The following is a 72,089-nucleotide window of genomic DNA, read 5'->3' as shown; positions in this document are numbered from 1 at the left end:
TAACCTGTATCTGAACAGGTCTTTATCTATCCCTCTTTCTTTCCAATCCCTTCTTACCAATTCTTGCCATGTTTTTTTCTCTGTCCTTCTCCTATGAACTGAACCTTGTTACTTCAACTGTTCTACATCTACTAACCCAAGAATTCTCGTTTATTTTTTTCAATGTGACCATACCATCACAGTCTACTCTTCTGCACAATTTGTCTAGCTACAACAGCCGCCAACAACTTCCCTCAGTCTCTATCTGCGCCTAAAACTAAATGGAAGTTTCATGAGCAAGGTTTTTTTCCTAGAACTGTCCGTCTGTGGAACTCAATACTGTGTCTGCTTCCCAGCTGACTATAACATGATCATCTTCAAATCTAATGTGATTACACTCCTATTGAGCCATCTTTCTCCTAAATAATGTAGGCTCTATCCAATTTCCACCATAACTGATCATATTGTCTCACCATCAACCTAGCACTTAACCTAGAGTGGTGCCTCCAGACTTTGGTAAGCAGTGATCTCCTCTAAGTAAAAAAAAAAAAAAAAAAAAAAAAAAAAAATGGAGTTTTATGTTCTGCACACATTTCTTTGTACTGTGCTACAATGGTATCACCAAGGCAAAAAAAAAAACTTCTTGAACAACCTCAAGTGTTTTGACCTTCAATATAATTTCTCTACATCTGAATTCTCATCCAGAGCATAAAAAATTACCAAAAATGTAAAGAAATACTCACAAGATCATAAACGTTTGCCCAATTGTTAAAATATTTTTCAAATATTTTGACTCTTTTAACAGTCAAGGACTGGTCAGAGTAAACTGAAAGAAGAAAGAAAAACAAGATTATATATATATATATATATGTAAACATACCTATCATATATATAAGCATACTCATTATATATGTAACCATACCTGTCATATATACAAGCATACTCATTATATATGTAAACATACCTATCATATATTCAAACATACTCATTATATATGTAAACATACCTATCATATATATAAGCATACTCATTATATATGTAAACAGACCTATCATATATACAAGCATACTCATTATATATGTAAACATACCTATCATATATACAAGCATACTCATTATATATGTAAACATACCTATCATATATTCAAACATACTCATTATATATGTAAACATACCTATCATATATACAAGCATACTCATTATATATGTAAACATACCTATCATATATACAAGCATACTCATTATATATGTAAACATACCTATCATATATTCAAACATACTCATTATATATGTAAACATACCTATCATATATATAAGCATACTCATTATATATGTAACCATACCTGTCATATATACAAGCATACTCATTATATATGTAAACATACCTATCATATATTCAAACATACTCATTATATATGTAAACATACCTATCATATATACAAGCATACTCATTATATATGTAAACATACCTATCATATATACAAGCATACTCATTATATATGTAAACATACCTATCATATATTCAAACATACTCATTATATATGTAAACATACCTATCATATATACAAGCATACTCATTATATATGTAAACATACCTATCATATATACAAGCATACTCATTATATATGTAAACATACCTATCATATATTCAAACATACTCATTATATATGTAAACATACCTATCATATATATAAGCATACTCATTATATATGTAAACATACCTATCATATATATAAGCATACTCATTATATATGTAACCATACCTGTCATATATACAAGCATACTCATTATATATGTAAACATACCTATCATATATTCAAACATACTCATTATATATGTAAACATACCTATCATATATATAAGCATACTCATTATATATGTAAACATACCTATCATATATACAAGCATACTCATTATATATGTAAACATACCTATCATATATTCAAACATACTCATTATATATGTAAACATACCTATCATATATATAAGCATACTCATTATATATGTAAACAGACCTATCATATATATACAAGCATACTCATTATATATGTAAACATACCTATCATATATATACAAATATACTCATTATATATGTAAACATACCTATCATATATATACAAGCATACTCATTATATATGTAAACATACCTATCAAATATATACAAATATACTCATTATATATGTAAACATAGCTATCATATATATATATATATATATACAAACATACTCATTATATATGTAAACATAGCTATCATATATACAAGCATACTCATTATATATGTAAACATACCTATCATATATATACAAATATACTCATTATATATGTAAACATACCTATCATATATATACAAGCATACTCATTATATATGTAAACATACCTATCATATATATACAAGCATACTCATTATATATGTAAACATACCTATCATATATATACAAACATACTCATTATATATGTGAACATACCTATCATATACATAAGCATATTCATTATATATGTAAACATACCTATCATATATATATACAAGCATACTCATTATATATGTAAACATACCTATCATATATATACAAACATACTCATTACATATGTAAACATACCTATCATATACACAAGCATACTCATTATATATGTAAACATACCTATCATATATATATACAACCATACTCATTATATATGTAAACATACCTATCATATATATATACAACCATACTCATTACATATGTAAACATACCTATCATATATATATACAACCATACTCATTATATATGTAAACATACCTATCATATATTCAAACATACTCATTATATATGTAAACATACCTATCATATATACAAGCATACTCATTATATATGTAAACATACCTATCATATATACAAGCATACTCATTATATATGTAAACATACCTATCATATATTCAAACATACTCATTATATATGTAAACATACCTATCATATATATAAGCATACTCATTATATATGTAAACATACCTATCATATATATAAGCATACTCATTATATATGTAACCATACCTGTCATATATACAAGCATACTCATTATATATGTAAACATACCTATCATATATTCAAACATACTCATTATATATGTAAACATACCTATCATATATATAAGCATACTCATTATATATGTAAACATACCTATCATATATACAAGCATACTCATTATATATGTAAACATACCTATCATATATTCAAACATACTCATTATATATGTAAACATACCTATCATATATATAAGCATACTCATTATATATGTAAACAGACCTATCATATATATACAAGCATACTCATTATATATGTAAACATACCTATCATATATATACAAATATACTCATTATATATGTAAACATACCTATCATATATATACAAGCATACTCATTATATATGTAAACATACCTATCAAATATATACAAATATACTCATTATATATGTAAACATAGCTATCATATATATATATATATATATACAAACATACTCATTATATATGTAAACATAGCTATCATATATACAAGCATACTCATTATATATGTAAACATACCTATCATATATATACAAATATACTCATTATATATGTAAACATACCTATCATATATATACAAGCATACTCATTATATATGTAAACATACCTATCATATATATACAAGCATACTCATTATATATGTAAACATACCTATCATATATATACAAACATACTCATTATATATGTGAACATACCTATCATATACATAAGCATATTCATTATATATGTAAACATACCTATCATATATATATACAAGCATACTCATTATATATGTAAACATACCTATCATATATATACAAACATACTCATTACATATGTAAACATACCTATCATATACACAAGCATACTCATTATATATGTAAACATACCTATCATATATATATACAACCATACTCATTATATATGTAAACATACCTATCATATATATATACAACCATACTCATTACATATGTAAACATACCTATCATATATATATACAACCATACTCATTATATATGTAAACATACCTATGATATATATATACAAGCATACTCATTATATATGTAAACATACCTATCATATATATACAAGCATACTCATTATATATGTGAACATACCTATCATTATATATATATATATATATATATATATATATATATATATAAGCATACTCATTACATATGTAAACATACCTATCATATATACAAGCATACTCATTATATATGTAAACATACCTATCATATATATATACAACCATACTCATTATATATGTAAACATACCTATCATATATACAAGCATACTCATTATATATGTAAGCATACCTATCATATATATATACAACCATACTCATTATATATGTAAACATACCTATCATATATACAACCATACTTATTATATATGTAAACATACCTATCATATATATACAAACATACTCATTATATATGTAAACATACCTATCATATATATACAAGCATACTCATTATATATGTAAACATACCTATCATATATATACCAGCATACTCATTATATATGTGAACATACCTATCATTATATATTATATATATATATATATATATATATATATATATATATATATATAAGCATACTCATTATATATGTAAACATGCCTATATATCATATATATACAAGCATACTCATTATATATGTAAACATGCCTATATATCATATATATACAAACATACTCATTATATATGTAAACATATCTATCATATATACAAGCATACTCATTATATATGTGAACGTACCTATCATATATATATATAAGCATACTCATTATATATGTGAACATACCTATCATTATATATATATATATATATATATATATATATACAAGCATACTCATTATATATGTAAACATGTTGAATAGGAACTGTTGCTGTGCATTATCCTGCCTTGATAGAGTTCAAAGCTGGTTTCAAAATTTAGTACGTGATGCCCTTTATTCTTCCCTGCAACCTGTTTCCCACAAAAGAGACATCTCTTGCTCTATCATTATTTACATGGCAAGTGCTTGTCTGAACTCCAATCTATGGTCCCTGCCTGCCAAACTTTCAGAAAACAAAAAGCACTCGACTATCTACAACCGCTCTCAACAATTTCCCTTACTCTCTATCTGTGCCTAAATCTAAACACAGCTTCCATGAACAAAGCTTCTTTCCTAAAACTACCCACCTGTGAAACATTGTTCCACTGGTGTGTTTCCTGGCTGACTACAATGTGGTAGCCTTCAAGTCCAATGTAAACAAGTTTTTGTTGAGCCGTCCACTTAAATAATCCAAATTCTACTCAATCTACACCATTAACAATTACAACACTACCACCTTACATTCATTAATCATTATCCTTGAGTGGTCTTTGACCCTTGATAAGTGGTGATTTCCTTCTAAAAAAACGAATAAGTCAGGTGGATAGAAAGTTCTTTTCCATTGCTGGATTAAATATTACGGTTGCTTTTTGTATTATTTTTGCGCTTCGAAAAAAAATAAAAAAATGGCGATAACAATAGCAAGATAAAAATGGAAATATCAATGTTACCTTCATCTGGAAAATATAGAATCCATCCTTTGTACGGAGAAGCAATGTATAACTGACTTTGGACAAGCGTTGGTCTTGAACGCTGGGAAGAAGAACTACCTAAAAAAATAAAAATAAGACTTTCTCATGTATCGTCAAAAACAATAAACAACATTCAAATTAATTTTTAGACGTATCCATATAAGGTTGGTTGGTTGGTTGTTTTTGTTTTACGGCATATCAACCCTTTTCGGGTTATTTAATGCCGAATCCAAAGATTTTGAAGAAAATTTTTTTTAATAGAATATATTTGTTGTTTTCACATCGGTTTCTATTTAACCCATAGTTGGGACCCTAACAGGTACTACCACTCCGGGTCAGAGTGGACCTGGGAGCAATGGTAATTAAAGGGTGGCTCCACACTCCCCAAAGCCCACAAGCTGGGGCCTCACCACTTGATATAGTTTAAGGTCATATCCAGGACCCCTATTGAGGGACTTTTACCCTCTGCAGGGGGGCAGTCGGCGTATTCTAATGCCCCACCGATCGGGCCAGTATCCGTATAAGGATGTTAGGTCGGCCACACTTAAGTTTTAAATTGTAGTGTTAGATTTCTGATTAACCACCAGGATATATGCATGACATTGGAACCACAGAAGCCATACAGATGAGAGCTATGAAATTAGTCCCAGATCTGCATAATCCGTCCTACGAAGAGCATCTGAAGCAACTGGACCTTCCAATTCTGGTGTTCTATCGAATGAGACGGGATACCATCCATGTCTCAAGATGCTTCCTTTGAAACAAGATTGTGAGACCCATGGACATTCCTTATGTTTGGATGAGCAGCGACATCGGAGGGGGGCAGCTGGGTCTGTTCGAGCACACTTCTTCTCCCAACGTATGATGAATGTATGAAACCAGCTATCAGAAGAAATAATATCCGCAGAGTCACTCAATACCTTTAAAGCCAAACTCGACAAATATTGGAGGAATCATCCACTTTGCTTTGACTACAAATCTAGAGATGATGTGTATTGAGAGACTGTAATCTCGGGTGTATTAAGGTGTGTTCCTTCTCACTGTATATTGTATTGTATTGCATTTAGATCCTCAGTGTGGGCAACCAAAAATACAACTGTGAATTACTTAGGACTTCTATCCAGTCATGGCTGATGGAACAAGAACATGCTATCCCTATGAATTGAATAAAGGGTTCCGTTCAAAATTCCATGCAGATTCCTGAGTGCAACAAGATACCTCTGAAGAAAGTCGGAGGTTACATCTCCCGAAACATTGTGAAAGTGACACTCAAGATGAGAACGGGAGTCGGAAGAATTCAAACAATAAAAGTATTGTTAGATATTGAATAGGTAAATCCGAATACCAAAATTTCTTAAGAACCTAAAGAGCTTCGCCATCAAAATATATTTTCTCCACATCTAAATTCTCATGCATCTTCATCGGCTTAAACATGCTGCACACAAACTTGTTATCATCACCCAAACAGGCGCTACCAGATCAGGCTGTCTGAAGGTACTGGCTTCCTGACCTAAAAAAGCACCCAAACTGATGTTATCGCTTTTTTCCCCGCTTTTCCGTTTGTAAAACTCAATCATGTTCTGCAAAATCAAAAATTTTCTTTTACAAAACAACCAAATCAAACAGTATAACCCACAATGAGTTAACATGTCAATAAACAAAACCCCAAACCAAGCACCATAAATGGTATCGAGCTATAAATAGATGGTAACATTTAATGCTAGTAAGACTAAGCTGCTCTCCTTTAACAATTACAAGAAACCTCCCCAACCACCGATATCCATGACAAATAACAGCCTACTTAAGAATTCTTCTTTCAAACTCCTTGGCTTAACATTCACAGGATGTATGAACTGGAACAAATATATTGAGGAGATTGTGAATGCTGTTGCAGGGAAGTTGGATTCTCTCTATCATGCTAGAAAACTACTCATACCTGAGAGTATCCTGTATCTACAAAGCACCATTCGCCTATAAATAGAGTATTATTGCCACATCTGGGCTGATGCATCTACCACTAGCCTCTCTCTCTCGGATAGGATCCAAAAAAGAGTCTCCAATCTAATAGGTTCCAACTTTGTCAACTAAACTCCAACCCCTGTCTCATCACTGCATTGTTGCATCCCTGTGCCTGTTTTACAAATATTTTAATGGAATGTGTTCTGATGAACTCATTGCACTTGTGCCCCCTCAATGTACATATCCTCAACAAACCCACTTAGAAAAAAAAAATCATACCCTTTCACTGTTGAGATCCCTAAATTCTACTACAATAATTTCTTCCTTTGAACAGCTAAACTTTGGAATTCCTTTCCTGCTGCCTGCTTCCCTAACTGTACTGATATGCAGAAGTTTAAATGTAATGTAAACCAGCATCTTGTTAACCTTTCGTAGAAAGGTCCCAAATAGTAGCCTCTTACATCCAAGTGGCAATATGCCTTCTTTTGGGTGAGCGCGAGTAAACAAATAAATAAATAAATAAACAAATAAATAAATAAACAAATAAATAAATAAACAAATAAATAAATAAACAAATAAATAAACAAACAAATAAACAAACAAATAAATAAACAAATAAATAAATAAACAAATAAATAAACAAACAAATAAATAAATAAACAAATAAATAAATAAACAAACAAACAAACAAATAAACAAACAAATAAATAAATAAACAAATAAATAAATAAATAAATAAACAAGTAAATAAATAAATAAACAAATAAATAAATAAACAAATAAATAAATAAACAAATAAATAAATAAACAAATAAATAAACAAATAAATAAACAAATAAATAAACAAATAAATAAACAAACAAATAAAAAAACAAACAAATAAATAAACAAATAAATAAATAAACAAACAAATAAATAAACAAACAAATAAATAAACAAAGAAATGAATAAACAAACAAATGAATAAACAAACAAATAAATAAACAAACAAATAAATAAACAAATAAATAAATAAATAAATAAACAAATAAATAGATAAATATTTGAAGATACAAAGAACTTGAAGCATAAAACCTTTTTCCAAAATTACTGGATTCAGTATCAAATAACTCAAAAATCATCGTTCAACGTACCACTGCACTTCCGATGTACCAAACTGATAGAATTTTGGATTCAATAATTTGGAGTAATGGACTCAGTACTCCTATTTTCTTGTTAAAGCTGAAACTAAATGTGCTGTTACTTCTACTATGGCTGTTGGTGTAACACAAAAAAAAAAAAAGGGAGAAAAAAGAAAGTAATAAAAAAAGGCAGTACAGCAAAGTGACTCCGTAACACACAAAAACAATCTCCACAGATTCTTGTAACTGTCTGTCTGGGTTTTCCCTGTGGCCTCCTTTTATGCATTCAAGCAGCAAGATTTCGCACACAAGTAGCGAGATTTTGCATCACTTTGCAAGACTGCTTCGTTTTAAAAGTTGTAAGTGTTGCCATCGTGATTTTTTTCTTCCCTCCCCCGACAGCTTGATGACACACGGACGCTTTAACAGTAAACCATTTTCTTGGTTTCCACAATTTTCCCTACAGTTTGTATTTCTTCCCCCGGTCAAGAACGGTAATCATTTGCTGGTTAGTAATGACATTAATTCCTTCAATTACTCCATTCATGACAAACTCATGAACTCACACTCACACTTGAGCTTACTAGTACTCCAACGTATTGAAACATCTGAACTTCAATAGCTTTGCCATTGAAATATACTTTCTCCACATCTGATTTCTCATCTGTCTCCATTGCCGTACACTTCTTTCACACAAACTGCATCAATGATCTTCCAAAACACATCCTTAGATCATTCGTAGGCATTTATAATGACAACACTACCATCTATGGCAGCACATTAAAGGATGTAAACAACCAAGTTCTTTCTGATGCTCTCTCCTTTGATCTTGAGCACGTGGTACAATGGGAAAAGAAGTGGTTCGTTATTTTTAATGCATCTAAAACCAAGCTTCTATCTTTACGTAATCAACGCTCTGATCCCCATCTGGCATCAATTGAAATGAATGGCTCTCGTCTTGGGGAGGCTTCATGTTTTGACAAGTTTCTGGGTTTGACCTTTACTTTTGATCTGAAATGGAATATGTAAATCAAATCTGTTGCCAAGGTCGTGCGAAAAATGGTGGGATCCTTCTATCGATCCAGTAGATATCTCTGATGCAATTCTTTACCTATAGAAGAACCAGGTACGTCCAAGAATGGAGTACTGTTGCCACATCTGGCCAGGAGCTGCTAGAAAGACCTTATCTTGCCTTAACAGAGTTCAAAATAGACTTTTTAGCTTAGTAGGGGATGCTCTTTTTTCTTCCATCCAACCTCTTTCTCACAGAAGAGACGTTGTGAGCCTGTCTCTGCAAGTGCTTGTCTGAGCTCCAATCTATGGTCACCCACTCATCAAACATTCACGAAAAACACTCGTTTAGCTGAAAACACTATCAATAATTTCACCCACTCTTTATCCGTGTCTAAACCTAAATGTAGATTCCATCCTTAGAACTGCACGCCTGTGGAACTCTCTTCTGTTTGCCTACTTTTCAGCTGATTACAATATTCTTGGCCTTTTGGCCAAGATCAAAGTGTAGTAATCTAATGAAATTGAATTTTATTTTTTCACACACACACACACACACACACAAAATAAAAAAAAATTAAAAAATGCATACACAAACACACAGACAACTGTTTATAAATTGTAAATATGTTTTTGACTCTTAAACGCTGGGGATTTATTAGTTAGATTAAGATCCATAGAGTGAATGAGGTATTTTGGTAAATGTTGTCAGTCAAGAGTAAGACTCCAAAGTCTACATTTATTACTTTTAATCACTTTAGTCACAAAGACCCTGAACCCTTCCCCTCCCCAATCTCTTGTAGGGCCTTGTGCCTAATTTTGTTGTTTAAAAATCTTTTGTTTTTTACTTAATTGTATTCTCAAAATTTTTAAAAGCAATAAAATATATAAACAAGATCAAAGTGTAGTATCTGTTCTTCAGATGCAGCACTTCCATTTCTCGTTCTCTTTCGGCGGAGGAGAAATCCTTCACGACTGAGACAATTTTTATTTTTGTACCTTTTCTCCACGTTAAAAAACGACCCTGGTGTCTAACTCTGTCTCGTGGGGAGGCATTGTGAATAGGTACAATATGGTTGTCTTCAAGTCCAACGTAAACAAGTTCTTGATGAGCCGTTATCCTTAAGTAATCCAATTTACCAAATTTACACTACAAACGATTCCTATGACATTGTCCCATTGACTACTGTACACTCTACACAATAATATGCAATGCATACGTAAGAACAGGTTTTTCTGAATTATTTACAGATCAAGCAGGACGCTTCAAATCCAAGATTATTACTACCACCACCTTCAGACTAGAAACAAGTCGCAGCAAAATCAAGATTTGTACAGATTTTCAATTTCCTTTTTTCAAGGACTTTTCAGAAGATTTTCTCCAGACAAAATTTCAGTTTTCAAAATAAAATTTTGTACATAAACTATGATATAACAAACAAACAAAAAAACTTAACAAACAACAGGTCGGGCCAAGATCAAAGTGTAGTATCTGTTCTGATACTACACTTCAATTTTTTGTTTTCGGTTAGTGGAGGAGAAATCCTTAACAACTGAGACAATTTTTATTTTTGTTCCTTTTCTCCACATTAAAAAATGACCCTTGTGTCTAACTCTGCCCTCGTGAGAAGGCAAAGTAAATAGGAACAACAGGAAAAGTCATTTTCACTTATCTCTTTATTCCACTGAAGTAGTTTTAAAGGGTCACGCAGTTATTTACATGTAGTTCTTTAATGTGCAACCAAACCGGTCACTTATTTACGGCTTTTGTTGGTTTTGTGTTTAGTGCCAGCCATGTGCAATTTCAAGGCACTTTCACCCATTTTTCTCAAAGCAAATGTCTTTTTACATAACCAACAAAATGTCTGTTGGCAATCATATTTACATTCTGACTCACTTATATTTGGCCAGTCAAGCGTGATTAAATGTTATCATTTTTCCCATTGTAGATTGGTTTACACTGTGTTCGTTTTACTTTAAAATTTTGAATTTACGGTATTGTGGATACAAGACATCCCTTTATCACGAAACTACATGTTCATAAGATAGTTTTGTGAAAAAGGGGCATAACTCTTGTATCTACAATAATCCGATGCAATTTCAGAATAATTTCTTTTGATTTTATTTTTCATATTTAAAAAAAATATTTTAATGGTATTTTTTAATAATACTTTTAATATAATTCAATAGAATTTATTTAAATTTTAATATTTTGACAAATTTTTACTGGTCATAAAGAATACAATTTTCAAGGCCTTTTTTAAGAAATTTTCAAGACATTTTCCATATTTTTAAGAATTTTTAAGGTAAAAATAGAAATAAGGCCTTTTTAAGACAAAAGTCGAAATTCAAGAACTATTAAGTTGGTGTGAACCTTGAGCATGGTGCTGATTTAGAACTGGCAAAAAATATGTACCTTTCAAATCTAAGATGGTGAACTATAGAAGGAGCTGATTATTATTACCATCATCATTAGACTAGAAGCAAGTCACAGCACGATACTGATTTGTACCTGGCAACCCTTAAGTGATGTAACACAAATCTGCCGTTGTCGTTCTTCACCATCATACTCACCTGATTGCTGCATCCCTCCACGGTTGTTGCCGTAATGGTTATAGTAACTGCCACCACGCCATCTGCCTCTTCCTCTTTTCGTCCATCTACCATACCCTCCTCCTCCTCTGCCACCTCTCGTGTAACCGCCACCTTGCGAACTGGTACTTGGACCATTCATTGCAAGTTTTTAATGTCCTAAAATAAAGTTTGTAAAAATAAAATTAATAACATTTTCATGATAATAGGCAGAACATTAAAGGAAGAGATAATACTAATAAAGATATATATATATATATATATATATATATATATATATCGCCAACCTGATAGGTCCTGAACTGTCATCTAGGCTTCAGCCTCTGTCCCATCAACGAGATGTTGCATCCCTCTGCCTGTTCTACAAATACTTTAATGGTGAATGCTCTGACGAACTGCAAACACTTGTACCTCCCCAACATAACTACCCCCGACAAACCCGACAAGCTACTAAGTCTCATCCCTTTACAGTAGAGATCCCTAGGTGCAAGAAAGCCTTTTACTCCAATAGTTTCTTCTCCAGAACTGCGGGTCTTTGGAACTCCCTTCCGGGATTCTGCTTTCCCAACTGCAATGATATGCAGAAGTTCAAGTGTAATGTTAACAAACATCTTTCTACTCATCTCCCTTCATAATGACTCCGCTAATTAAGTCACTGATAGTAGCCCCCTACTTCAAAGTGGCACTGTGCCTTGTTTGGGGTGAAAATTGAATTAAAAAAAAACATATATATATATATATATTTATATTTTACAAGGGTTCACCATTTATCAAGGCCCGAAGTATGGATCCCTTTGTTGCATAGCAACAGTTCACTACACGGCGACCGCATCCCAATGAAATGGTGGACGTTTGAGCCTTCAATTGGTTCCTTGTTTGCTTGGACAGGCCTTTTTGACACTAATAGGATTCGTCCCCTTCGGTGAAGTAAAGCAGTTTTTACATACTGACAATTCTGTGGACAAGAACTCAGAATGCTTTACCTTCGATGCTGTACTTGCATCGACTGCTGAGGTCAACCCATCTCACCTATGTTTTGTGCTGGAGTCTCAGGGCACCTATGAAGACCCTCTAAAGGATTTCTTCCCTGAAAGTGATGTACAAAGGGGTTTGGAGATGTTCAGTGTAGAGTCACTGGGTATTGAAGAACAGGAACTGTCTAATTATGATGAACAGAAGATTGCTCTCTTTCGACAGTCTATTTCATTTAAGGATAACAAATATTACGTTCAGTTGCCATGGGAGGACGATAAGATCTCTTATGTTCCTTCCAACCATGCAGTGGCTCTGCGAATATTGGAACGTGTCGTGCAGAGATTGGAGAAGAGGCAACTTTATCATGAATATTTGAAGGTTTTCCATCAGCAGGAACGGGATGGAATTATAGAGATTTTCGTGCCTCCTCAACGGTTCGGAGAGTGTTCTGGATTCCGCACAGGCCTATCCTGAAATCGGACCCTACCTCCACCACTAAGATTCGGCCAGTGTTCAACTGCAGCCTCAAAGTTGGTGACTCTCCTTCCCTTAACGAGGCTACCTACCAGGGAATAAATCTTACTAGTGACCTACTAGATTTGTTACTTACCATTCATGTTAATAAGCACGTCGTGTTAGCAGATATCAAGAAGGCCTTCTTAATGATCTGTCTGAAGTTTGAATCGGACAGGAATAAGTTCTGTTTTTTCCTAAAAGAAGGAGGTCGTCTATGCTGCTTCAGATATAACACAATTATTTTTGAGTATGCCTCTAGTCCATTTATATTAAATTATGTCCTTAAATACCATGCAGCTCAGTTTCCCATGGATAATTGTAGATCCATGATGGAGAATCGGTTTTACGTGGATAATTTGGTTATGTCGCACGATGATCCCGATGAACTGTGCCGGTTATATACACTCACCTGGGAACGATTGCGTCAGGGAGGATTCGAACTGCAGTCCTGTAATTCTAACCACATGGCGATTCAAAACAAAATTCGGGAGCATGGTTCCCTGAGTGACCATGGCAACAAATGGGAGAAGGTGCTCGGATATAGATACTGTCCTCTCTCAGACACTTTTTGTGTAGCAGCTGTTAAGCTCGACTCTAGTGCCTTTACAAAGAGACGGATCCTCAGCGAGACAGCTAGAGTCTATGACCCATTATCATTGTGCCTACCGGTTTCGTTACGTGGCCGTATTTTGTTGAGTGAACTTTGGAAGAAGGGATTGGGATGGGATGTAACGGTCCCACCAGAATACTTGTCCTTATGGAAGAAGCTTTCCCTTGATCTCTCTGAGCTGGAGACCGTCTCCTTCCCCAGAAGAGCACTCAGTGAGAATGAAGCTGGCAAACTTTTTCTTTTCTGCGATGCATCTCCAGAGGCATATGGCTTCGCAGCATATGTAGTGCAAAATTGCCAATCTGGTCTGGTGTTTGCAAAAGCTAGGGTGGCTCCCTTAAAAAAGAAAACTCTACCCACCTTAGAACTTATGGCCGTGTTTTTGGCTCTTCAGTGCCTGCCTACTTTGTTGAGGAATTTTGGAGAGTTCTCTCCTTCTGAGATTCATGTAGCCACAGATTCGCAGGTGGTCCTCTCTTGGCTGATTTCCGGAACAATTGTAAGCAGAAACCTCTTTGCCCGGAATAGACTGAAGGACATCCAACAGATGAGTGCCGAGTTGGAAGCCACACTAGGTTTCCCGCCCTCATTTTGTTATGTCCCAACGACTGAGAATCCTGCCGATTAGATCACTAGGGGGTTAACTTTGAAAAGGTTCAAGGCTTGCCTCCAATTCTGGTGTTCTGGTCTGGATTGGTTAAGTAGCAGGATCAGTCCATGGGCTGCACAGCAGTTGCCATGCCTCAGCCAGCACAGCCAAGTGGTGGCCCGTTCTTCTTGGAATGCTGCGATCCTACAGGGAGAGGAACCACCTACAGTTCTTCCCCTTGAAAGATTTTCTTCCTTCACCAAGCTATTGAGAGTGACTTCCTTGGTCCTCAGATTCATTCATCGGCTGTGTTGGTTAGAAGTTCACGCGGAAAGGCTTGCAGCCGTTCTGCTGATGAAAACGATGCAGCGCCAGACATATGCTGAGGAACTAGCATTCCTGCTGGATTCCTCAGGTAGGACAGTTCTGGGTTTGATGCGTGACCTCGACCTGTTCATTGATGGTGAGAGTGTTATCAAGTCAGGTGGCAGAATTACAAGGTCTCTCCACTTCGACCCGGAAGTTAAACACCTTGTTCTGTTAGCAAAATATCATCCAGTAACTCGGCTTATAATAATGGATGTGCATACAAGGTGTCAACACTTGGGGGTTGCATCCACTCTGGCAGAGTTAAGACGGTGTGATTACTGGGTGCCCAAGGGGAGATAAGTAGTGAAAACAGCCCTGGCTTCATGTGCACTGTGCCGCAAGTACAATGCCAGACAGGTATTGCCCCCCCAATGTGGCCAGCTTCACGCGTTGAACTGGAGGTTCCCTTTAAACACACAGAAGTAGATTTTACGGGCCACCTTTGGGTTAAGGAAGGGGCTAAGGTGGTGAAGATGTATCTACTCATCTTCACCTGTCTCAGTATCAGGGCTGTACATGTTGAGGTGGTACCAGACATGAGCGTGTTGGCCTTTTTGCAGGCTTTGGTACGTTTTAGAAACCTCCATGGCGTTCCAACAGCCATTTACTGTGACAATGCTAAGACCTTCATAGGAGGTGGGCGGTTATTTAAGAGGTTGATGTTGAGCCACGATTATCAACAGAAGTTTGGCTCTTGTCTGATTAAATTCTGTCCTATCCCTCTATTTTCGCGTTGGGTAGGAGGTGTCTGGGAGAGAAGTATTCAGACAATTAAAAATTGTCTGCATAAGGTGGTTGGTAGAGATGAGATAGATTATTTCTCATTACTAACCATAGTATCGGATATACAAAGGGCAATTAACAACTGCCCTCTAACTTATCGAGAATCCGTGGAGACTCAGCTGGAGGCAGTAACTCCAAACATGTTTCTGAGGCCCAATAAGAGTCCCGGACTACTTTTGAGTTTAAATGATAAAGATTTTTACTCCCAACTCCCTCCAAGTCGGGAGAAGCTTCTCAGGACCATGCAGGCACGAAACCAGTGTCTGGAGAAGTTCAGGGGACTATGGTATGATGAATACCTCTTAAGTCTCAGAGAGAAGCCCCTGGGTCATTCGAGGGTGCCTTTCCGAAACAAGCTTAAGGTCGGAGATGTCGTTTTAGTTAAAAGTCCTCTTAAACCAAGACCTTTTTGGGTTCTCGGTATTATACTGGAAATGTTATATGGTGAGGATGGTGTAGTAAGGTCTGCAAAGGTAAGGCAGGGGAGCAATGCAGCACATATTCACTCATTGAAGAATCTCTTTCCACTTGAGCTCTCTTTAAACAGCAAGAGTCAGGTTCACTCCATACCTGCATCGGTCAATGGTGCAGTTTCCCTTCAATCGACTCCTTCCCAGGAAGAAGAAGTGATTTGGCTTTGTCGTGTATGCAGTTCCCCACAAGGTGATCAGGATATGATCTGTTGTGACAGCTGTGATGACTGGTGTCACTTCAGGTGTGTGGGAATTGTTTCTCCACCTCCGGAAAGGCAGAAGTGGTATTGTACGGATTGTGCACCTAAGAGACGACGACGAGGTAGGCCTAGCCTCCTCCTAGAATAGTTAGGGACTCAAAAAAAAAAAAAAAATGAAACAAAAAATACTAATACGTTAACTATATTAAGTAATTGCTTTTTCACGCATTTTTTTTTTTTTTTCTCTTTCTTGGGAATCGTGTGAAGAAAAGGATTAATGATTGCTTGAGAATACAGACCAAGAACAATTGTTGTTGTTATTCACCCTTTTAAAGTTTTTTTTAGAGCTCCGGATCATGTGATAGTTAATCATCTGATCCTTCCAATCGCCGACATTATATAAGAGGGAAAATTCCCTTGTCTTTTTTCTTTTTCTTTCATTACAAGTTAATTCGGTTGTCGGCGATTGAAAGAAAATCTTTTCCACTTTCGTCTGGCGAAGATACAGTTACGTCGCGGAAGGGGGCAATTCTTTCGCAACCTAAGGTAAGTGCAATGAATGCTCCCTTCTCGATCTGAGCGGTCATTGATTTTTTTTCTGGAAATTAATTTTTTCACATTAATTTGTTCAATACGTGTATTTAAATTAAAAAAAAAAAAAATTTGGTAAATATCCAGATACGCTACTACAGAACACCGACCACTCTAATTTGTTTTTTTATAGGTAATTGAGGTCGCTGACAACGAATCTGATAGTCAAACTTGGGGCAAATTTACCGTTTGCATGGTATTAACCCCAGAACCCACGAATAACTTTCCACCATTTGCAGCTTCCGTTTATGCTACGCGCGTGCGCTGCAGCATGAACGATGGCTTGCTTCATCTAGCAAACTGCCTTCTCACATGGCGTACCAATCAAAAAATTACGGACTGACATTTTTTTAATGACTTACAGTTAAAGAAAAGTACAAAAAATTGGGACTTTTTTTTTTGTTTTTTGTCTCACGTAGTTTTTAATGTGGTTTACAAAAACATAAGCACCAAACATCTTTGTTTTTCATTCTTTTTTTGCGGGAGGGGGATTCAATTATAGAACTTGTGGCTTAATAGGTGCTTTTGCAGTTTAGTTAAACGTTTTTCCGTCAGTAACGCACCGACATTTACCAAATAGAACACCATTTAACATTTTCCGAAGATTTTACTGTGTACATTGGGGGCGCGAGCGGGGGGGGGGGCGGATGTGATGTTGGGGCGCGCGCGCCCCAACATCACATCCGCCCCCCCCCCGCTCGCGCCCCCAATGTACACAGTAAAATCTTCGGAAAATGTTAAATGGTGTTCTATTTGGTAAATGTCGGTGCGTTACTTTTTGAAAATTTGAAAATTCTATGTTCCAGGTAAAAAAAAAAAAAAACACAAATAAATTACCCCCCCCTACTCCAACTTGGAGTGCTTTCCTTTTCTTGTTTTATTTCTTTTTCAGCTAATTTTAAATTTTCCACCCAAAAAGTGCTATAATGTATTTTTGAAAATTAGAAAATTCTATATCCTGGAAAAAAAAAAAAATCCCCTCCTCCCAACGTAGTTTGCTTGGTGAAGCCGTCGTTTATGCTACAGCGTGCATGCGCGTAGCATTGCATAAACGGAAGCTGCAAAATGGTGGAAAGTAGTTCGTGGGTTCAGGGGTAAATACCATGCAAACGGTAAATTTGCCCCAAGTTTGACTATCAGATTCGTTGTCAGCGACCTCAATTACCTATAAAAAAACAAATTAGAGTGGTCGGTGTTCTGTAGTAGCGTATCTGGATATTTACCAAAAATTTTTTTTACTTATTTGAACTCTTATGTTTCATAATAAATAGAAATTTCGATAGATTTAAATATATTTTGTTCAAATTTCGACAAAATAAATATGGGGGGGGGGCACGCACTAAAAAAAATTCCTCTTATATATTTTACGGAAACTGCATTTCATATGTAATTTCATTCTAGATAAGTATCGAAAATTTCACGAAAATCTGACCTTTAGTTGATTTTTGCTAGATTTATCAAACATGGATCCGCTTTCACGTTCGGAATGCTTACTACATGGGAACGTTATTTTTAACCAAAGCGTCAATTATGTAAACAAGATTTTCGTCTCGCAATTTCATTATTTTCGTACGATGAAAATTTTTTTTAAACCAATTATTACTAGTTTATTTTTCTCTTCTTCTTTTAAATGGCACAAAAGCTATACTGATAATATTAACTCATAATAAAGTTACATCGTGTTACATTGTTAATTCTGTGGTGAATTTTGGAGGCGCCTACTCATCAAAATAAGAAAATTAAAAACAATAATAATATAATTAAAAAAAAAAAAGAAAAGAAAAATGCGTAACTTACAACAGTTACTATTACGTTTCCTGTCACACAATAAATAAAAGAAGTTTCGTATTATTTTCTTTCTTTTTCTTCTTTTAACGAACAATAGCAAAATAAAATGAGAAAAAGTTGGGCGAGTTCATGTTTACATTTAGAAATCGCGCCGTTCATTAGCAAAAAAATGAAGAGTTCATAAATCAAAGGGAGATAATGCATTGTAAACAAATTAGGTTTATTTATTAATAAAGGGAGATAATCTAGTTGAAATGGCGTCGTTGCCACGTGTTGGGCAGCAACAACTCTTACAGAAATTGGCGGAGTTAAACATTGAATATGATAACATAGAACACCCGGAGGTAAAAAAATTAAAAAAATAAGGAAACGATATTTTTGAAGTTCTTAATATTCCACTTCTTTGTAATTCAATTCCTATTTTCAAGTCAAAACGTACCCCATTTAGTCAACAACATCTGTTAATGTTCACGTCTCTAAACAACAATGTTAATGTTTACGTCTCTAAACAACTAATTTCATCGTATGCAGACTTCTTAAGACGTGTAGAAAATATTTCGGTTCTTATCTAGAATTTGGCACTTGTACAATTTAATCAATACATTAAAAAATGAAAATATCGAAAAAAAAAAGTTATATTGTACGTATCCGTTTTGAACTGAAGATCTCCGAAAAAAAAAATTTCACTTAATTTGATCGAGTTTTTTTTTTTTTTTTTTTTTTTTTTTTTTTTTTTACAGCGGAAAAACACGTTTTTACGAGAGCGCGTTGAAGGCAGCCATCTTGGATTTATAAAATTTTTGTTTGGAGTTTAGAAACACCACGGGGAGATAACTCAGTTTAAAGCGTCGACACTCCCTCCCCATCTTTGTTACTAGCTTTTCTTCCTAAAAATCGAACCTTTTGCTCGGTATCATAACAAATTGTTTTTTCGCTGTAAAACAAAAAATAATTTCACTTAATTTCATCAAGTCGTTATTTTTTTATTTTTATTTTTTTTTACAGCGAAAAAACAATTTGTTATGATACCGAGCAAAAGGCTCAATTTTTAGGAAGAAAAGCTAGTATTAAAGATGGGAAGGGGGTGTCGGCGCTTTAAATTGAGTTATCTCCCTGTGCGTGGTAAAAAATTCAACGTGCTGTAAAAACGTGTTCTGTAAAAAACAAAACAAAACTACTCGATCAAATTAAGTGATTTATTTTTTTTCGGAGAACTTCAGTCCAAAACGAATACGTACAATATAACCTTTTATCGATATTTTCATTTTTTTAATGTCTTGATTAAACTGTACAAGTACCACAAAAAAATTACAGAAAAGTCACGGAACGAAAACGTCATATTCCAAAAAATCATGTAAATGAATCGAGTAGTCTTATTATTTTTATTTTTACTTAAGAGTCACCATTTATCAAGGCTCGAAGGCCACTCGAGGATAAGGGGTAATGAATGTAAGGCGATAGTTTAGTAATCGTTAATGGTGTTAATTGGATAGAATTTTATTAATTATGGGGACGGCTCAACAAGAACTTGTTTACATTGGATTTGAAGGCTACTATGTAGTATTCAACCAGGAAGCAAGCCAGCGGAACAGTGTTCCAGAGACGAGCAGTTCTGGGAAAGAAGCTTTATTCATAGAATCTGCGTTTAGATTTAGGCACAGATAGAGTAGGGAAAATCGTATACAGTGGTTATAACTAGTCGAGTGTTATGTTGTGAAAGTTTGGCAAGCATGTGTCATGAAAATATCGATAAAGCAAAGACAGGCTCGCAACGTCTTTTCTGTGAAAAAGAAATAGTCCCTTTTTGCTTACTCATAAAATTTGATTTTCTTAGTAAAAAATAAAACTACTTTATATCAATTTACGTAATTTAGAGAATATGACATCTTCATTCCGTGACGGTTATGTATGTACATCAGAAAGATTTTTCTGTATTTTTATTTTTAATTTCGCTTACTCCTAAATAAGAGATTTTCAAACTGCATTTTTAACAACAGCCAACAAAGCAGAAAAAAGGTGAAAAATCAAATATACTACAAATAAATATTTTCAAAGGTAAGATAAGTTACTCTTCTACCTACCTAAATAGTTTTTGTGTGTGCGTGTTTTAACTTATTTTAGAGCGTTTATTTACTTCAAAACAAAAATAGTATCAAATCTGTAAAGTAAGAGCAAAAAAAAAAAAAAAATGGCAGTTTTCTTATAGCCATTTAGACCCGCAATAATCGCTCCAAAATAACAAAAAAAATAAACAAAATACTGGGATCAATTGAAATCGCTGGAAAAATGGTGGGATCCTTCTATCAATCCAGTAGCTATCTCACTGCTGATGCAATTCTCTACCTATATAAGAGCCAGGTACGCCCAAGGATGGAGCATTGTTGCCACATCTGGGCAGGAGCTGCTAAAAAGACCTTATCTTGCCTTGACAGAATTGAAAATAGACTTCTTAACCTAGTTTTTTTCTTCCCTGCAACCTCTTTCTCACAGAAGAGACATTGCGAGCCTGTCTCTGTTTTATTGTTATTTTCATGGCAAATGCTCGTCTGAGCTCCAATCTATGGTCCTCTTTCGCCAAACATTCACACTCGTCTAGCTGAAAACACTATCAATAGTTTCCCCCGCTCTTTATCTGTGTCTAGCCCTAAACGTGGATTCAATGAACAAAGTTTCTTTCTTAGAACTGCACACCTGTGGAACTCTCTTCCGTTTGCCTGCTTTCCAGCTGACTACAAACTGGTCGTCTTCAAGTCCAATGTAAACAAGTTCTTGATGAGCCGTTCCCCTTAAGTAATCCAATTTATCAAATTTACACTTCTAACGATTACTATGATATTGTTCCTTTGACCACTGTACACTCTTTAACTCTTATCCTCGAGTCGCCTCTTTACTTTGATAAGTGAGGATTCCTTTGAAAAAAAAAAAAAAAAGGAACACATCCAATAAATGTCACCAATTGTGGGAAAATGTAATGATCTATCAGTATTTTTCAGCGATTATCAAAGGTCCACCATCTCTAAAAAGAGTTAACACTGTTTCTGTTTTGAAGTAAATAAGCACTTTAAAATAAGTTAAAACAAACTTATTCAGACAGGTAGAAAAGTAATTTATCTTGACTTTGGTAACATTTGTTTATATTTATTTGTAACGCCTTTTTTTTTATTTTATTGGTTTTTGTTAAAAATATCTTTCAACTTGCGTAAAAAAGAGGTATTGTTTTAGATACGCACTCTGTCCCCCATCCTAAAATTAGATTCTACTTTTTTAAACGATTATGTTCGAACAGTGAACGCCCTGGAAACATGCAGGTAGGGGGATGCATTGATTTTAAAATGGCTATTAGTTTTACATATAAATTTAACGTAAAATAATCACTCACTTTCTGACTTACCAATGTCCAAATATGCTGCAGCTCAACCCATCACTCAGGTTGTTGCCCTTTCCCATAAAATCTGGCCCATATCACAGTGTTCTTTTACACTTGTGAGTGAACAAAAGTTAAAAATGAAAAAAGGTGCTTGTTAGAGTTGACAGATCAATTTCTTAAATATGTCATTTTAAGCAAAAACAACAGTACTTGTGATGTCCAAAAATTAAGTATATATATTCCTTTTTCTTATGTAATTTGGAAGTTATGCAAAAAATTTCCAATTAAATGTTTTTGGTCCGCCGCCAAAAGGAGGGTGAACCTGTAGATTCACTCTTGTCCATTCGTCTGTCCGCACTTTTCTCAATAACTACACCTTGGAATTTTTTGAAATCTTGCACAAACATTCAACATGATATGAGTAAAAAATTAACAGAACGAATTTTCCAGGAAAACTCCGCTTGCCCCCCTAGGGGTGCCTTTCACGTTAAAATGGCTAAAATTGACACTTTTGTGCATATTAAAAAAAAAAAAATTGAGATCTTCGATTTTTATAAAACTTTCTGAAAAGTTGTAACTAATTTCTATATAATTTTGTTTGTCTATACTTCATGATAACTCTTGGGTGAGCCCCAGGGGCTCTTTTAGGGCTAATAAAAACACTCCATTTTTGGGACTATTTTACCATATTTGTCCAAAATTTTCTGCGTGTATGTCTATTTATTAGCAGTTTTGCATGGTGCTGAACTCAAATTTAAATGTTATGGCCTTGGGGACTTTGGGGGCTAAATGGGGAGAGGGGGATGGGCAAATGATGGACTTAGTCATTTCTTTTTTTGCAGAACTCAAATTTACATATGTTAAGGCCTAAAACTGCACTGTTTGTTCATTTTCACCAGGATTTGATGTCCCCTCGGGACTTTAGGGACTAAATAGAGGGAGGGGGCAAATGCTGAACTTAGTCATTTTTTTATGCCTCATTCACTGTGCACTAACGGAGGACCATGCATGCTTAACTTGTTATGATTGAAAATTTCTTATTATTAATGGGATTACTAGACAAAATTTAATTTAAATTTTGGGAGTAATTAACAGCATTTCTGACTAGATTGAAAAGTGTAATTAAAAGTTTGGAAATAGTTAATGACATTTCTGATTATGATGGAAAATTTAAATATTCTGTTCGTCTTGCTTTGTTTTTAAGTACAAAAATCTCCTGTTTTTATTTCACAGGTTTTTACCGTTGAACAAGCTCTACCTCACGTTTCTCATGTTGATGGAATTTTTGCGAAGAATCTTTTTTTAAAAGATAAAAAGAAAGCATTGTACTTGTTCTGTGCTCCTCATGACTGCGACGTCAAGCTAAACGATTTGGCGAAATGTGTTAAAGCACTATCAGAATCAACTTTTACTAATGCAAAACAAATGTCTTTATGCTGGTAACATCAAAATCTTGCGTTCTGGTGGCGATGGAGTTGCTGAAGGCGTTTTTGATATCACTTAGGTTTTTGAAGCATTTCTCACGCAGAAAATTATTGAGATGCTTGAAAAAGTGGTAGTTGGTAAGTGAGAGGTCTGGAGAGTATGGCGGATGAGCCAGAGTTTCGTAGCCCAATTCGTTCAACTTCTGCAGAGTCAGTTTAGCCTTTTTCTGTTGACTAATGCTGGTTGTTGTTGTCAAAGTTTCTGATGCATTTCATCCATTTGTTGACAGTACTTCACTACCGTAATGGTCTAACCTACATTCGAAAACCTGTAATGGATGAGATTGGCCAACCATGACGTTCTTTTGGTGTAACTCTGGCTCCGGGAAGTGTCGTGGAGCTTCATTGGTGTCTAACCACTAAGCCGAGTGTCGCCAGTTCTTGTAATAAACCCACTTTTCATCACAAGTCACGATCTGGTCGAGAAACAGGTTATTTTGTTGCATAAAATAAAGGAAGATAACACTTCATAACTGCATTTCTTTTCAGTGTCTTTCAACTCGTGTGGCACCCATTTATCAAGTTTTTTGTTTTTCCAGTCTCTCTCAAGTGATTGGAAATTGTCGTGTACGTTACATATAATTCAAAAGCAAGTTCTCGAACAGGTGTGCATGAATTGGCTTCGACTAAGGCTCTTAATTGACCGTTGTTAACATCCGAGTACCGATCATTACACTCATTATCTTCAAGACTCTCATCACCGCCACAAAATTTCTTAAACCACCATTGTGCTGTTTGTTCAGTAGTGGTTTCTGGACCAGAAACTTTGTTGATATCGCAAGCTGTTTCAGCAACTTTTTAGCCAAGCTTGAATTGAAATAAGCAAATTGTGGAAATTTGCTTTTTTTTTTTCTCCATCTTATGTTCAATTAAAATAAAAAGACGTAATTGTTTTAAAACGATTGTAATTCAAACGGTTAAATAGAGTGAAAAAAGATAAAGGGATTATGACAAAAACATTTGAAAATACATAATATGAAATCAAAATGTAAAATCATACAAGAACTTTTTCTCAACCTAATAAAAGAAAGGCACCATTCTCCGTCAGTGTTTTATCTCCATGGAACATGCTACCAGAGAAGATGCTGACATTATCTCAAATATTCCAGTTTATAAAGTTGCAGACTCCATATCATCACGCATATCTTCTATCTTTTTTACATGACTTTGTTATTTTTTATCGAATAAATTTTATTTCACTGTATTTGATTCTTCATCATATTTTGCTTGTCGATGCCGCCTTTCAGTCTCAAGAAACAATGTCTAGAAGTGTAAGCCATTTTTTAGTTTCAGAACAGTTTCAGATGGTTCGCTATTACACACAAGTCCTGGGAGGTGACTTGTTTGTAGTAGACAGTTCCACAGAACAAAATATTCTTACCGTGTCGAGACGGAAAAGAACATGTGAAATTGCTCCAGACAAGGTTTAATATTTATGAAACAATTCTGGTTTCTGATTGGTTGGTAGCAGAACGTGAATTAATTTGATTCGTCAGTTCTTAGCAGCATCGTTTATAAATAGAATCGTCCGACTGTGTGGGATCATACCCCATTATAACACCAAAATATTGCAACACAATGGATACTCTCTGTAAGGGTAGGTGCACATGTAATTGAGATGCAAGGGTTGCACAATTACCAACCACACCTCTCCTGAGTCGACACTGCTTATCTTGGCATTGTTTTCAGTCCTTCAGGAGGACGACTGAAAACAATGTGGAGATAAGCACATACATCATCCAGAATTCCCAAATGGTCACCCATTTTAGTACTGACCAGGCACAACATTGCTTAACTTCAGTGATCTAATGATAACCAGTGTATGAACGTGATTATACCGTATGCATTTTACTTGTGAGTAAACTGTTATCACATCAGACATATTATAGAAGTGAAACCTGGTCAGTGAGGGTTGAGGACATGTGTTGCTTGGAGAGAAGTGATATGATAATGATACAATGGATGTTTAGTTCTGATCATCTTAAAGGAAAATTAAATCTGGACAATATAAGAAGATGTGTGCATAACAGGAGTCTTTGTTAGTATGGTCACTGTGAAAAACATGAAAGAAGAATTGTTAGTAGATGTAGAACAGTTGAGATAGCAGGGTCAGTTCATAGGGAATGGCCAAGGAAAACATAGGAGGAAGTGATGTGGGTGGATTTCAGAGAAAGAGAAATAAATAAAAACTTGGCCAAAGATAGGTTAATTTGGAAATCCGTTTCAAAAAGCTGTCCAATATATGCCAGAATGTAAAACATACATTAAACCAATGACGATGAGGGTGATTGTCATGATTGCAAGGTTGTAATATGTGTAAGCGCTAGAGAATAATGTTCCATAAACAATGTTTTGAGCACGATCAAAGTGTAGTATTTGTGTTTGGTCGCAAAATCGAGGAGTAAAGAGCTCTTGACAAAAACTTGTAATTATAAATGGGTAGTGTTGAGGACATGTGTTGCATGGAGAGACATGATATAAGAATGATATGAAGGATGTGTAATGTCAAGATAAAAAGCGGGCTTCGTTTTTCAAAAAACGCTTATAACTAGAAGTGTGTTTTCTGACCATGATAGGTTGGGGACATGCGTTGCATGAGTAGAAATGATAAAAAAGACTGATGACATCAAAGGAGCTTAAATCTGGACAGTATAAGTAGATATCGACAGAACAGGATACTTTGTTGATAAGGTGAAAGAAAAGATGGGAGGAAACGATAAAGACAGACTTGAGAAAAAGATGAATAAATAAAGACCTGGCCAGAGATAGAAGTCAGTGTCTACACAGTATTCAATGCATGTAAAATGGGCATTAAACAAAAGATGATGATGATGATGAGGAAGAAGAAGAAATAGTTGTGTTTGATCTTAGGATTGGGTCTTGTTTTCAGTTGCATCCCTGAATAGAGAGACACTGACATTACATACATCTTTGAATAAATGACACAAAAGAAATTACCTTCATTGGATTTCTATAGAATCTTGCCCATCAGAAAAGTTGTGTTCAATTGTTATCGATAAAATAAAATGGCAATGGCAGACTATTTGGGAATGCAGTAATATTGCTTGCAGGAGATTTCAGACAAATGCTATCTGTAATTCCTCAATCAAGATGAAATAAATGCTTCCCTCAAATACTCTACTTTTTGGTGCCATGTGAAGACATTAAACTTAACTCAAAATATGCATATCCAGTTGCAGACTGCTCGATCCATACAGAAATTTTTGCATCACTTGTGGGAAATTGGGCACGGAAAAGTGCTGGTTGATCCGAGTTAAGGGCGACATTCTTTGACTCTTAACTTCTGTAATTTTATTACATCAAAAGAAGAGTTGGTTAAAAAGGTTTTTCCAGATATTCAAATTAATTATACGACTTCCATTTGACTGAGTGAACGAGCTATTCTTGCAGCTCAATGCAAATACGTCCATGAACTTAACGCTATTATTCAACGTAAAATTCCAAGTGAGGTAGTCGCATACACATCCATCGACACTGTTGTGGAAGCAGATAATGTGGTTAATTATCTAGCAGCTAGATTTGTCAGGGAGGCCAGCACATATACTGCAACCAAAAACTGGTGAAACAATGATCATGTTGTGAAATATAAACTGATCCAAGCTTTGCAATGACACATGGCTTGCAGTAAAAAAAATTAACAAACAATATCATAGAAAGAACAATCTTAACAGAACTTTTCACGGGTGAAGATATCTTCATTCTACGCATTCCTATGATTCCACCAGATACAACATTACACTTTGAGGAATCGCATTTTCCAATTTTATTGTCGTTTGCAATAACCATCAACAAAGCTCAGGGAACAATCTTTACAATTGTGTGGCTTACAGTTACACACTGACTGTTTTTTCACATGGACAATTTATGTTATGTGTTCAAGAGTCACCAAACCAGAAAATCTCTACATCAGCTAAGAAAATGGAACAACAAAAACTGTGTACCCATACGAAATGTGAAATTAAATCTATAAGAAACATGCATTTTCTCATTTTGGAACTTTTTCCATTGCGCCAATTTCAGCCACAGCAACGCGTGGCAGGGTACAGCTAGTATATATATATATATATATATATATATATATATATATATATATATATATATATATATGAACAAATGATTAATAAAACATGTTAAAAGACATCTTGAAAAAGAGTTAAGAACATATTTAATTTTAAAAAGGAAGCACAAGATAAGTGGATAGTCCTTAATCCGCGGAGTTTCGAATGAAACTACAAGTAAGTCACAGATCTTACTTGGTTGAAAAAAAGGGTGAGGTAAGGGGAATAGGAGGTAAAAGAAAAAAATGATAAAAAGATTTCACATGAATGGATAGTCCGGTGAAGGGTAAAAAATCCAAAAATGGTAAAATCCAAACACGGTCGAATTAAAAATTTCCAATCCAACAGGTAAGTTCCAAATGGTCCAAAATGATCCAAAAGGCAGAATTATAAGCTCTATTTCCTTTTCGGTTTTATTGAGCTTTTACATCTGGTTGAGATTACTTTACTTGTAAATATTAACTCTTTAATATTTATAATATATTTTAAGTTTACCATTTTGATTACCTTGGTAAACTTATGGTAATTTTTATTTCTTTATATATATATATATATATATATATATATATATATAGATGTTGTTTGTTTTGGTTTTAGCGATATGTTTTGAATGAATACAATTATTTACGAAAGTGCATTTTTACCTAAATGCAAGTTGGGAATAATTTTCCCTTTAACCAACTTGGTACCCCCACATGGGGAGCAGTATATATATTAGTTTTAAAATATAATTATCCACTGACACGTGTTTCGTCGTCTACGATTCATCAGAGTGACTGAATCTAGCGAGATTCGAAAAAGGTGACCCAACGTTACCCGGGATTGAATGATGACCAACGAATGTTTCACACTCCCATATTTTTATTGTCATCGAAATCAATGAAAATCGCCCATTTTTCAATCAACTACATTAATTGCCTCCTCTAATTGGGGACCCATCACAATGCATTTGGGGGAAGCTTCACATGCCTTTCGCAGGGACTAAGTTCACAATATACATTGTAATCTACATTATACTGTAGAGAACCTACTGTTGATTTTATAAAATTATTTTTCTATATAATGGCTTGCATTAAAGTTTAAAATGCTAAAGTCAAGTATCATGCTTCAACTTTACTCTAAACAAACATTCATTTTAAACGTACCCCTATCATATCAAAGAACCCACTGTTGATTTTTTTGTGTTGGGCCTTTCTGCTTGTGTGGTAATTATACTTCTTAAATGCACTTTTGTTCTTAGGCTGTGTAAGATGTTAACTTTGGTTAAAATCGCCTGTTCATTCTTTCATCGGATTATTTCGATTATTGATACTTATTGAAGACATTCCAATACAAAATCTATCTAAGAACACTACTAGGCACAGAAAGTGTGATACTATAAAGTGGACCTGAGGTGGACTTGAGTCACTAAGTTCTGAGAAGGGGGGTACAATAGACAAAGGAATAGGAAACAATAGATAGGAAGTAACAAACAATGAATTACTAGGTATTTTTTAGATCAAGCTTTTTAGAGTTGACAATGACAATAGAAACCTACAGATAAAACAGGGAAGGGCAGCTTCCGGTAGCCGGGATGGGGGGGGGTACCTCAGATACCAATGTAGAAGAGACAGTTAGTTGACAACTAGATGCTCATCGCGGCGGATAGGAGTTGGATAGTTTTAGAGTTGACTGTGAAACAGAAATAGAGACGAACGTAACATCGGCACAACGGGAAGAAGACATACACATACACACACACACACACACACAAGTTCAACAGTCAATTATATGTGAATATTGGCGTTTGTGTTTTTCCTTTCTTTGTTCAACGACTCATTATATTTCTACTTTTGTGAAACCATTGTGTTCCCGTCGACAGTCGCCAGCGAAAAAATGACGATCCAGCTATAAGAGGAATAGTTGAACGAAAAAATAAGAAAGAGGAGGAGAAATATCAGCCAATGAGAAGTCTGATATGATGGATGTATAATGTGAGTCTTAAAGACAAACATAGATCTGATGACCTCAGAGGAAGATTAAATTTAGACAGTATGTAGGGAGATGTGTGCAGAACAGGAGACTTTGTTGGTATGGTTGTATTGAAATAATGGATGAGAATTCTTGGGTTAGTAGATGTAGAACAGTTGAGATAGCAGGTTCAGTTCAGAAGAAAGCCAAGGAGAAAGTGATAAGGATAGACTTGAGAGAAAGAGAGATAAATAAAGACCTGGCCAGAGATATATTAGTCAATTTCGAAAAGCCATCAAACGATTACCATCATGAAAAATGGGAATTATGATGGTGAGTTTAAGCGTACGTGTCATACTGATAGTTTTTATAGTTTAAGATGGTCTATAGGTTTAACAATTTTTCACTGGAGCGCTTAAGACTGTGAGAGAAATCTAATTTTGGCTTATAACCTCCTTCATGGTCATTGCGACTTCCCTTAGGATCTTCTCTTCACCACCCGAACATCGACTGAAAGGACACAACCTGAAGCTCTTTTATCGGAGATTTTTGCTAAACCAACGAAAGGTCACATTTTCCATCTGCATATCGGCTCCAGATCAGTTCAAGGCAAAGTTGGACAGGTGCTGGTCAACTGTATTTCCGACCGTCTAAATTTGCAGTGCTCTTTCTTCTCTCTTTGTCTGCTTTCCTTTTTCTTTCTCTCTCTCTCTCTCTCTCTCTCTCTTTTCACACCCTTCTTAACGGTGATGAAATATGTAATGTTTTAATCTATGTTGGATGAATTGAATTGAAGAGTTTAGAAGTCAATTTCTTAAAGCTATCGCATGCATGCCAGCATGTAAAACTGAATATGATAATGATGATGATAAGTTTCATTTCAACCAATGCAGCCATTATTCCTTTAACAAGATATCTTACGTTCAACTACATCAGAAAAGATTCACTGGACAATAAACTGATCATGATGATATATATATATATATATATATATATATATATATATATATATATAACACATTGTCTGGTTTAAGGTCACAAATATAGAGCATTAGTGTTTAATGTCATTAGTGTTTTTTTTAATATCACAGAACCTCTTCATGTTGGCTCATTCTATCACTCCAAAAAGTATCACACTCCTGACACAATCCTTTAAAAGTCAAATACGTCCTCAACCACATCCAGAGAGGTGCAGCACAGAGCACCCTTTTCCTGACATGACAGAGTGTAAAATCGACTTTGAAATCTAATTAGTGATTCCACAAGTTCTTTCTCACAAAAAAGAAGCTGCTAGTCTTTTTCTGCTCTATTGTTACTTTCACAGAAGTTGCTCGACTGAGCTCCCAGCTATGCCACCCCTTCCTGTAAAACGTTAACAACAAACACTTGTCTAGCTACAACCACCGTCAATAAATTCTTCTTTTCTCTCTGTATGCCTAGAACTGAGCAGAACTTTCATCACCTCGATTTCTTTCCTAGCACAGTCTGTCTGTGGAATACAGTATCATGGTGTTGCTTCCTGGCTGACTATAACACTGCTGCTTTTAAAACCAATGTGAACAGATTCTTACTGAGCCATTCTCTTAAACAACCAATTTCTCTACCAGTTATAACCATCGTTATAATTCCTCTTAGTGTTTCACAGTCTATCCTCAAGTGGCCTTTAGGCCTTGATAAATGGTGATTTGTTTGTAAAAACAATGTGCATGGTCACACTGTATATATGGCAAAACGTTAGTATCTGAATAAATGAAAAAGATGTTAAAATTTTTCAAGCATAACTCAATCCCAAAGCTGTGGAATATTTTTGCAGGTATTTTGTGTGAATAAAATATAGAGGAAAAAAGGGTTTTATTGCAGAATAAGGACAGTGCTAGTGTCGGAATTTTCTGGGCAATTTATATAAAATGCTGGAAGGCATTGAAATGTTGAGCCTTTGCAAATTAGATTAGACAATGATTGACGAATGTGATAAAAATATCGCGGTGTGACACAATGAGGAAGCTCCCTTTGTTATATACTGGGGGGGGAGTATATAATATGTACGTGCATTTAAACTTGTGCATAGTAGATTGATTGAGATTGTCGGACTGACTTCCTCATCTTGGTTATTATTGTCACAACTTTTCGGCCGTTTTGCCCTCCGGCCTTCGTCAGGTGTTTTGTATCGAACTGGGGAACCGTTTGTTAGGAGTCTCGAACCCAACCCTTTATTATTATTATGGGGGTACCGTGTTCGGACTCTAGCTAGGCTTTGGGACATAGTTGCTGATTCTCTGTTCTTTGTGCATAGTAATATAAAATGTTCTTCCAATAAATGTGTGCGCGTGTATATACTAATTTAGTTTTTCTATTGTTTATTGAATTGATGCATGTACAACAGCATTGATATATTAACAGATGCAGTTTAACAACGGACATGTAACATTTACAACAGAAAGGGACAAATAACAGTCTCTGGGGTTTTAATATCGGGCCAATCAGAGAAACATACCTGGTCCGTCTTTGATCTTGTTTGACGGATCCTCGGAAAACCTGCAAAGACGATTCATCCCAATGAATCAACAAATCTCAGGTTGCCTTTTCAGCAACTTTATTTACTGATGTTTCTTCATTGGAAGCTGCAATACTCATCCTAAATTAACGCATTTTAATCCCTTCTATTGAGAGCCATCACTGTCCGTGGCCTATCTTATTCCCTCTCTTGATTCTAACTGCGTCTGCTCTCACTCCCAATTCTTGACTGATCAAATGATACATGTCTTTTCAAGCTCTACATAAAGTCCATGTCACTTTAAGTGACTTCTATGTAATGTTATAGCAGCCTCTGGAGGTCAACCTATTTTAAAATTATTGTTTGTGTTCTAACATTCTTTTCTATTAAAACATCTTAACATAAATGACTTTATCTGTAAATATGTGTTTTTACAAATATTATAACGATCATAATAATCATTGACTAGCACATCTTTCAGCATTGATTAAGAGAGGATGTCATCTAAGTTTGCAATTATCTGCGTGGAGAATACAATGTGAACTGTCTCGAGATGTATTCTTTGAAACAGCATTAGGCACCGTCGAAACGGAAAGAGATAGTAAGTATTTTTTTAACGGGTCTTTCTTTAAAAATCTACTAAAAATCAAGTAATTACCCAATTGACATGAAATTTTCACCAATTATTAAGTTAAAATGATTTTATAACGATGGACTTTTTTCAAATTCGATATTTTATATATATTTTTGCCTACAATCCAACTGTCTTATTTGTGGTTACAAATATGCTTTTAATATAATCAGCCGAAACTGAATAAAAAATTCAAAAAAATGCCACATGGTGAACGTGAACTTGCAAAAGTTAAGTTCGTAAACAAACACGTTATTGATCGGACAACAACGACACATGTTATCACATTGCAAATTTAGCTTTTTAAAATGTAACAATGAATCAACCGTTCGCATGTGCATGATTTACCAATATCTAACACATTTTTGGGGAGCTGGAGCTTCTGCATTAACAAACCTTGTAGCAAACTTGTTCTGTTGTACTCATGGGGGAGATATGCAGATACAGGCAGAGGCAGGTATTTCAAAATGTCAGCGCATATCAGCTTGGGTCAGATTAACAGTTGTTTATGTAACTGAGTGCATAGTGGCTGCTGCCATCAGAAATTTTAACAATGATATTATTCATTAAACTTACCTTACAGTGAGTTTTTGTTTTTCTTGATTTAAATTTTAATTTTTTTTGAAGATTCATAAAAATTATCCAATAATTATTCATTGTATTTTCTTTGTAACAACAAAAACAATATCATTAAAAACAAATAAAAACAATAAAAGTAAATAAAATGATTTTATCATTATTTCTGACACATTTAAATTTCCAAATTTCTCATTTAAATTTTACTCCAAATAAGTGTCTTCTAAAGTGTATGACCATATTTTTACTTTAAATTTCCCACGCAAGACTAGAGCTTAAAACACGTGGAACAAACGGAATAAGATGTACATCTCTCTTCTCTTCTATTCTGAGGCATTACAGCCTCCTGAAAACCAAAATGAAGGAAAAAAAAACAACTACATACCGGACTTTCTACCCCGATGAAACTATTTATAGCGAAATATGTCGGACTTACAACAACAATAAAAGTAAATAAAATGATTTTATAATTATTTTTGACACTTTCAAGTTTTCAAATTTGTCGTTTAAATTTTATAAAAAGAATCTCGATTTCATTTTTTCAATTAATTTTTCATTGAATTAGTTTTGTAATAACAGAAATTATATTCTTTTTCATAGAAAAATTTGGCCAACGTTTTCATGAAAAAAATCATGAAACTTTCATTTAACACCTTGCCCAGAAAATTATTTACAGCCCTTATTCTGTATAAGTGCCTTTGGTTTTTTAAAATGTATGCATGTTCTCTCTCTCTTTCCCCATCTTTCTTTCGTTCTTCTCTTTCTTATCACCCTCTTTCCATCTCTTTTAAAGAGAGAAGAATTATATTGAACAGTTGAAACTTGCATGCCAGTCAACAACAGACGTGGGCCAACAATCACCGAATTTAAAATGCTCCTTAGCAATTGATAATAAAATAATTTTATTTTCATAAAAAAATGTGTTTGTTCACTTATTTTGGTACAACAGTTTTCAACAATGACGATAAAACCAAGCTGATAATGACGTCAAGAAGAGACCCATCAGCAGATGAAGCTGAAATCAAATCAACCCTACTGACCACAAGTCAGCTCTAGTGATTCATCTTTGATGTTTGTATCGTTTATTTTCTCCGGGTAGCTGGTTGCCGTTCTCAAGATGTAACAACAGTTTCAAGAGGTATCCTCATGACAGAGACAAATCAAGTAACTCTCCCTGGCAAACACAAAACAAACCAAGTACCCCCGACCCCGCCCTGCAAATTATTGTACCTATTTACTATGCCTCCCCACGGGACAGAGTTAGACACCAGGGTCGTTTTTTAATGTGGAGAAAAGGTACAAAAATAAAAATTGTCTCAGTCGTGAAGGATTTCTTCTCCACTGAAAGAGAACAAGAAATGGAAGTGTAGCATCTGAAGAACAGATGGTATTTATTTGCTCCCCCACCGAGCAAATTAGGCACAAGGCCGATTTTTAATGTGAGGAGTGAAGGGAAAATGGGGACCAACTCCCCGGGGAGTAGGGGAGCTGGATAGTGACAATTGGTATGAAGGGTTGCCCCTACATTGACCAAGGTCTTATATGTGGAGTCGCCCCCACATATGGTCTTTGCTTGCAGTATCTGTCGGAACAGATGGTGTTTATTTGCTCCCCCACTGAGCAAATTAGGCACAAGGCCGTTTTTAATGTGAGGTAAAAACCAGCTCCCCTAAAAGAAAGGGGGCACTCTGGTTACCAAAAATAATAATTGTCCCAGTATAGAGGGTTTCCCCTCCATTGACTGGTACAAATTATCTTAAGTGCAGCATCTGTCGGAACAGATGGTGTTTATTTGCTCCCCCACTGAGCAAATTAGGCACAAGGCCGTTTTTAATGTGAGGTAAAAACCAGCTCCCCAAAAAGGGGGCACTCTGGTTATCAAAAATAATAATTGTCCCAGTATAGAGGGTTTCCCCTCCATTGACTGGTACAAATTATCTTAAGTGCAGCATCTGTCGGAACAGATGGTATTTATTTGCTCCCCCACTGAGCAAATTAGGCACAAGGCCGTTTTTAATGTGAGGTAAAAACCAGCTCCCCTAAAAGGGGTCACTCTGGTTACCAAAAATAATAATTGTCCCAGTATAGAAGGTTTCCCCTCCATTGACTGGTACAAATTATCTTAAGTGCAGCATCTGCCGGAACAGATACTACACTTTGATCTTGACCAATTGTAGCATGACAGAAAATTCAAGAAAAATTAAATTGAATAATTTTTTGAAAACTGGTTAAAGTCAAGAAACTTTTGTAGAGTTAGTGCAGATGCTACATTTTCCAGAATAATTGCAAGCTTATAGACGAAACAAATATTTATCTAACCTTAAATCCTGAGAGAGTGTGAGAGGAGGAGAAATCCTTCACAACTGAAACAATTTTTAATTTTTGTTTCTTTCTCCACATTAAAAAACGACTCTGGTGTCTAACTCTGTCTTGTGGGGAGGCAAAGTAAATAGGAAGCTTAAATCCTAAAAATATTTAAAAAATCATACAAAAATAACTTAAGAAAACATTTGTTTACTGTCATTGGTTTATTATAAAAAAAATATCTTGGTTTGAATAAAAAAAGTCATTAAAAAATCATAAAAAAGAGGAAGAAAAATCATAAATAAAAAAAAACAACTTTATTTAAATAGCAGTTGTTTGTTATCAAAATAAATATTTATTCATGAAACTTGCCTTACAATGAGTATTTTTTTTTTCTTGATTTAAATTTTAATTTTTGTAAAGATTCATGAAAATTATCCAATAATTATTCACTGTATTTTTTTTAACAACAAAAAGAATATCGTTTTCATTTTTTCAATTAATTCTTTATTGAATTAATTTTGTAATAACAGAAATAATATTCTTTTTCATAGAAAAATTCAGCCAACATTTGCACAAGAAAAGAAAATCATGAAACTTTCATTTAAAACCTTCATATAAACTGCCCGGAAAATTCTGGTGATATTACAGCCCTTATTCTGCATAAGTACTAACAAAAAAAAAAAGCTTTAGAGCAACAAACGTTGATTAACTCGGCTTTCATGCGATGAAAGACTCATATTTTATTTCATTTTAAGTAAATTCTGAAAATAAAAGATACTCCTTGAGTTGCGTAGGAATCACAAGTTTTCGAATATTGTCATCGATGCTCAATTTCATGTGTTTCCGGATGCTGATCCGACACCACCACTTTAGTGAACGTAGTGGAAACAGAAGGGATTTAATGCAGGGGACGACTTGATTGTAGCTGCTGCATTTCTGGATCTAAAAATAAAGAAAAACAAAAAGAAAATGATGAAAAGAATGAAATCCAATTGGATTTAGATTATTTGGGCTACTGTCCTCATATTGGTTGCTATATTAACGTTTCGGTTGATGTAACCTCTGATCTTGGAGACCTTTTAGTTGAACTCTACAATCTGGATGGAATTTCAAAGTGAACTCTTTAATCCATGAGTGTAGATTTTTTTTATTTCACATTAGCCATGACCAAGTAGAAATCTTCATTTATGTTTATTTTCACCTTTTTTTAGAGTGAAGCTTCAATTACCAGAAAATTGTCAGGTTTGTATAAGTAAAAGAGTTATCTGTTCCTGACAACAGAAAGTAACCAGTGGTGATCTCCCCTGATAGCTAACCATACAGCAGAGACATAAGCTGAAAAGATATATTTTCCCACCTTACAAAATTCTTGCTCAGAATTTCCCTTATATTAAAAAAAAAACGTACTTGTACAGTCTAATCAAGACATTAAAAAATGAAAATAAAAAAAAAATTTATATTGTACGTATCCGTTATGGAATGAAGTTCGCAAAAAAAAAAAGAAAATTCACTTAATTTGATCAAGTAGTATTTTTTTTTACAGCGAAAAAGCAATTTGTTATGATACCGAGCAAAAAGTAGCCATGTTTCGATTTTTAGGAAGAAAAGCTATTTTTAACATGGGGAGGGGGGGTTGGCGCTTTAGACCGAGTTATCTCCCCCATGGCATTTTTTAAAAAATCCAAACATGGCTACCTTGAGCGTGTTGTCATAAAAATGTATTTTTCTGCTGTAAAAAAAAAAAAAAAAAAAAAAATACTCGATCAAATTAAGTGAATTTTTTTTTTGGGGGGGGGGGGGACTTTAGTCCAAAATGGATGCGTACAATATAACTTGTTTTTCGATATTTTCATTTTTTAATGCCTTGATTAAACTGTACAAGTACCAAAAAACAATTTTTAAAAAAAATCTGTACAATATACATTCCCATGAAGGAAAGAAAATGTCATATTTAAAAAAATCATACAAAGTTCTTCTTCTTCAGGTATCAGGTAAGTTATTACAGACATCAATAATCATGCCTTTCCAGTCTTCACTGCCTCCAGTCTTTCTGATAGGATCTATAGTCGTGTTTCCAGAGACCTTGTTGAGATTGTCAGTGTTTGTTGTCTTCCTCTGCTTTTTTTCCCCTGTGATTTTTCTGAACATCAAGCTTTTTTCCAAACCATCTGCCGCGGACAATATTGAATAGTATCTACCTTATGCATGACTTCTTTGTTTGTCTTCCTTTCTGCTCATGAGATTCGTAGAATTCTCCTTAAAAAACGTATCTCCACTGCTTCCAAACGACTGTTAATGGCTGAAAGCACCAAACTAAATTATGAATAAGCATCCATTAAACGTCTTACCGATACAAAAGATCAAAATGTAGAATCTGCTTTCAGGCTACACTGCATCTCCATATTATTTTGATTCTTCGTACGACTGTTCTCATCTTGATTGTTATTTTCCCAACGTATCAGCTGATGTAACCTCCAAACTTCTTCAGGTCTATCTTGTTGAACTTGTGAATCTATACTGAATTTCATACAGAACCTTTTATTTAATCTTGCTCTTTTTTCCGGTGATTTTTCCTATCATCAAGCTTTTTTTTCCAAGCCATCCGCCCGCATTAAATGTCTGAAGACCTTCAACTGTCTGGCGTGGACGGTGTTGAGTAGTGATCACTATTCAATAGATCAAGTAGTTTTGTTTGTAACTAAAAAACTTTAACGACTTTAAATTGTTTACAGATGAGTTTCTTTATAAAAATAAAACCTATTAATCAATCTATGTGATTTTTGGAGTACAATCTTTTTGTTCCATAATGGGTATGCATTAGTGATGGGACAGTTCCAAAATTTTTCCTGATTCCGATACAATAACATATTCCGTTTTAAATTCCCAATTCTATTATAATTACCAATCTCGATTATTTTAAAATCATTAAATAATTAGCTATAGAATTGTTTTTCTTAAAATTACCGTAAAAACCCGTGTGATAAAAAAATCCATGTGATAAAAAAACCCGTGTGATAAAAAAATCTGTGTGATATAAAAATCCGTGTGATAAAAAAATCCATGTGATAAAAAAACCCGTGTGATAAAAAAATCCGTGTGATATAAAAATCCGTGTGATATAAAAATCCGTGTGATATAAAAATCCGTGTGATAAAAAAATCCGTGTGATAAAAAAACCCGTGTGATAAAAAAATCTGTGTGATATAAAAATCCGTGTGATATAAAAACCCGTGTGATATAAAAATCCGTGTGGTATAAAAACCCGTGTGGTATAAAAATCTGTGTGATATAAAAATCCGTGTGATATAAAAACCCGTGTGATATAAAAACCCGTGTGATATAAAAACCCGTGTGATATAAAAACCTGTGTGACATAAAACCCGTGTGATATAAAATCCTGTGTGATATAAAAACCCATGTGATATAAAAACCGTGTGATCTAAAAACTGATGTGATATAAAAACATCTGTGATGTAAAAACCCGTGTGATATAAAAACCCATGTAATATAAAAACCCATATGATAAAAGGTATATATTTTTGTGAATATTTTTCACCCTAAAAAAACACTTTTGATCAAACTGAACAAATATTTTCTCTATTGCAGCACTGTTCATTCTGTGTTGATACAACTAATAAAATTTCTCTTGTTATTATCAACTAAATGCTTAAGCAGGAGGTAATGTAGCAGTTATGTGAAGGATCTATTTTGTTGATATGAATGCATGTAAAATTGAAAAAAATATGCTTCATGTTCATGCAAACACAATATAAGATAAAATTTGGTCATGAAATTTCAAGCGGCCTTTTTCTCAATTTTACATGCATAATACTAAGTGGATTTTAAATGAAAATTATTCTTCATATATATTAATATAAAAAAAACAAAAAAGCATTTGCAGTCTATAAAGAATCGTTTCCTGTGTTCTTCTCTGAGCGTGATCTTTGATATTTTTTTTGAATGGTTTTGCTTTGACTGCAATTCATCAACCATAATTACAGCTGTATTTATGCTACGTTAAAAAAAATTATGACATACTGATATATAAAAATATTACAATATATCTTTATTCTCAGTGACGGTTATGGATGGTTGGTTTTTAGAAAGGAGATGCCCACATGAAAATTTGATAGGTTGATTCTTCTCATGTCAATATTATCAACCTATCCTTTTTGCTTTTTAATATACAACTATTTATGACCACCTGAAACTGAAACGCCCTTTTGGGATGGTATTATCACTATTGCCACACCCCAAGAGCGTTCTATTTGGCCATTGTCATTTCACTAACTTGACCTGACTTTAATTACACCTGTGTAATCTTTTGCCGAAAATGACTTTTCAAGCATCATACTTTTAATTTATCTTCTTTTTGACAATCAATCAAGTTTGTTGTTTCTTCATGCTAAGTGCCAATGTCAGATTTATGAGTTTTATTTAAATAACCTTTTGATACATTTGATAATTATTTTATTGTTCTTGCTGGTGCATGCTTTTATCAAAATGATTTCTCGGCACACACATTAAGCAAAAGTATTAAACAAGATGTTAGATTCATAATTTTTATTCAAATGACCTTTTGGTACATTTGATAATTATTAAATATTCACGATAAAATGACATATTCAGAAGTTTTTCTTTTCATATTAATTGGATTTTCTCATTTTGAGTGTTATTTTCACAGTGTTTTGTTCAATGTAACCTCTGACCTTTGTAAAGTGTATTTTGTCAAAATCAGGAACCTTTCTGCTGAACTCAGAAATCTGCACGCATTTTTTAATATAACCTATTATTTAATGCACGGGGATAGCATGCTCTTCTTCTGCCAGCCATGACTAAGTAATTCGCAATTGTATTTTTTGAATGTTGCTTGCACTGAGTGTTGAACCTTCAATGTGCAGAAGTTACAACTGAATTTGACCAAATATTTTATCCATTATGCCACAATAGAAAGATTTCTGAGTTCAACAAGATACACCTGAAGAAGGTCGGAGGTTACGTGGACCGAAATGTTGTGATGCGAATAGTAGTCTGAATAATAATACAGATTTTTCTTTTTAATTTGAAACCAGAATATTTCTTGATTACATGGTGCCTTCAATAAGTTTCCAGATATTTTTCATACGGCCACTTTTATTGATAGTACACACATGAAACTCGAGTCCCCTTCAAAGTAATCTCCTCTGGCTGTAATGCACTTATTGTACGATTCCAATAACTTCTGGAAGGCCCCATGGAAGTCCTCCTGTGTTAGCGTGTCAATGACCCTCGTCACAGCCTCTTTCACCTCCTCAATTGTTTCATAACGACAGCCTCTAAGGTTTGCTTTGAGGTTAGGAAATAACCAAAAGTCACAGGAAGCAAGGTCTAGACTATAGGGATGATGAGGAACTGTCTTGATGCCCATCTTGGTCAAATAGTCTGTGACAAGGATGGAACACCCTGGGACAAACTTTATGCAAATCTTCTGCATCTTCAGCTCCTCACGAATAATTGCATGTACAGTTCCTACACTGACATCAAACTGTGCACTTATTGTCTCTATAAACACACGACAGTCATTATCCATGAAATTCTTGATTTGACCAATCAACTTTGGCGTTCTAACTTCCTTACTCCTTCCACACCTCTTATCATCCCTCACAGACTCCCTGTCTTCCTTGAATCTCTTATGCTACTCAAAAAACTGATGCTCAATTCATGCAAGATGGTCCAAAAGCAGTCTGAAGCATTCCATACGTTTCTGGCATTTTTTTTTCACGTTTAAAACAGAATTTTATTGCATATTGTTCTTCTAAAATGTCCTCATGTCAAGATTGCATTTTTGAAATTCATCAGCTATGACAATCAGATTTTAGAAGGGTGTATTCGAATTTCTGCTGTAACTATTCAATTGAACCTGAAATCATAAAAATTGGTCAGTCATCTCATAAAATGTATAATAATAACATAATGAATTCCTAAGAGTCTACAACATGGGCTTGACAATTACTCCTGATCTTAAATGGAACATGTACATCAAATCTGTTGCGAGGGCCGCTGGAAAAATGGTGGGATCTTTCTATCGATCCAGTAGATATCTCACTGCTGATGCAATTCTCTATCTATATAAGAGCCAGGTACGTCCAAGGATGGAATACTGTTACCACATCTGGGCAGGAGCAGCTATAAAGAACTTGTCCTGCATTAATAGAGTTCAAAATAGACTTTGTAGCCTCATAGGAGATGTCCTTTTCTCTTCGCTGCAACCTCTTTCTCACAGAAGAGATGTTGCGAGTTTGTCTCTGCTTTATTGTTATTTTCATGGAAAGTGTTCGACTGAGCTTCAGTTTATGGTCCCCCCCCTCCACCCCGCCAAACTTTCACAAGAAACACTCGTCTAGCTGAAAACACTATCAATAATTCCCCGTACTCTTTATCTGTGCCTAAACCTAAACGTAGATTCCATGAACAAAGCTTCTTTCTTAGAACCGCACGCCTGTGGAATTGTCTTCCGTTTTCCTGCTTTTCGGCTGACTACAATATGGTTGTCTAATGTAAACAAGTTCTTGATGAGCCGTTCCATATAAGTTAACAAATTTACCGCATTTTTCATTACTAATGATTACTATATTTTCCAATTTCTATTGTACACTCTTTAACCCTTATCCTTGAATGGCCTCTTGGCCTTGATAATGTGGTGATACCTGTGTAAAAAAAAAAAAAAATGTCTGTACAAAAAAGTTTGGAAACTTATTGAAGATACCTTGTATCTCCCTCGATATTATCCTGATAAAATAACAAATAAATAAACGTAATTTTCTTTAGATGTGTCTAAAAATAACGACCACACCAAGCAGTATTTTTTTTTTTTCAAAACACGGAAAGAGGGATACTTACTTGCTGCAGCTTAGTGATTATATCCTCGACTAAACCAGGAGTTCCATGCAAACTTGGTGTAAACCCGGCTGCTAAAAGAAACCGCCATGGACGCAGATCTTTGCTATAAAAGTTAATAACTTCTGGATTTTCCAAAAATAATTTTGAGAGACTCACCGACACGAGTCCGGTCATTTCTTCGGATGTTATTTCCGCACCGTACGATAAAAGAAGTCTGATTTTCTCCAAAGAATTATGAGCAAACGCAAACTTAAGAGGCTTCTGTCTCCCCCAGGTTCCGCCACAATTGACGTTAGCACCAAATTTTAGCAAAAGTTCCACAACATCAGGTTCAACCAGATCGACCATGCAGGCACATCCCAAAGGTGTACGACCGTTATCGTCAGCTAAGTTTACAGACATTCCAGATTCAAGTAAATCTCTGATTATATTGTAATGTGAAAACTGAACTGCAGCTGGTAAGCAGGTTGCTTCCGTGGAAAGACTGGCGTGTTTGCTTAGAAGACATTTGGCAATCTGTACGGCAGGGGCCATTATTGAACCGGAAATGTCTTTGTGGCAATGATAGGAGAACCAATAGTTAGCCTTCTTGCAGGCAATCTTCATTGCCGAATCACCATTTAATGTTCGTACGTGCGGCTTATGATCAGCAGACAGAAGCATACGCACGATTCCAACATTATCATTTTCACACGCAAGAAACAGCGGTGTTTGATTGTGATTATCCTTCGCATTGACATCGGCCCCGTTTGCTAAAAGAGTTTTCAAGATTCCAAAAGTTGACGCAGTTTCTGAGTTGGTTCCACATATGAGATGTAATGGAGTTTTGCCATCTTTGCCGGAGAAGTTGATATCAACACCTGATTTTAGTAAAGTATTCACTGCAGTTTCATCAAGGTCAAGGCAAGCCTGGCATAATGGGCTCCGGCCGACCTTGTTTTCTTCAGTGCTGCTGCAGTTGGCTCCCTCTAGATACATCTCCATATCCATGAAGTTCTCCATTGTAATAAATTCCATGATGTTGACGGCACTGAAAAACTTTCTTCCTTTTCGTCTTTTTAGTTTTAAAGTTGATAACTTGGAAAAAGTCTGGGAGACATTTCTGAAAGAAAAAGACAAAAAGATTTTTATCTTTCTGAACAAAATATTCATGTCATAATCTTTTAAATATATATATATATATATATATATATATATATATATATATATATATATATATATATATATTATAAAGAAGTGAACCATCGCGTAAATTCAATCAACTAAAATAAGATGGAAAACGGGGTGAGGAAAAGAAAAAAAAAAAAAAAAAAAATAATGGGGCAAGTTATATGTACAATTCAATAAAATAAATAAGTCGATTAAAAACCAGATCGTTAAAATACACCCGAAGCGCTTTTCGTTCAGACTAACATTTTCAAGGGTCATAAGTCTGAAAATTATTATTTTTTTTTTTAGAATATTTGGTAGTGGTATGGGGTAAGAGCGGAAAATGTTAGTCTGAACGAAAAGCGCTGCGGGTGTATTTTAACGATCTTGTTTTTAATCGACTTATTTATTTTATTGAATTGTACATATAACTTGCCCCATTATTTTTTTCTTTTTTTTTTTTATTTTCCTCACCTCGTTTTCCATCTTATTTTAGTTGATTGAATTTACGCGATGGTTCACTTCTTTATAATTATTCTAAAATTTTGCCAATCGAATAAAGATATATATATATATATATATATATATATATATAATTTAAAGGAGATTAGAACAATAGTCTAAAGAGCTGAGTGTATTTTAATGTAACAGTGAAATTACTAGTTTAATTAAGATACAGGAAATAGAAAGTGCTCGTTGTAATTTAGATATATAATAAGCTCGATAGTTAAATGTCCTAGAGCTAATTCAATATTAAGTAATGTGATTTATAATTTAAAATTTAAAAAATTTTTAAAATTTAAAAATCAAATTTTAATTAAATTAAAAATCAGTTTCATAAGAAGGAACAACAACAAAATCAATTATCTGTACGATCGTTTCGGAAATCCGTGCTTTTTATTGTGGTATACATGAAGTTATGTAGAACAATTATATATAGTTTTTTGGTAAGCAAGGTCTCCTCATCAGCAAATTTAGGAGGGTTAGGAGACCTTGCTTACCAAAAAACTATATATAATTGTTCTACATAACTTCATGTATACCACAATAAAAAGCACGGATTTCCGAAACGATCGTACAGATAATTGATTTTGTTGTTGTTCCTTCTTATGAAACTGATTTTTAATTTAATTAAAATTTGATTTTTAAATTTTTAAAATTTTTTAAATTTTTAAATTTTAAATTATAAATCACATTACTTAATAAAGATATATATATATATATATTATAAAGCTCACTATGTCTTTGTGTCTGTCTCCATTTTTTTCAAAGTGCATCGCCTTTGAAATGCAAGGTCACAGAGCGGTGCAAGGTGGGATAAATCATTACATTTTTGTGGACCATATTATCTGGGTTTTTAGCTGGTAAAAATAGCTGCTAAGGGGTCAAAATTGAAAAAATTGGAACTTGGCAGGCATAAGTCGATTAAACATGTTATTTGTACCTATGCACAAATATATACATTTATACATTAAAGTTGGTTCCTTTTTAACTATTTCATCTCCATCTTATGATAGCTCAAACGGTAATGACTAAGGCTGGAACTCTATGCGTTTTGGTTTCAATTCTAGCTGATAGCACCGAAGTCATTTTTTTTTTTTTCTTTTGAAATCACTACTATATATTGGGTACAATATAATATATAATAAGTGATAGAGAATTGATTCCATATGTATAAATTAAAATATCGTATTTGAATGTATTTTATGACTGGGCAATGCCGGGCAGCTAGGTAGTTAAATACATATATATATATATATATATATATATATATATATATATATATATATATATATATATATATGAATGGAAATGTATAAAAAAGGATACAAAAAGTATAAAAGCTTATAAATTTTCTTTATTCGTTTTCAATTGGTGACGTGCAGGAATACAAAATAATATTATGAAAAAAAATTAAAAAACTTTTTTACAGGTACATAATTTTCGACCGATCCTTCAGTCTTCATCGGTGTAGTGAAAGTATGAGCATACACGGGGAAAAGAGGAATGGAAAAGGAAGGAAGGAGGAGGAGGTATAGCCAATGAGAAGGTGCCACGTCAATTTTAAATATACACACATATAAGTACGCACATACATACATGCACACAGTACATATACACATATAAATGAAAAACTAAACAGTAAATAAAAATGAAGAAACGCGCCTTTAACTATCCAATCTTTTGAATTCTAACGATATTATTTATTCCAAGAGAGAATAAGAATTCAAAGAATATAAGACGTTATATATATATATATATATAAATAAAAACGAAACGTTGATGAACACGTAACTCGGTTTATTCCTTTTTATTTCTATTTTGTCAGAATACTATTTCCATTATTCTCATATATATATATATATATATATATATATATATATATATATATATATATAACTACTTAATTTACTCACATAAAATTAATATACGAAAGTATAAATTTATGCGCAAACTTTAAGTATTTACTTCAACAGTGCTCAATACGTAGGTAGAGTTAGTTAGTAAGTTATAATCTTAATTATTAATTATATTAATTAATAATTAATTAGTAAGTTCGCCATATGTATTTTATAACTTACTATATATATATATATATATATATATATATATATATATATATATATATATATATATGTATATATATATAAAGCTGAACGTCTGTGTGTGTGTCTGGTCATGAATAGGCTCCTATATGGTTGACTATTAGAGAAAACTGATCACATATAATGATAGAAGATGTATCGAGACACAGGAATTGGTATGTTTGATCTGGCAGAATGACGATTCATTAAAATCATGGTGTCTGTGTACGCGCCTGATCCACAAAGTATGGAAATAAAAAATTAAAAAAAACGTTTACAAGTGTTTTTGATACAGATGTACATAATAATACTTTGATAAGTATGTTTTAACTTAAATAAGGATGGTATAATAAAATTGTGGGGTCTGCGTTCGTGCCTGGCCTCCATAGAATGGAAATAGGCACAAACTTTAATAAAGACTTTTCATATCTATCTGTGTAAGTATACTTTGATAATTATGTTTCAGTTTGAAGAAATATGGTATAATAAAATTATGGGGTGTCTGTTCGCACCTGACCTCCATAGAATGAAAATATGTCACAAAGTTTAACAAGGTTTTTTAATATAGATCCACAGAATATTGTGATAAGTGTTTCAGTGTGAACAGATATGGTATAATAAATTATGGGGTTTATCTATTTTATTTTTACTTTCATCATATTTTGCTTTGGTTCTGATACCTCCAAACTCGAAGCTATCTCTTTACAACCCTTCCTTTCATATCATACTTTCATAAATCAGAGTCCATTTTCTGTAGGCTGTTTTTGAACCCAGTCAATGACAGGTGCTTTTTGCTAGTATATATATATATATATATATATATATATATATATATATATATATATATATATATATATATATATTATTTAAAGAGAAGGACTTTGTAAATTGTTTTTTTGGAGTATTCAGTCGAACAATAAATTTTGATTGTAAAGTTCAACTTAGTTTTAATTTTCTTTCTCTTATAATAAGCTCGACTCTCTATTGCGTATTGAGCTTTTTTATTCGGTTGGGATTAAATTATCTATATATAAATGCTGGTATTTATATTCGTTTGAAGTTTACCATTGCATATATCAGGTAAACACTACATCTGTTTGATTTCATTACTATATATTATTTATATTATTTATATATGTATACATACATTATGTATATATATATATATATATATATATATATATATATATATATATATATATATATATATATATATATAAAAATCCAAATTATACATTAGGTCTGAAGTTGACTTCTTTTTTTTTTCTTAAACGAAAGTGACTTTGTTTGATAAAATTGTGTTTGGCGTACTCGTGAATTATTTTTTCTAAAGAATAAAATTGAATAAAGTTTTTTTCTGTTTTTTTATTTATAACTCATTTTCCCAAACTTACCGCCTCAAAGAGAGAGTTGGCTGCCATTTTAAATTTCCCAATACATTGGTAAACACTGTATGTTTTTCGAGCTGAATAAACATGTTACATTAAATATAAACACTAAAAAATATCCAGTTAGGTAGAAGAGTAACTTGTCCTGCCTTTGATAACATCTATTTGTTATATATTTTTTTTGACAACTTTTCGAATCTATGTGTATAGTAATACAAACCCGTTTTTTTTTATTCAATTGTAAGAATAGGAACAAACCACCCTCCCCTCCCCATGTTAAGAATGGCTTTTTAAATAATAACGCTATTATTTCAGCATGGATCACTATCTGCATGAGTACCGGATTTTTTAAAACGAGGGTCGTAGAAAATCGCATTTTCGCAACGTGTTTGCGTGAAGTTGCTCCTGCTAAAATGAAATTTATGAAATACGGATGAGTCCAAGGGATATAAATAATGTCTCTTTTTTATTGCGTGTGTTAACCAAATTAGTATTTTTTATCCTCCGTATTTAAAAAGGAAACGCACATTCACTTATAAGTTTTTCCCCTAAAACAAAAAATCCGCTTCGTCGATTTTTAAAAAAAATTCTTTTAATGAAATACATGAGTTTTTGATTGATATATTTTAATACTTCTTTATCGACTAAATCTTTTTTTTTTTAAATATCTAAAAAAAGAAAACATTCAATGAAATAGAAATATTTGCCGTCAGCGTCTGGTATTTACTTGACGATGTAAGCATAACATGAGCTTTCATTAAAAAAAAAAAAAAAATCAAAGTGGTTTAAAAAAAAAGAGGTTTTACACTTTGGAATATTATATTTAATTTATTGGAAAGAGTATAAAATTTCACATTGATCTTGAAAATATCGTAAAAATTGAACCAATAGAAAAAATTTTGATAGATTTTTAAAGTTTAAAAATTGGAAAATATTTAACTCGTAAAATTCTATTGATTTTATTACGTAAAAAAATGGCTGCATGAAGGCACGCCGGCATTTTGTAAACACTGTTTTTCAAAAAATAAAAAATAATATTTCTATTATTTTTTAAACAACTTTAATAGTTTATTTTGGAAGTATATTCCACACAGAAAATAAACAACCCACTTTAAAAAGAGAAATTACGAGTTTTTTATATTTTATTTGCAGTTTTGAAAACTGCGAATAAAATATAAAAAACTAGAAATTTTGACACCCCTAACAGAAAATTGAGTTTTCTGTTAGGGGTGTCAAAATTTCCTCCAAAACGTACCAACCACATACAATTTTTTAAGCACTCGTGGCAAGTGCTCATCTGAGCTTCAATCTATGGTCCCCCTCGTCAAACTTTCACGAAAAACGCTCGTCTAGCTAAAACCACTATCAATAATTTCTCTCACTCTTTATCTGTACCTAAACGTACATTCCATGAACAAAGCTCCTTTCTTAAAACTGCACGCCTGTGGAACTGTCTTCCCTTCCGTTTGCCTGCTTTTCAGCTGACTACAATTTGATTGTTTTCAAGTCCAATGTAAACAAGTTCTTGATGAACCATCCCTCTTGTAATCCAATTTACAAAAGTTTCACTACTTGTGTATACCCATTAACCCTTATCCTCAAGTGGTGACTCCTTTGTAAAAAAAAAAGACAAAAAAACAAAACAAAAACAAAGTAAAAATTATGACGATGATGATGATGCAAGTAAACAAGAAATTGTCACAAGGTTTAATACTAATAACACTACTACTACTACTACTACTACTACTACTCTTGGCCTTCGGGACAAGATCAAAGTGTAGTATCTGTTCTTCAGATGATTGCTACAGTGCTGCACTTCTTTTTCTTGTTCTCTTTCGGTGGAGGAGAAATCCTTCACGACTGAGACAATTTTAATTTTTGTACCTTTTCTCCACGTTAAAAAACGACCCTGGTGTCTAACTCTGTCCCGTCCGTGGGGAGGCATAGCAAATAGGTACTACTACTAATAATAATAACCCTACTACTACTACTACTACTACTACTAACAATCCTACTATTACTAATAATAATACTTATAATCCTACTAATCATCATCATCCTACTAACTAATAATAATACTAACAATAACAACAACAACAAGGACCCGGAAGTTCATTTTTTTAAACTTAGGACGATAACGTTTGTTACTTTATTTAAAATCCGTAAAACTGTTAATTATTATTCATTTATTTTTTTCTTTAAAAAAAAGACGAAAATTAATAAAAAAAAATTGTGAGCGGGAAGGAAGGAGAGACACCCATTTTTTTTTTTTTTTGTTGGTTTACTTCTACGTAGCTTAAACGCGTTCCGGTTTGTTTGTTTTGTTTTTCTAACTATAAAAGAGGTACAAATTCCAAATATCGCCAATTCGACGTGTACATCTTGTTGTGTCAAGACCAAAAAGAAACAAGAAAAAAAAAAAAAAACCCTTAATAGGGGAGGAAGAACCATGGGTCTCGTTTGGACGCTTTTCGCCGGATTTTTGTATTTTGAAATCTTTCTCGTCATCGTTTTCCTGTTGCCTTTCATTTCGCCATTGACGTGGAGAAAATGTTTCAAGTCGCGGCTTCTCGCTCTACTGTCGACATATTCGTCTTTTTACGCCAAGTTTATCGTGGTCGCCCTCTTTGTGGCCTTCGTCGATTCCCTCATCAGACTCCACAAATACAGCGACTCCATCGAGAAGCTGGAAGAAAACCCCGGCATGGATGCAGGGAACATGAACCAACGACAACACCTGCATCTTTTCCTCGCACAAAGGAATGTCTACATCTCTGGTTTTAGCCTGTTTTTGTGGCTGGTACTCAGCCGTTTGGTGACATTAATAACTTCACAGGCACAACTAATGGCCGACTATGTGGCAACTAAAAAGCAAGCCATGAGCGCCAACGATGCCGCCCAACAATTCATGAAGGACGCGATGAAGAATAACGAAGCGGGTGACGCCCCGGTCGACAGTAAAGAACATGTGGCCACCGTGAAAGTTTTGCAGTCGGAATTGAAAAGTGCGAAAAAGGAACTGCAAGTCGCAAACTCTTCTCTGGAAACGGCCAGAACGGATCTGAAAGCTATGGAAAGTCAGGCAGAAGCGACAAAACGAGAATATGATCGATTGTTAGAGGACTATGCGAAGATCCAGGCTAAAATCGAAGCGAATGATGGATCGAAAAAGGACAACTAACTATAGAAATGTATACTGTGTGTTTAATTTCTATTTCATTCATGTAAATCATTAATTTTGGGGATAAATTTTTTACCTACTTTTCACCTTTGTTTTTAAAATGACTTTTACAGGTATGGTGAAAACGAATATCGCATTTAAATATTCAGCAAACATCAAATACTTTTCTGGACAATGTAATCTCTTATGTTTTAAGTGGTGATCATTGTTGTGCGCACGCTTGTGCGTACAACGATGGCCACCACTTACAACATAAGAGATTAGGTACTTGTGCAGTTGTGCACTTGTTGAACCGTGCTGAAATAACGTTATTTCGAAAGCCATTGTTAACATGGGGAGAGGGGGTGTTTTGTAACTATTCTGTACTTTCAGTTAACAAATATAAAATATATATATATATATATATATATATATATCGTAAAACTTTTAGCTCGATAATACTATTTAAAAATAGCACGGTTCAAAGTGCACAAGAAGCACCGAGATTACATTGCCTAATCAGAAAACTACTAGTTTGCGGAAACATTGAATGCGATATTCGTTTTCAGCATACACGAGAACTTATAAAAGTTGTCATTTTATAGTTAAGGTGGAAAGTTGGTAAAAAAAACAAAATTACCTCCCCCCCCCATTCCTCTTAAACAACTACCTCTCTTTAAACCATTTTCGTAGGAAATAACATATCCTCAGTGATTCGAAATCATTCTAGATTGAGGCAATGTTTATTTTTACCCAAATTCAGAGAGCTATTTTGTTGAGTCGAATTTACCCCACATTAAAAACTGAGCAGTTAACACAAGCGAAAAAGTGTTAAAGTGTGCGTGCGTGAATAACCGTCACAACGAATCTTACCAAAAGCAAGATAAGTTACTTTTCTACCTACCTGGTTAGTGGTTAACTTGTTAATATACTTTCAAACACTTAAGTTAGAAAAATAAAAAGTGGCTGACAATATGCGGTCATCTGGGGAGTCTCAATAATCGCTCAACAAACATACGCTAAAACTTATCCAACTAGGTACAAGAGTAACTTATCTTGCCTTTTTGTAACATTTTTGTCACTTTTTCATTTTGTCTTAACTGCAAAATGGCCATGTCCAACTCTGCCCTCGCTGAGAAGCAAATAAATAATTACTAAGCAAATTTCATAATGCCAACAATACAACATATCTACATTAACTTGGTCACTTTATTAACCCAACCGCTAACCCTAAGTTCGGATTGGCAACATGCCATCTCGAACTTGAGGTTAATAATAATGGTTCTGGTTCAGTTAATGAGCTGATTTCCCCCCCCCCCTGAAGGACAGCAATTGTATCGATTTTATACTCGGCTTTGCGGCGCGTTAATTTTATTTTATAATGTCGGTATTAACATCGCCAAGTTGAACTTGTGGTTTGGGCAATCCATAATATAACTGTGCTAGGAACCAAGTGTAATTTGTGACCAAGGCTCACCGACAACCAGTATTCCCACACTTCTGATTGCATTGTGCTTAATTTGTTAAATTTCTAATTTTTATATTTTGTCCAAATAATACGGTGTAGTACCTGTTCTAATGCTACACACTTCTATTCTGTCCTCTTACAGTGGAGAATTCCTTCTAGATGGCAGTTTTAATTTTTATTCAAATTTAAAGTGTTCCCTTTGGGGAGTTTGATTCCCTACATTAAAAACTGATATTGTGCCTAACTTTGCCCTCGTGTGGAGGCAAGTAAAAAGGATCTGTTATCAAACGTTATTTTTGTACTGCTAAATAATTTTTTTTTTTTTTTTTTTTAATTTCCAACCAGTGTTTCCATCTTGGTTGATATTTTCAGTTTCGTACAGTGTAAAGCTCCAATCTTCCGAGATATAGTTTCAAAATTGGAAATCTTCGAGTAGAATTCTGAAATCTATAAGTAATTTCGAACTGAACCATTTATTTAATCTACGATGGTAGATTGTTCTCGTTCCGTCAACCATGGGCACTTTATAAAAATCGTGTTGATGGAAGAACAAGGGGGGGGGAACTTTATGCATCGAAACTATTTTCGATGCTTGTGCAGTTGGTGCAAGTCTATAAATGGTCCACAAGATTTTTTGTTTTTTTTTTTTTTATAGAAATCTGAAAAAAATCTTTATAATGTATGTACTTGTCACTGCATGAAAATGTCATATTCCAAAAATTACGTAAATCGATCAAGAATTTTTTTTTTTAAGAAAATCAAATATGAGACATTTTATCGGAGAAAAACTTCACGCCATCTTGTTTTTGAATGATACACTGCTATAGCGACACCTATTGGGAATGTATGATCGGCAAGGGGCAGACAATCGACTTTCCACACTATAGGAAAAAAAAACTTGGAAAATTAAGACATAAGTTTTGGAGGATGTTGAAAACGAAAATAGCGTTTAAAATTACAGCAAACGTGTAGTTTCCAAGATATGAAGAAATGTTAGTTTAAAGAAAGTGGGGGATCACTTTTCTATAATAATTTAACGTATAATGATCACCCACTTTATGGCCACCACTAGTGTAAAACTTGAATTTACGCCGCTGAAATACACATTTGCCGAATTTTTGTTGGAGGAGCGTCAACGTGTGGGTGCTCAAGTTACGTAAAAAAAAAATTTTTTTAAAGGGGGCGGGGTGGCAATCTTGGCTTTCGTAGGTTGACTATAAAACATGGGCACCCGATGCTAACGTCACTTGGAAACTTAAAATTGCGAAATCTTGATATATTAAACGAAATACATTTTATTTGTTTTGGACGTAAAAAAATGTCTAAATAAAACTAAAATTAAAATTTTTTTTTCAGGCAACTTTTTACCGAACTCTTTTTAAAGCAATTCGTTCGTTTCATGCATTTTTTTTTTTCCGATATTTTATTAAATCTTTTGAAAGATTCGTTCATTTAAATATTAAAATTGCTTTTACTTTCATTTAGTTTGTTTCGTGTATTGTGAAATACGAAAACGAACACAAATCTCGTGATGAACCCATTTAAGAAAAAACGTGTCACAATTTCCTTTTCGTTTGTAATGTTTTCTTTTTTTATTCAAATTCTCGTTAAATGCAAAAGATTTCGGTGAAAAATTATCTTAAAAGAAAAAACGACACAAAAATTTTTTTTTTTTTTTTTTTTCGTCAAAAACTATTAAAACATATTTCGTTTCATATATCTGCATTTCGCAATTTTAAGTTTCTAAGTGACGTCAGCATCAGGCATACATTCTAACTATTCAACCTGCGATAGTCAAGATTGAAAAAATAAATAATAATACTAACAAATTCGAAACATTACTAGTTTTTTTAAGTTTAACAAACTTAATTGAAATAAGATGCACAACTCCCCATCTATGACGTCCCTCTAGGTATACCATCTCCCCTTACATATCTGTAGCAATGCAAATAATTTAAATTGCGAAAGTTTTTAAAGAATAGCCAATAGAACAAAAGGAGTAAAAAAAAAATAAATAAATAAATAAATAATAATAAAAAATGTTACCAAAGGCAAGATAAGTTACTATTTTACTTATATAGATAAGGTTTGTGCATGTTTTAGCTTATTTTACAGCGTTTATTTACTTGAAAAAAAAAAAAATCCAAATTAAAAAATATAACTACGGATTTAGCAGAGAAGCCAACAAACGAAAAAAGAATAAAAAATTCAAATCCATAACAAATGTTACCAATGCGCAGTGCGGTTTTAAAGGCATGTGGACTGAATAATTTCTCAAAATTCGTAATTAAACAAAATACTTGTAGAAACTAACTCAAGTCTTACAATCGTACGAAAATGTAATGTTTTACCAGTATTTATTTAATTTTCAATTTTTGAGCGATTATCAAGGGTTCAAACGGTTGTAACGAAACTTTTTTTTTTTTTTTTTTTTTTTTTTTTTTAAACTTAGACTTTAGTGTCACAGTAAAGAAATTCCTTAAAATAAGTTAACTCAAAACTTATCCCTGTAGGTAGACGGGTAACATTTTTTTGATCCTCCCCACCATTTTTATTTTATGTGTAGCTTTTAAATTATTTTTTAGTGAAACTTTAAGTTTCTGACGTTGTTGCGAAAACTTATTTTTTATTTTTTTTTTTTCAAAGTCAATTTTCTAAATGCTCAAATCTCTATACATTAATAAAATTGTAATACCTTTTCTTGTCCGTCTTTCTTTTATTCTTTATTTTTTATTTATTTATTTTATTTTTTATTTTTTCACGACTATGTGAATTAAATTAATATATTGGTGCTTCTTTACAATAGCGCGTCGGGGTTGCCAAACCATAAAAAATATTTGAAGCCAAATCTTTCGGAAAAAGAGGCCAAATTGATAATCGTTGCCAAATTTTCACAAACAAAAAATGACAAATTGATATGTATGTTTAAATTGAGTGCCGATGCTCAAAATATATAAACATTTTGACCCCTCCCTTTACTTAAAAATTCACCAAAAATCAGGAAATTAACCAATTTTAATGAAATTTTCAGTATTTATCAAATAATGATCACGGAATATGAACACATTTTTATTTAAATCTTAGTGGAAATGTATTATTTTGTTTAAACAAAACATATCTTTACTAAAGTTATGGTTTTCAGTAGTGTTGGGTCAATTAATCGGAATCGGGAATCGAAACAATCGGAAATTTTTGGGTTATCGGAATCGGAAAAAGTCGTGCCTATTTTCTGGTGCCAACAACGATTCTTTTTTATTGGCTTTTTTATTTGTCTTTAAAGAAAAATATTCTACCGCTGATAGTAATACTAAAATAGTGAATATCTGTTGAATTTAACCTATTAGTAAAACTAAAATCGATAGATCATCCATCACAAGTGTATCCTTACGTTTAAGAAAATATCTGCACATTTAATGTTTTTTTTCTACGGTAATTGTGAAAAATAACAACTTTATAGTTAAATTTGTAGAGATTTAGAAAGAATTAGAATCGGTAAAAATACTGGAATTGTCCCATCTCTAGTTTTCAGTAATAAAAAAAAATGCATTAATTTATTTTTGCTTTTTTTATGAAAATAAAGCATCGTAAATTGTAACAAAAAAAAAAAAAAAAATTTTTTTTACAGAAACATTACGAAAAGCCCCCTAAAGTCTATGTTAATAAATTTGATATAACTCAAAAGAAAAATGAATTTCTCAAACTACAGATATTATCATTGAATTAAACATTGTTTATTTAATATTTTCACACAAAAAATTATAAGTGCAGAAAATGTTTCTATTTTTTTCTTTTGAATAACAGGTTTCACATAATTTTTTATATGTATGATTCTAATATTTTCCTTGCTTGAGTGAAAGTGAAACTTTCGACGTAAAATAATTTTAATATAATTTTAAAAAATAAAACTTTTTTTATTTGAAAGCAAGAACATAGAAAAATAATTCAATTAAAAAATGGTAAAAATTAGACAAACGTTAACAATAGGAATGTATAGATGCACATCTGGGAGAAAAAAAAGAAAACCGCACCCCCTTATTTTGAGATAGCCTTTTGACTGTCTGAAATTTTTGGGCTTCTGTATAATCTATGTGATGAGGAATTTGTTTTCTTATGGTTGAACGAAGCGAGAATTTTTCTCTTTTTGGGAGCTAATTCAGCTATTTTTGTACAAACAAGGTGTTTTTTATTCAATACCTTAGGACTTTACTAATTATCTTTGAAATAGACCCAGAAAACTAATATTTATCTTTCAAAGGATTTTTACAATGAACAAAATTTAGCTGAATTAGCTCACCTTGAAAACATTTTTCATAACTTTTTTTTTCACCTGTACAAATATTTTTTTTCCTTTTGCAAATTAACTTTTAGTTTTTAATCTTTTAAATGCAATCAAAAAGTAGTTGGAAACCTACAAAAAAAATTGATAAATCTGCTTTCAAAACTACGTCCCCCTATCTTTATTTCATTGTTTTTGTCCGTACCTAAAAATTGATCATTTAAATTGTAAATATATAAACATTTATATATTTTCATTATGCTTGTGTGGATTGGTGATGTTTTAAATCAACGCATTTCAGGTGAAAACATTAAAGAAAACTCCTGATTTTTATTAAATAATCAAGTTTTAATGAAATCAATCGTACTCCAGCTATGCATATTTGGCTGACAAGGAGGAGGGTGGGCGCCAAGGGAAATAACTCCATCACCGCTTAAAGTTTGTCAAAAGTTTGACGAGATTATTTTAAAACGGGCAGAAAAAATACCTAGATAGATATTTTAGTTTGTTTTTTTTTCCACTTATTTTACAGTTTCTTTGTCCTTTTTCATTTAAAGACACCCTCCTTCCTCATCTGTGAAATAAGCAAGATGCCGCAATATGACTGATCTCAATAAAATTTGATTTTCTTTTATTAAAAAAAAAAAAAAAAAATCAAATTTAAGTGATTTTTTTTTTTTTTCTTTTTTGAGAACTTAATTCCATAACTGGTATATTGTGAGAAATTCTACAATTATAAGCAGACCCCCTCATTGGCTGATTGGCCACCCACTGTCTTTGTTTAGACCAATCAGATTGGTCAAGATTTTAACCGCCGTCCAATGGCGGGCTTTTGAAGGCCTTTTCTTTTTTCAGGTGGTTCCGGACCAGCTGCTAGAGAAGAAAGATGGAACTCAATTCTCTTTGAATATGAGGCATTTGGGTGCCTCTATCCTTCGTCTCCTTGAGACTTTATTTTTAAAAGCCTAAATGATTACACTAAGTTATTATTATATATGTCTGCCAGAAACTTTTTAAGATCAGAATTATTGACCTGTCTTTAATTGACTTTTCTTCAAATGAACATTCCTGTAATTAATCCGATCTTCAAACAGTGCTGAACCCAAATTCCAGTTCCTGCTGAAGATAAAGGACTACTACCTTTCGAGGTGTTACAAGCTCTAGTCAGAGGCAAAATAGGCATTTCCTTTTTTTGCAAAGAAGAATGAATAAAATTTTTGTTAAGTTTTAGAGGTATGTTTTGTTGTTTATTTTTTGCAAATGTCTTAGAGCAAAAACAGATGGGAAGAAATATCTCACAATGTGCGATATAATTTTTTTTTCAATATTTTCATTTTTTTAAATGTTTTTATTAAACTAAACAAGTACTGATTTTTTTTTAATAAAATATAAGTATTTTTTATTCTTTTAAAATAAAATTAAAAGGAACAGAACGTGTCTTTGATTAAAAAAAAAGCCTTGGTGGTTTACAATAACACCTTTTTAATACTAATTTCAACAGGACACATAAGTACATAATAATTTTTTTCACCTGAAATACGTCAGTTTAAAACATCACCAATTTATGTACACAAGTAAAATGAAAAATATATAAATGTTTTTATATTTACAATTTAAACTTTCGATTTGCCTTTTTTGTTTGTGAAAAATTTGGCTATAATTATCGATTTGGCTATTTTTTTTCTGAAAATATTTTTTTTAGCTTCAAATTTTTTTATGGTCTGGCAACCCAGAGGATGACACACTATTGTAAAGAAGCACCAATATTTTTGATTATGTAAATTTCAAACCTCACACATAGAATTAAATAAATGGTAAATTTTTACATTAGGTTCACCTCTACAATTTTCTTTAAGATGGCCACTTTTGTAGGTTTTCGACTATACTTTTTGAAACTATAATTTCTATGTTTCCTGGAATTTTAAACATTATTTTTGTTCTTAGCACCTTAGAAAACCTATAATAGTAGTAATTTTAAAGGATTTTTTGAGGGTGGAAAGACACTGCCCCTTTACCTAATATAAAAATAAAAAAAAGAAACAAAGAAAAAACAAAGCTGTTTCGTTTCATTCTTCAAGGAATTGACCCACATCCTTGTTACTCCTCTTTGCATCCTGTTCAATACCAGCCTCACCAATGGATATGTACCTTGTCAGTGGAAGCCATTGTAACCCCTATTTTTAAAAAAGACAACAAGTCCAACCCGGCCAATTACAGACCAGTCTCCCTCACATCAATTGTTTGCAAGATCTTGGAACGGCTTATATTCAAGGACATTACTGACCACTTCAAGAAAAACAACTTACTTTGCGAATAACAACATGGATTTTCTGGCAAGTCAACCGTCACTAACCTCATTGAAGTTCTTAACGTCTAGACAGAGGCACTGAGTCATAATCTACCAGGTGATGTCATCTTTCTGGATTACGCTAAGGTCTTTGACACTGTCCCTCATGAGCGACCCCTCGCACAATTGAGTGCCTTCGGAATCCGGGGTTATACACTACAGTGGGTTCGTAGTTTTCTCACACACTGGAAACAGAAAGTCATGGTCAATGGAACTTCTCACTGCTGATGCAATTCTCTATTTATATAAGAGCCAGGTACGTCCAAGGATGGAATACTGTTGCCACATCTGGGCAGGAGCTGCTAGAAAGGACTTGTCCTGCCTTGATAGAGTTCAAAATAGACTTCGTAGCCTCGTAGGAGTTGTCCTTTTCTCTTCCTTGCAACCTCTATCTCACAGAAGAGATGTTGCGAGTTTGTCTCTGATGTATCGTTATTTTCATGGAAAGTGTTCGACTGAGCTTCAATCTATGGTCCTCCCTCGCCAAACTTTCACAAGAAACACTCGTCCAGCTGTAAACACTATCAATAATTCCCCCCACTCTTTATCTGTGCCTAAACCTAAACGTAGATTCCATGAACAAAGCTTCTTTCTTAGAACTGCACGCCTGTGGAATTGTCTTCCGTTTTCCTGCTTTCCGGCTGACTACAATATGGTTGTCTTCAAGTCTAACGTAAATAAGTTCTTGATGAGCCGTTCCATATAAGTTATCAAATTTACCAAATTTTCATTACTAATGATTACTATATGGTCCAATTTCTACTGTACACTCTGTAACCCTTATCCTTGAGTGGCCTCTTGGCCTTAATAATGTGGTGATACCTATGTAAAAAAAACCCAAAAAACTTGTTCTGACTGGGCGAATGTGACTAGCGGTGTGTCACAGGGTTCTGTTCTTGGCCTACTGTTTTTCATTCTCTTTCTTGCTGATATCCCAATCCCAGAGATACCGGAGAGTTTCATTATCATGTTCGCTGGACACCAAGATTTTTTAAGTCATTACTGATTCGCAGGATACTCAGCACTGCAGTCTGCAGAGTAACCTAAACCAACTCCAATCCTGGGCGAACATCATGTGCATGCAGTTCCATCCTGAGAAGTGTACAACAATGCATTTTCGTGATAACAATCCCAAGCATTCATACACCATGATATATAACGATGGAAGCTGCTGCATTCTAAAAGAGACAAATGAGGAGAAGGATCTGGGTGGAATCATTGGCCGAATGTTGTCCGGTTTTCCTACTGAGTCAGTGACCTTGTCCTCATATTTTTCATGTGAATTACGAATGCTACTTGAAACTCTTTGACAGAAGAGGATCAAAACTTCAGCATATGCTCTTAATACCTTAGTCAGGTAACTAATGACCTTGACTTATGATATACTTATGATAATAAATAACTGAGAAAAATGTGAAAAAAATAATACAAAATGTTTTGTTTCATATTTTTATTTCTGGTTCAATGTTTTACTGTCTTAATTCGAATTCAAGGTGAACTATTTCCTTGGGATGAATCACACCCATGGTAAGGACTCAGTCAACATTACCCATAACGTTATTATATAAAAACATGGGGAGGGTGTTCACTGTACTTTCACCTAACAATTTAATAAACAAAAGATGCCATAAAACTTAAATTTAACTCGAAAATATTATCCAAAATATAGCACGGTACCTTCTTTGCATAAGTATTATAGTTTATTTTTAAAAAATCTATAAACCTATTAAAAAAATGGGGCGAGGGGGAAGCGGAGTTCACTTAAAATGTTATCTTTAAAACTTTAATTTGAATTTTGACGGTTGCAACCGAAGAAAAACTTTCCAAAATGTTTCTGGTTTGTTCTTGGTGCTTTTTCTCCCAGTAATACTGTTTATGGGTTTGGTTTACAATACATAGAGACTCTACAAAAATGGTAAAAAATTTCAAATATATTGTGCGAGCCCTTTCTAGTCTCACAATAAAACACACATTCACATCTCAAGCTATTTTTTCACACACAAACATACGCACACACGTAGATATATTCACGTTCGCGTACATACACCCACATTCATGTGCATACACACACACGCTAACGTACACACACATATACGCACACGTATGCACACATGGGCAACGTCACTTCCCCTTTAAAGGAAATCCACATATGCGCAAAAGACCACCGGAAACAACTATAAAAGCAAGAGACAAGCTGTTTCCTTCCTTTTCCAATTCGGCTCCCGAGCTGAGAGGTCGACAGACCAGCCGCCTCCTTTTGGGGCGCACGCGCCTCACACCACCTGCTACTGTGTGGGGCAAGAGCTAACAGAGAGTACGTACACTTTATACACTTTCTCTCTCCATGAACTGGATTGACTTTCTCACTCTTTTTTCCCTTTTGCTTTGGTCCATCAACCAGACAAGTTCGCGCTCACAGCTAGTGGCCTGAAGACATTTCCACGTGGACAAGTACCAACATGTGCGCGCAGCTTTACTGATATCAACCGTCTATCTTTTTCTTTGTCTACACGCTGGACTGCCATTTCTCGTTCCACTACATTACTCACTCCTCTTTCCACGCGCGGACATGAACACGTGTTACACCTAAAACATTCATTTTTCAACAGAAAATAAACAACATGTTTATTTCATCCAGCAATTGAGTTTTGTTTCCTTCTTTCCATTCGTTTCATTATTTTCTTTTGTAGCGAGTTAGGATATTTATATCCTGTTCCGCAACAATATAAAAAATATTATTGAACGCAAGATAAGTTACTCTTCTACCTATCTGGAAAAGTTTTTAGCAGTTTTGCTTGCTTTAAAATGTTTATTCAGTTTGTCGACCGTTAGGTAAGAATAAAAAAAATGGCCCTGAATTGACACCTAAATATTTAAAATTTGGATCATGACTTAAACACACACACACACACACACACACACACACACACACACACACACACACACAATACGGTTAGAAACCCAGTCATATATGTTACTGTGACATATTGATTGAGTTTCGAACAGTATTTTGTATACTTTTTTTTTTTTTAATCTATTAGATCATCATGATTTTTCTGTAGTTTTGTTTTTTGGGCGCGTCTACACTATTGGGACGAGATTGCGGAAATCGTAAAACTGAATTTCACATGAAAACAATGGTATCTACGTATTCCTCGTATTTTTAAGATGATTATATCCAAAAATTACGAAAATCGATAAGGTAGAAAATTATTTATTAAAGAAAATAAAAATAGAATTTGACGAAAACGATCGTAAGACACAAGAGAGTTCAAAGGCGAAGTAATTTTCAGTTTCGATTTAAACAAGATGGCGGCAATTTTTCATCTGCTACCACGATTAAAGTTTTTTTTTTTTTAAATAATTCAGCCATATTCAGATGATTCCAACTGCAATAATTTGAAAGCTATATATTGAAACTTATTAGAATTCACAAATAAATCAGTTGAAACCATTGTTCCCCCCCCCAGCTACCCTACTCCCCGGGGAGTTGGTCCCCATTTCCCCTTCACTCCTCACATTAAAAGTCGGCATTGTGCCTAATTTGCTCGGTGGGGGAGCAAATAAATACCAATACCAACCATTGTTTTTTTTTTTATCTGAATTCCGGATTCTCCTTTTAATTCCGGGCAATCCCCGAGTGTTCGTGCAAATTTCATTATAAAATCAAAACTCCAGTTCCTTTCGTTGTAAAATTAAAATAATGTTCAGTAGTAAATGTGAAGATTAATACCTTCAGCAAAATCACCCTCACTTCCAAGAAAAATGAGATTCTACTTTTTTAGGTGATTACTTGTGAACCCCCTGTAAAACTTTGCTAAAAACAAAAAAAAACAAACAATTATATTAGAATTGAAAGTGGGGGAGCAGTTTCGTATATAAATTTAATGCATAAATTACACCCTATTCACTGACCATTCTAACTTTTTAGGGCAGTTAACCAATTATTTTTTATCATTAAGCATAAGTTATTGGGCAATGTCGTAAAATCACACCTAATTGCGGAAACAACAGATGGCCCTCACAAAAAAGTGCATAGAACTTGTTCTATAGCAAATAAGCTGGGGGTTCACGGTCCTAAAATGCTAGAATGATTAAAAAATGGGGGACCATTTTATGTTAAATCTACATACGAAGATCCACCACTCTAAATTCTAAAATAATAATTTTTTAATTATTTTTCCTCCCCATGTTAAGAACAGCTTTCGGAATAAACACCCCACAACCTCGAAAGCCGTTCTTAACATGGAGAGGTTGGGGCGGGGGCGGGGGGTTATTCCAAAAGCCGTTCTTAACATGGGGTGGTTGTTGGGGTGTTTATACTACGCTGGCTGGGGCAGGTCGTAAAAATACCGATGAATGTACAGAAAGTTACAAAACGCCCTCTTTCCTATGTTAAGAATGGGTTTCTAAATGATAACGTGATTATTTCAGGACGGTCCGTATTCTGCACGAGTATCTTTATTGTATTTTATTTATTTATTTATTTATTTTGTACAGTGTGATTTAACTGACGATGGTAAATCTACAATCAAACCAATAATATTATTGTTTTGTTTTTAACAAGTTTGTTGTTAGTTGGGTTTTGTATACATGGCACCTCTCGGGGGAACTGGCTCCCCCACCACCATCACCTTTCGGTCTTGTACCACATCTTGCTTTAGCCCCAAGCAAAGTAAAAAGAAAAAAAAAACTTTTATATATGTGTTTAGATGTAGGAAGCATTTCTAAATAACTTAAGAAAATTAAAAAAAAAAAATGATACTTACTTGGTCTGGGTCTAGTTTGTTAAGCCGCGCCGAATAGTTAAAAAGTAATAAATAAGTAACGAAGAACGAAAACACGGGATGCTAGATGACACGTTCACATCATGCGTTCATAACGTGGGGATACGTGCCTTTATTTACGGTATTTAGTTTATAGAGTATACCCCCTTTCCCCAGCTTTCCAGTAAGTAAAAAAGTAAACACAGTTTTACTGCTAGGAATGTGGACGTTGAAAAAGAAAAAAAAAAAAGGGAGGGAGAAACGAAGAGGTTGATTGGTTGCTTGCTGGATTTTACGGCATGTCGACCGCCGTTAGCTCAGTTTATACTGCTTAATACCCTCCTCTTTCTCCAAGAGGCTAGACACAACGTCAGGTATGGGGGGGGGGGGTTAAAAGCCAACACTCTAGAATTAGAACGCTGTGGCCAATATAAAACGCCTGGGCATCCCCGTCGACATTCCGCGACTGTTCAGCAATAAATGTTTCTCCAAGAGAAGGTAAAGCCTGGGAGGGCGGATCTCCTGTGACTGAATAAAACCATACTTTAGCCCAACATTGTTGGACTAGAAAAAACCACAGTGGGAGATTTTTTTAAATTTTCACTCCAAACAAGGCACGGTGCCACTTTGATGTAGGGTGCTAGCTACTATCTTTGACATAATCGCAGGGATACTATGAAGGGAGTTGAGCAGCAAGATGTCTGTTTACATTACACTTGAACTTCTGCATGTCAGTACAGTTGGGGAAGCAGGAAGCCAGAGGGGAATTCCAAAGTTCAGGAGTTCTGGAGAAGAAACTATTAGAGTAGAAGGCTTTCTGGCATCTGGGGATCTGAGATCCCCGGGATCTCTACTGCTGCTTTTCGGGTTTGACGAGGAGGCGGGGGGGGGGGTCACGGCCAGGGGATACAAGAGCTTGCAGTTAGTCGGATTGGTTGTATGTCAAAATCATACTTTTTTTTTTTTTTTTTTTTGTATATACTCCTGTTTGTAGATTAATTTGGTTAAAATCAAGTTTCGTACTTCTTTGTTGAAATACTTCGTCAGCTGATCTGATATGAATGCCCCGGAAAAGTCAGTTCTGATTAATCTTTATCAGTTTCAAAATATACAAACGAACTTGACTGTTTTTTTTTTCTTCTTCAGAATAACAGAATATTTTAAAACGGATAAATTTAACCAAAAGTGACTTTTCCAGGGCATATCAGCTGACGAAGAATGTCAATAAAGAAGTACAGAACTTGATTTTAACTTAGTTTTCACACCTGAAGCTCTTCCCTATCTCTTATGGCCTCTGTATTTATAAAAAAAGGATTAGGGGTGGGAAAAGATGCCATAGAGGTCACAACAAAGCATACATGAAATGAACAACGTTGGAAGTGTGTAGATTCTGACTCCATATAATTAAAGACAGACGAATATTGAAGGTTGAGAACCGATTTTATTTACTACTAACAACTTGTATTAGAAGAGGCAAAGTGTTCGTAGGATGGAATGTGATTTAACGAAGAATAGATTGTCCGATGGAGATATTTGACAGTTTGTATTACGGTGAAATGTTCGTAGAATGGTTGTAGGTATGTATGAATTGACAAGTAATGAATGTTCGTAAAATGTAACTTATCTTTTGGACGATGGAGAGGGTTAGGGTTGGGCGGTCATCCTGCTGTCGGTGATGCGTGTCCTGACTTGTAACTGGAAAGCGAGTGACTTCTTTTATCAGCGCTAGCAGCCCGGCTTCTTCGTCGTCTTTCTCCTCCTCTCTTCTTTGGTTTGTGTGAATTAGGCATTGTTTAGAATTGAAGGCGTTTGGCCCATAACATGAGAGCATAGTCGGCTTCAGTTCACTGGTGCCTTATTTCTTTTTCTTCTTCCTCTCTTTAGGTCAGGTGGGAGAATCCGTCTGTGCGTTCACTGACGCAGCAGGGCGAATCTCCTCTTCCTACTTCTTGGTCCCCTCGTTTTATAGTGGCAAACCAGCTCCCAGCGACTGTGATATTTGAGGTGCTTATTTTAGGCGCGGAACTCTGCCATTGGTCGATAATTATTTTGTGGTTATCTTATTTTTTTCTTCCCAAGCGGAAGCGCCGCGTGGAGCCATGTGCAAAAGACGATTTTTCATTTTCTCTCTCATGGTGGATGCGTTCACATCCGGTTCGCTGCTAATTCTCACCATGTTCCCACACTCTACAAATCTATCAGACCATGTATGGAGTTCTGCTGTCATATTTGAGCTGATGAATCTGTGTTCCATTTGAAGGTTCTTGATGAATTGCAGAAACGTATCTGTAATTTAATTGATTTATATTATGCCAAGGGGTTTGTGTTCAATCACTAAAAATGAAGCTAAATGTTGGTTTTTAATAAATATCTCAAAGGCATAAAGACCTGGGAACCATCTACCTTAATCTATCTCTACTCTCTACTATTATATAAAAGTCAGTGTGTGTGAGAGTTCCTTCCTCATACATTCTGAAATGGCTGATTCAACTACGAATTTCACATAAACATCTCATTCTAAGTCAATGGACTATAACTTTTGCTCATATTTATTGAGCTAAAACGTCTAGTAGCTATTATATATTAGATCCTATCTTGATAAAGTTGTAGAGGACTAAAAATTAGAGGACACCGGAGAGGAGTAATCTGCCCCTGCTCTAACGCTTGTTGTTTTTTCCCTTTGGTCATGGGCAGACGTGTTGCCTTTCCCTCTCAAGAAGAGGAGAACCTTCGTTCCACCACGAGGTGAGCTCTGAGAACTTTTTCCACCAGTCGGTGAGTCTTATCGAACTGTCTCTATTGTATTGTGTTTTATTGTTGTGTAAATGTCTGTCAGTGTATAATAAATGTGTAAACGTAATTGTGTTTATTCATATATTTTTTGTTTAGTTAAAACTAACAAAGTGATGATTAATTTTATAAATAAAAATAAACAGATGGAATATATAAACTTACACTATTTCTTAACTCATCAAAAGTTAAGCAACAAGGAATATAACTAAACGTTTCTCGTATTTCATGAATGTTTAAAAAGTAGTAGGTGTCAGTGGAAGTAATTGGTTAAATAAAAGTGTAAAATTGTTTTTGATTTGCTTGTAAATTGCAAAGGTTTTAAAATTACAAATGTCTGAAAAAGCGGTTTGAAATTGTAGAAGAAAATTGAAAATATCTCCACTCTTAAATAAAAGTCACTTTTTTTCTTTTTTTTACATGGGGATCACCACTTATCAAGGCCCGTAAGCCACTCGGGGATAAGGGTTATTTTGTGTACAATAATCAATGGGATAATATCATAGTAATAGTTGGTATTGGAGATTTGATAAAGCGTCTTACTTAAGGGGGCGATTAATCAGGTATTTGTTTATGTTGGACTTGAAGACGTCCAAGTTGTAGTCAGGTGGGAAACAGGCAAACGGAAGAGAATTCCGCAGGCGTGCACTTCTTAGAAGTTTGTGTGAAAGGAAGAGAGAGAGTTCCTTTCTCATAGATTCGGAAACAGCTGAGCCTATCTTTTTGTAATTTCACACAAAGGTAATTTATATTTCTGACAGTGTTCTTCATGTATCGTACAGAAATTCATTCGATAAGTATTGAAAACTAAAAACAAAATCCAATCTTAAAAATAGTCTTTCTTCTTTCATAGATAAAAGAGAAGAATTTTTACAGGGGAGTATTTTATGTTACACTGGTGTAACTTTGGCTGGTGTAATGCAAAATATTCCCCTGTAAAAATTCTTCTCTTTTATCTATGAAAGAAGAAAGATTATTTTTGGTCCTGGATATGACCTTAAACTATATCCGATGGTGAGGTCCCAGCTTGCGGGCTTTGGGGAGTGTGGAGCTACCCTAAAATTGCCATTGCTCCCAGATCCACTCTGACCCAGAGTAGTAGTACCTGTTAGGGTCCCAACTATGGGTTAAATAGAAACCGACTTAAAAAAACAAATATACTCTATTAAAAAATTGTTCTTCAAAATCACTGGATTCAGCATTAAATAACCCAAAAGGGTTGATATGCCGTAAAACAAAAACAACCAACCAACCAACCAACCAACCAACCAACCAACCAAAGACTATTTTTAAGATTGTGAAGCCCAAATATCAGCTGACGTGATATTGTAAACAAACACAAACAGCATTTATTATAATTTATTATTAATGTTTATATTTTTTGCGAATTAGTCCACCAGGCTGTAAAAGCCTCTTGTTTCATTGAAAGCTGTTCATGCTACAGTGAACTGGTGTTGAAAAGCAAGCACAGTGCTTTAATTAATTTTTGACAGGATTTCTTACAGGCAAAAATGTCTGTGGCGTTTATTGCATGTGTATATTTTATTCTCCACCCAAAAATAAAAGGTTTGATATTTTGTTTTGTTGTGGAAAACTGAGTTTTGTGTTTTTTCTTAGTTGTTGAAGAAAAAGTTGGTGCTATTTGTTTTTAACTCACATGGCCGTGATGTGTGTTCTGAGAGTGTCAATTTTCATGTCTGTTTTTGCCAACCAGCATGTATTGTTGCAAAAACAAAGGAGCAGTGATTTAATACTGTGACAATACATGCAATAAATAGTTCACCAAATACAGACAATTCTTTACCGGAATGGTTAACATCTTTTCTGAGGGCACAAGCCTTATTTCACTGCATCCCTCTTTTGGGTTCTGTGAAGCTGCAAAAAGATTTCCTCTGAAGGACACCAAAGACCAGATGATATTTTATATAACATTTATTCCTTGAATCATATATATATATTTTTTTTTAAGTATTAAATATATCTTGGCAAAATCATCTCACGAAGCAGCAACTTTATGGCAACCTACCTGTCATATCTAATACCAACAAGGAGAGACGCCAACGATTTGCCAGTCACCATCCAAGGAGCAAGCATGAATTGGTGAGTGATGTATTGCTATGGACTCCACGATACAGACGCGCAACCAAAGGACAACCTAGATCCACATACATCCTGCAAATAGCACACGACACCAACTGAACCTGAAGATCTGAGGCAGCTGATGAAAGACAGGAAACTCTGGAAAGGAAGAGTCACATTGGTCTGAGCAAGGAGCTCGTCCTGATGATGATGATGATCATCATCATCATGATCATGATTCCTTGAATGTTCCCTGGCTTGGAATTGCATGCTTCCTTGGTTTCTACATCTTGCTATATTGTTCACAACTAATCTTCCATGAACCTCAGCGACTGAATTCCCTGTTTTCTAGCCAACTGATCTCTCTGACTTTCTCTAACTCCTGACTAACGTTTATATACAAACACTATCCCTTTGTTTTTTCAACTCAGTGATGTCAGACGTCAATCTTATTGTTATTCGCAATCAAGTTTTGTTTATCTATTTACATTCCAAACTGGGTTATCATCTATGATCGCAATCCTTCACGAAAAAGATCGCAAATTCCATTACAACTTGAACAAAAGAAAGATGGTGGGATCCTTCTACCGCTCCAGAAGATATCTCACTACTGATGCAGTTCTCTATCTATATAAAAGCCAAGTACGTTCAAGGATGGAATGCTGCTGCCATATCTGGGAAGGAGCTGCTAAAAACAGCCTATCCTGCCTTGACAGAGTACAAAATAGACTTTGTGGCTTAGTGAGCGATGCCCTTTTCTCTACCCTGCAACCTCTCTCCCACAGAAGAGACGTTGCGAGCCTATCCTTGTTTTATCATTATTTCCATGGCAGCTGCTCGTCTGAACTCCAATCTCTGGTCCCCCCTCGCCAATCCTTCACGAAAAACACCCGTCTAGCTGAATCCACTGTGAAAAATTTCTCCCACTCTTTATCTGTGCCTAAATCAAAACGTGGATTCCATGAACAAAGTTTCTTTCTTAGAACTGCACGCCTGTGAAACTCTGTTCAGTCTGCTTGCTTCCCACCTGACTACAACTTGGATGTCTTCAAGTTCAACGTTAACAAATTCCTAATGAACCGCCCTCTTAAGTAAACACTTCTTTAAATCTCTACACTAACGTACTGTACTTGCAATAACCCTTATCCCTGAGTGGCTTCCGGGCCTTGATAGCTGTTTTATTTTCCAACATTCCTCTTTCTTATTGGAACATTTTCTCTGAATGTTTCCTATTTCATAACATCGGGACAAGATCAAAGTGTAGTATCTGTTCTCCAGATGCTGCACTTCAATTTCTTGTTCTCTGTCAGTGGAGGAGAAATCCTTCACGACTGAGACAATTTTAATTTTTGTTCCTTTTCTCCACGTTAAAAAACGACCCTGGTGTCTAACTCTGTCCCGTGGGGAGGCATTGTAAATAGGAACATCTACATGTCTGTGCAGCAGCAGCAGCAGCAGCAGCAGCAGGAGCAGCAGCAAAAATAATGATTATTATTATTATTGTTGTTGTTGCTGCTGCTGCTGCTGCTGCTGCTGAGGTGACTTGACGATGCCCGGGTGGGCTAACTGTTATATCCTTACTTTAAATAAGAATACAGCAAGAAACACGGGGTTATGGATGAAAGACAAAGTGGTTTATTTACAAGGGAATACAGGTGAAATAAGAGTTACTCGACATATTTTCTTATTCTCTTCCTGTCTTTTCCCCCTCTCCCTCGGTCACGTGAGAGGGTCAATATATCTATAGTTCAATTCATCTATGAACGGACGTTAGGTTATTCCATTACATCACTAACATATAACAATATTTAACTGTTTACATTGTTTGATTTTTTTACATTTACTTAAAAAAAAAAAAACGGGCCATGCTACTATTCAATAAAACAAATCCATCCGACCAAAAACGATATATACAACGTGCGTATGCTATTTGAGGACATATTTTAATATATCTACTTATATGTAAGGGGCACCTTATGAACGTGTGTGTGTGTGTGTGTGTGTGTGTGTGAGAGAGAGAGAGAGAGAGAGAGAGAGAGAGAGTTTCCTATAGATTCCAAAACGGTTGGACTGATTTTTTTAAAATTTTACACAAATGTATTTTATGTGTCTTAAAGTGTTCTTAGATAGGTTTTGTATTGGAATGCTTCTGATAAGTATCAAAAATCGATAATTGAAAAAATCACATTAAAAAAAATCTGATCTTGACTAAAGTTAACACTTTTATACAGCCTAACATGACTAATGCATGTTGGAAGTTTTATCACTGCACAGGCAGAAATGGCCGGCATATAAAATCAATAGTAAGTTTTTTGTCAAGCATGCTCAATATTTTAAATAGGGCATGTTTGTTTTAACACAGCATTGCTTATGAGAAAGTCTTTCTTTATCATTTTTATTATGTTGTTGCTATAGCAATAAAAGGAAGAATAATTCTAAATAAAGAAAGTAAGAGTTATCACCCTTTATAGATCCTTAGAAAGGCTAAAGAGTTCTTGACAGGGGCCCCAAGCAAAATGGCAGCATGGCCGGTCACTGAATATTGTTCTGTGTTCTGTAAATAATTTAATGTTTCTGCCGCAAATAAAATGTGTTAAAATACAATGAACGTGTCTACTTGTTACTATGCTATCCTGACATCACAATTTCTCCGAACACAACAGTTGTATACCTGTACATTGTTTTGTCTGGGAGTCGTAATAGTAATAGTACAGTATCATATATGGTAGGGAGAAAGAGTTAGCTAATCCAAAGTGCTCAATAGCCAGGTATGTTTCGAAGGTTGTGTTGCCTGAAAAAAACAATGTCACTGTGTTTTGTTATATAATTTCATACAAGAAATCTACATAGTGTTGCCTGGAGGTCATTATAATAATAGTCCAGTATCATATCTGGTATATTGTATATAATAATAAATCCAATCCAATCCAATCCAATGCAGTCAAGATTGAACTCACTACACGAGTTTGTAGTGTAATTCAAATCTTGTCGGTAACTGAATACTTGATGCTTCGCTGAGGCTATCAAGGGTATTTTTTATTGTGATACCATCACTAGATGGGGTGTCTATCCTTCTCTTGAGGGTAGATGGGATTCTCTTGAGTCCCATCTACCCTTGAGAAAAGAATAGACCACGCCAGTTTCTCAACCTGGTATTTTACCTTGC

General features: G+C 34.2%; 6 protein-coding genes across 7 annotated transcripts in view; 4 read left to right on the top strand and 2 right to left on the bottom strand.

Annotated features, from left to right (window-relative positions):
- Positions 1–19,815, bottom strand: part of LOC145256488 (DNA helicase MCM8-like) — a 129,888-nt gene extending 110,073 nt beyond the window's left edge. The window contains exons 1-4 of the mRNA XM_080115434.1: positions 19,158–19,815; positions 12,237–12,413; positions 5,551–5,649; positions 723–805 (exon numbers count right to left, since the gene is read on the bottom strand). Coding sequence (XP_079971560.1) covers positions 723–805; positions 5,551–5,649; positions 12,237–12,396 — 342 coding nt within the window. The 5' untranslated portion in view covers positions 12,397–12,413; positions 19,158–19,815. The remainder of the gene's footprint in view (positions 1–722; positions 806–5,550; positions 5,650–12,236; positions 12,414–19,157) is intronic.
- LOC145256182 (uncharacterized) lies at positions 14,075–14,983 on the top strand. Its single transcript, XM_080114770.1, has one exon. The coding sequence runs from the start codon at positions 14,075–14,077 to the stop codon at positions 14,981–14,983; it is 909 nt and encodes a 302-aa protein (XP_079970896.1).
- Positions 15,787–16,917, top strand: LOC145256181 (uncharacterized). Its single transcript, XM_080114769.1, has one exon. The coding sequence runs from the start codon at positions 15,787–15,789 to the stop codon at positions 16,915–16,917; it is 1,131 nt and encodes a 376-aa protein (XP_079970895.1).
- On the top strand, positions 19,386–25,203 carry LOC145256489 (prolyl-tRNA synthetase associated domain-containing protein 1-like). Its single transcript, XM_080115436.1, has 2 exons — positions 19,386–19,492; positions 23,749–25,203. Exons 1-2 carry the CDS (start codon positions 19,403–19,405, stop codon positions 23,956–23,958), a joined length of 300 nt encoding a protein of 99 aa, XP_079971562.1. The 5' UTR covers positions 19,386–19,402; the 3' UTR covers positions 23,959–25,203.
- An 11,162-nt stretch (positions 25,204–36,365) lies between these two features.
- On the bottom strand, positions 36,366–64,397 carry LOC145256485 (ankyrin repeat and SOCS box protein 15-like). Of its 2 annotated transcripts, none has more exons than XM_080115431.1 (3): positions 64,058–64,397; positions 42,916–44,017; positions 36,366–36,978 (listed from the first exon to the last, which is right to left on the bottom strand). In XM_080115431.1, the coding sequence occupies exons 2-3, from the start codon at positions 43,930–43,932 to the stop codon at positions 36,787–36,789; spliced, it is 1,209 nt and encodes a 402-aa protein (XP_079971557.1). In that variant the 5' UTR covers positions 43,933–44,017; positions 64,058–64,397; the 3' UTR covers positions 36,366–36,786. The 2 variants fall into 2 exon arrangements, with proteins under 2 accessions (XP_079971557.1, XP_079971556.1); XM_080115430.1 differs by lacking the exon at positions 64,058–64,397 and adding an exon at positions 53,353–53,491.
- On the top strand, positions 50,296–51,302 carry LOC145256486 (B-cell receptor-associated protein 31-like). The gene has a single exon (XM_080115432.1). The coding sequence runs from the start codon at positions 50,487–50,489 to the stop codon at positions 51,216–51,218; it is 732 nt and encodes a 243-aa protein (XP_079971558.1). The 5' UTR covers positions 50,296–50,486; the 3' UTR covers positions 51,219–51,302.
- Positions 64,398–72,089: the final 7,692 nt, after the last annotated feature.

This window comes from Euprymna scolopes, chromosome 32 (genome assembly GCF_053919585.1).
Source record: "Euprymna scolopes isolate OS-2025 chromosome 32, ASM5391958v1, whole genome shotgun sequence".
Classification (NCBI taxonomy): domain Eukaryota; kingdom Metazoa; phylum Mollusca; class Cephalopoda; order Sepiida; family Sepiolidae; genus Euprymna; species Euprymna scolopes.
Note: the sequence above shows the minus strand (reverse complement) of the source record. Positions and strands in the feature narration are given on the sequence as shown.

What these genes read in the sequence shown, in the direction of transcription:
- LOC145256486 (XM_080115432.1), top strand. Translation starts at nt 50,487, where the DNA reads ATGGGTCTCGTTTGGACGCTTTTCGCCGGATTTTTGTATTTTGAAATC.
- LOC145256485 (XM_080115430.1), bottom strand. Translation starts at nt 53,375, where the DNA reads ATGACATTTTCATGCAGTGACAA. An exon ending in ACATTTTCATGCAGTGACAA is followed by an intron (nt 44,018 to 53,352) that starts GTACATACATTA and finishes TTTTTCTTTCAG; the next exon opens with AAATGTCTCCCAGACTTTTT. An exon ending in TAATCACTAAGCTGCAGCAA is followed by an intron (nt 36,979 to 42,915) that starts GTAAGTATCCCT and finishes CTTTATTTTTAG; the next exon opens with ATCCAGAAATGCAGCAGCTA.
- LOC145256181 (XM_080114769.1), top strand. Translation starts at nt 15,787, where the DNA reads ATGTATCTACTCATCTTCACCTGTCTCAGTATCAGGGCTGTACATGTT.
- LOC145256489 (XM_080115436.1), top strand. Translation starts at nt 19,403, where the DNA reads ATGGCGTCGTTGCCACGTGTTGGGCAGCAACAACTCTTACAGAAATTG. An exon ending in ATAACATAGAACACCCGGAG is followed by an intron (nt 19,493 to 23,748) that starts GTAAAAAAATTA and finishes TTTATTTCACAG; the next exon opens with GTTTTTACCGTTGAACAAGC.
- LOC145256182 (XM_080114770.1), top strand. Translation starts at nt 14,075, where the DNA reads ATGGAGAATCGGTTTTACGTGGATAATTTGGTTATGTCGCACGATGAT.